Source organism: Aquarana catesbeiana, linkage group LG01, assembly GCF_042186555.1.
Source record: "Aquarana catesbeiana isolate 2022-GZ linkage group LG01, ASM4218655v1, whole genome shotgun sequence".
In the NCBI taxonomy this organism is placed as follows: domain Eukaryota; kingdom Metazoa; phylum Chordata; class Amphibia; order Anura; family Ranidae; genus Aquarana; species Aquarana catesbeiana.
The window spans coordinates 985,435,211-985,507,299 of record NC_133324.1 but is presented as its reverse complement, the minus strand read 5'-3'; positions in this window follow the sequence as shown (position 1 = coordinate 985,507,299).

Sequence of the window (72,089 nt, the reverse complement as noted above, 5' to 3'; positions counted from 1 at the left end):
TGCCCCAAATATCCAGTGCAGACTCTTCACAACTTTAGCCATAGTCTTGGTCTTTCTCACACTTGGGTTTGGGCACGGTCCATACTTCCCACCATAGTCGGCCCTCTTCAAGATGTCCACCATCTCCACCATGTCTACAAAGGACATATTTGAGGCCTTCAATTTCCTCCGGGATCGGGAGGTTCAGGGCTCTGACCTTTTGTCTTTGCTGCTCTCCTCTGCATGCAGCTGTTGTCTCTCCACCATGTGCTCTCCCACTGTGCCGAAAGACAAGGGGCGGGGAATAGACTAGAAAGAACGTCAGGGGTGGGCGGAGTTTAACGCATGCGCAGTGTATATAAAGCGGAACACGCGTGCGTCGTACGTACGATCTGTGAGCGGAGGACAGAGTAACAGAAGCGACGATCGTTATAACGAAGGTACAATTTTAACTTGGTGCATCAGTGGCCTATACTGCTTATAGATTGAGGCCTATATTGGGTCAAGATTAGGAGAGTTTCGTCTGACATTAGGGTTTGTCTTGTGTTGTGTCTTGCAGAGAAAATGGATCCCTTCAATGATAGGGAATTTCTAGGAATATTCATTGATATGTTCAGGGAGCTGCCCTGTCTGTGGCAGGTGAACCACCCATTTTTTATTAATCCAACAAAGAGGCAGGCAGTGCTGGAGAAACCTTTTGAATTTGTGAAGCTGGTGTTCCCCACGGCAGACATCAAGTATTTAACGTCCAAAATTGGTGGCATGAGGAGCACTTATAATAGGGAGCGCAAGAAGGTCCAGGATTCCCTGAGATCAGAAGCAGCAGATGACATTTATGTACCCAGGATGTGGTACTATGACAGACTGCATTTTCTGTCAAACCAGAGGGAACCAAGGCCAGCACTCTCCAGTCTTCATTCAAGGCTTCCTTCCCCCCCAGCTGAGGCTTCCAATGACCAACCTGGACCTTCCAGGCAGCAACATGTGGAGGAGCCCAGCTTGAGTCAAGTATAGCATTCTTAAAAATATTTCTGGTTTCCAAACTAATGATGTTAAATATATGTTAGTTTTGATAACTAATTTCTGATTTCACAAAGTGTTTTACATATCGATAGACAGTAGTGGCCACAAATGATTGGGACAAGAATGAAAAATGCTGGGGTCAGAATGATAGTCTTTTCTATTTATTAACATTCAATTTGCAACAGTCATGAGCTGAAAATTGTATGTGATTGATGAACCAAAATATAAAACTATGTCCCTTTTTCATACACAGGAAAGTCTCTGCCAGGAAGAGGTCATGGAAAGTGGCAGCCAAGAGGTGGTGGGGGTAAGTGGCAGCCAGGAGGTGGCCGGGCCCAGTAGCCTGCCCAAATCCCAGGTCCCTCCCCTCTGCCTTCCACAAAAAAGTGCCAGGAAGAGGAGTAATCTGAAGGAGGCAGCACTGGGCCTATTTCTGAAGGCTACTGCAGCCTCCAGAAACCCCCCCAGTCTTCAAGAGGACTATTCCTACATGACAGCCTGCAAAATGCTGGAAATGGAGGAGGGCCAATGCCTCTTATGTGAGGAAGTGATCTTGCAAGCCCTAAATAAGGGTTTGAGGGGTGAACTCACAAGCCAAAGCCACATTTGTGAGTTGAACCATGGTCCTCCTCCTCCTCATCCACCTCTCCTGCCACAACTCCAACACCAGAGCCACAGCCTGGAAGGAAGCATGTAAGGAAGACCAGAGAGTGATGGCCTGGGTTCAGTCTTGTCTGACAGAGGATGAAGGCTGTTGTATGACCACAGCCTGGGGACAGATATGTCATCTGCTGCTGTTCCTGATCTCTTGTAGTCCTGGACCGGATTGTGCTTACTATTATATGGACTCCTCGGGCCACCAATTTTGGCTGGCAAATGTGTGCCCTGGGATACAAAGGCTTCGCACATTTCAGCAGTTTATCCAGCGTTGCCTCCCTCTTTATTTTGTTATGACCCAGAATAAATGGCTATTTTGTTTTCAGAAATACTTGCCTATGTGTTTTACTTCAAAAAGGACAGTTGTTTGTGAGTAGGCAGGTATATTATGGAGAGCACTGGAAAAAAAATTGTAGATCTTGATAAAAAAAAACTAAAATTATAAACATTAATATGGAGATCTGATGGAAAAAAAAAATATTATTCATGAAATCACGAGAAATAATAAAGGAGTAAGTTTGTCAGAACTCTGTGTGAATATGAGCAGCAAAACAACTTCATTCTTCTATCATTCTAAAGAAGAAGAGAATGCGCTACATTAAACTATTTGAAAAATTGCAGCGTGACGAATGTGCTATCTCCATTACGAATGCTAGTTTTACCAGACTGAGCGCTTCCGTCTCCTAATTTATTCTGAGCATGCGTGGCACTTTGTGCGTCGGAATTGTGTACACACGATCGGAATTTACGCAAACGGATTTTGCTGTCGGAAAATTTGAGAACCAGATATGATGGAGCCTACACACGGTCGGAATTTCAGACAAAAGGCTCACATCGAACATTTTCCGTAAGAAAATCTGACCGTGTGTATAGGGCAATAGAGTTCTGTGAATGGGAAACTACAAGTGTCACTGTTGAGCACTCTGGTAGCTCATCCATATGAGGAACAAGCAGACAAATACACTGACAAGTCTGCAGGAGTCCAGCATGGCACCCGTAATCTACTGACCATGGGTGCAATGATTTCAAGACTCCTAGTGAAAGAAAAATTATTATTTTGTTTTTAAAAAGTGAACATATCCTTTAATAAATTGAGTTGGTATTAACAGTGTGTAGGGGGGCAGCCATCACAGAGACAGAAGAGAAATGCATGCTCCTCACCTAATACCCAACACAACTCTGTGATCTCTCTTCCATCATCCTCCAGTACAGCTCTGTGATCTCTCTTCTATCATCCTCCAGTACAGCTCTGTGATCTCTCCTCCATCATCCTCCAGTACAGCTCTGTGATCTCTCCTCCATCATCCTCAAGTACAGCTTTGTTTTCTCACTTCCATCATCCTCCAGTACAGCTCTGTGATCGCTCTTTTATTATCCTCCAGTACAGCTCTGTGATCTCTCTTCTATCATCCTCCAGTACATCTATGTGATCTCTCTTCTATCATCCTCCAGTACAGCTCTGTGATCTCTCTTCTATCTTCCTCCAGTACAGCTCTATGATCTCTCTTCCATCATCCTCCAGTACAGCTCTGTGATCTCTTCTATCATCCTCCAGTACAGCTCTGTGATCTCTCTTCCATCATCCTCAAGTACAGCTTTGTTATCTCACTTCCATCATCCTCCAGTACAGCTCTGTGATCTCTCTTCCATCATCCTCCAGTACAGCTCTGTGATCTCTCTTCTATCATCCTCCAGTACAGCTCTGTGATCTCTCTCCTATCATCCTCCAGTACATCTATGTGATCTCTCTTCTATCATCCTCCAGTACAGCTCTGTGATCTCTCTTCTATCTTCCTCCAGTACAGCTCTGTGATCTCTCTTCCATCATCCTCCAGTACAGCTCTGTGATCTCTCTTCCATCATCCTCTAGTACAGCTCTGTGATCTCTCTTCCATTATCCTCCAGTACAGCTCTGTGATCTCTCTTCCATCATCCTCCAGTACAGCTCTGTGATCTCTTCTATCATCCTCCAGTACAGCTCTGTGATCTCTCTTCTATCATCCTCCAGTACAGCTCTGTGATCTCTCTTCCACCATCCTCCAGTACAGCTCTGTGATCTCTCTTCCACCATCCTCCAGTACAGGTCTGTGATCTCTTCTATCATCCTACAGTACAGCTCTGTGATCTCTCTTCTATCATCCTCCAGTACAGCTCTGTGATCTCTCTCCTATCATCCTCCAGTACATCTATGTGAGCTCTCTTCTATCATCCTCCAGTACAGCTCTGTGATCTCTCTCCTATCATCCTCCAGTACATCTATGTGATCTCTCTTCTATCATCCTCCAGTACAGCTCTGTGATCTCTCTTCTATCTTCCTCCAGTACAGCTCTGTGATCTCTCTTCCATCATCCTCCAGTACAGCTCTGTGATCTCTCTTCCATCATCCTCCAGTACAGCTCTGTGATCTCTCTTCCATCATCCTCCAGTACAGCTCTGTGATCTCTCTTCCATCATCCTCTAGTACAGCTCTGTGATCTCTCTTCCATCATCCTCCAGTACAGCTCTGTGATCTCTCTTCCATCATCCTCCAGTAGAGCTCTGTGATCTCTTCTATCATCCTCCAGTACAGCTCTGTGATCTCTCTTCTATCATCCTCCAGTACAGCTCTGTGATCTCTCTTCCACCATCCTCCAGTACAGCTCTGTGATCTCTCTTCCACCATCCTCCAGTACAGCTCTGTGATCTCTCTTCCATCATCCTCCAGTACAGCTCTGTGATCTTTTCCATCAGCCTCCAGTACAGTTCTGTGATCTCTTCCATCAGTCTCCATTACAGCTCTGTGATCTCTTCTATCATCCTACAGTACAGCTCTGTGATCTCTTCTATCATCCTACAGTACAGGTCTGTGATCTCTTCTATCATCCTACAGTACAGCTCTGTGATCTCTCTTCTATCATCCTTCAGTACAGCTCTGTGATCTCTCTTCTATCACCCTCCAGTACAGCTCTGTGATCTCTTCCATCATCCTCCAGTACAGCTCTGTGATCTCTCTTCTATCACCCTCCAGTACAGCTCTGTGATCTCTCTTCCACACTCTGTGACTTACACGGACATGCAGATATTACTCTCTATATTATATATGATTCCAGTGAGGACATTCTACTTATTTCATCGTTTTAGTTTCATTTCCTGTCCTCGTGTTGTATTGTATCTGAAGATTCATGCATACAATGTTCTAATTTAATTTTTTTTTTTCTATCTAGAGCCGAGAAGTGTGATAACCAAAGTTTGTAAGGCATCATTTTTCTCTCAAATTTGTTAATTTTATTATTACATTTTATTAAAAAAAGCTTGCAAATTTGGCCAATAATGGTGACAAAATAAGCTTCAAACACAAAAAGGAGATACCCCTATCAATATAAATGACAATGTAATAGTGTGTTGCGATCATTAAAAAATATATTTGTGAAACAAAAAGTAAATAAATAAACATAATATTAGAATACAATCTGTACCTGTATCTAGATAAAAAATGAGAAAAGCACAAATAAAATGTGTAAATCATAAACAAGTGTCCAAGTAAAGTCCTATGAAGTGCAAAAATAGAGCTCCAAACATTTTTCCAATGTAAAGTGTAAACAGTGTCCCCAGCATGCAGCTTGACCCAAAACAAAAACCAAATGGCCTTTGCCTGTAGAAAACCCTCCTGGGAGCGAAATGTCAATATGAGGCTCCGCCCCCGATGCATTTCATCATCAAGAGGTAATCAGAAGGTAAGTCCCCAAATCGCCTCGGATAGAAGAAATATTGGGAAAAGGGGATTTGGAAGTTCCAAAAAAAGTGTAACACTTAGATACAATATGTCTAAAAACCACAAGTTTTATTAATACAAAAAATATATTCATTTAAAAAATATGTATCATCGAGACATATTATATCAACATTGTCAACATATAGTATGACCATTCCGTGCGATCCATGTGTGGTCTTGGTGCATATAGATCTGATACGTGTGGATCAACACGTTTCACCCAGATGAAGGGCTTTTTCAGGATCCACATTTCAATACTGGTAAGTAAAAATAGCTGAAATGTTGAGCACAGGAATATCACAAGTTCATCACGTCTAATATAGCCACAGTCTAACAAGAAGGTATATGTCCACAGGCATGTTGATATTTATTAAAACCGAGGAAAACCAATAGATACCCGCCATCAGTGGGTCTAATTTAAAGGTGATGAAACAAGGTTGATAAGATAAAAAGAAAAATGAGAAATGAAATCCATGTTGAATCCAATATATGTGGTTTAAACATCAAAGATCAAAAGGATGGACCAAGCAGGAGCCATAAAGGAAAAACACCCCAGCTTTCAGTATGGCTGGAGAGAGAGCAATCCACCAGCATTGTGATCACACCATTAGTGCTGCTATTTTAGGACACATATTGCTGTGATCACGCCGCTGGTGGATTGCTCTCTCTCCATCCATACTGAAACCTGGAGTGTTATTTCCTTTATGGCTCCTGCTTGGTAAAATATTTTGATCTTGATGATTAAACCACATATATTAAGTTCAATATGGATGGCATTTCTCATTTTTCTTTTTACCTTATCCACCTTGTTTCATCACCTTTAAATTAGACCCACTGATGGCGGGTATCTGTAATGAAACGTCCCACACTCCACTTGAGTGCTTTCATCATATACCCCTTCCTCCCAGTCTGACTATAGATATCAGATATTCCAATCCATTGACAACCAATAACTAGGCAGTACTCATTTTGGTTGCTATAGATGAAACTGTTTATTGTTAAACCGTTACACAGAGGTATCACTCGGGACAATCTCACCTCTTTGCATTCTGGGTGGGATAGACTGTCCAATCAACAGGGAGAGCTGTCGGAGGAATCCCCCCCCCCCCCCACAGCTGATCTACATACACATCCCATAATACCCAAGGCAGACAGACACAACAGAACAATAGAATACAGCCACACCCCAAAAGACCCAGCAAAGAGTCCCCAACAGTATGAGACAATATACAATATACGGTATACAAAAGTGAGTACACCCCTCAGTCACATTTATGTAAATCTTTTCTTCTATCTTTTCATGTGACAACACTGAAGAAATGACACTTGTCTACAATGTAAAGTAGTGAGTGTACAGCTTGTATAACAGTGTAAATTTGCTGTCCCCTCAAAATAATTCAACACACAGCCATTAATATCTAAACCGCTGGCAACAAAAGTCAGTACACCCCTAAGTGAAAATGTCCAAATTGGACCCAATTAGCCATTTCCCTCCCCTGTGTCATGTGACTTGTTAGTGTTACAAGGTCTCAGGTGTGAATGGGGAGCAGGTGTGTTAAATTTGGTGTTATCGCTCTCACTCTCTCATACTGGTCACTGGAAGTTTAACATGGCACCTCATGGCAAAGAACTCTCTGAGGATCTGAAAAAAAGAATTGTTACTCTACTTAAAGGTGGCCTAGGCTATAAGAAGATTGCCAAGACCATGAAACTGAGCTGCAGCACGGTGGCCAAGACCATACAGCGGTATAACAGGACAGGTTCCACTCAGAACAGGCCTCGCCATGGTCCACCAAAGAAGTTGAGTGCACGTGCTCAGCGTCATATCCAGAGGTTGTCTTTGGGAAATAGACGTTTGAGTGCTGCCAGCATTGCTGCAGAGGTTGTAGGGGTGGGGGGATCAGCCTGTCAGTGCTCAGACCATACGCCGCACAGGGCATCAAATTGGTCTGCATGGCTGTCATGCCAGAAGGAAGCCTCTTCTAAAGATGATGCACAAGAAAATCCGCAGTTTGCTGAAGACAAGCAGACTAAGGACATGGATTACTGGAGCCATATCCTGTGGTCTGATGAGACCAAGATAAACTTATTTGGTTCAGATGGTGACAAGCGTGTGTGGCGGCAACCAGGTGAGGAGTACAAAGACAAGTGTGTCTTGTCTACAGTCAAGCATGGTGGTGGGAGTGTCATGGTTAGGGATGAGCCGAACACCCCCCTGTTCGGTTCGCACCAGAACTTGCGAACAGGCAAAAAATTTGTTCGAACACGCGAACACTGTTAAAGTCTATGGGACACGAACATAAATAATCAAAAGTGCTCATTTTAAAGGCTTATATGCAAGTTATTGTCATAAAAGGTGTTTGGGGACCCGGGTCCTGCCCCAGGGGACATGGATCAATGCAAAAAAAAGTTTTTAAAATGGCCGTTTTTTTGGGAGCAGTGATTTTAATAATGCTTAAAATGAAACAATAAAAGTGTAATATCCCTTTAAATTTCGTACCTGGGGGGTGTCCATAGTATGCCTGTAAAGGGGCGCATGTTTCCTGTGTTTAGAACAGTCTGACAGCAAAATTACATTTCAAAGGAAAAAAAGTAATTTAAAACTACTCGCGGCTATTAGTGAATTGCCGGTCTGACAATACACATAGAAGTTCATTGATAAAAAAGGCATGGGAATTCCCCACAGGGGAACTCCGAACCAAAATTTAAAAAAAATGACGTGGGGGGTCCCCCTAAATTCCATACCAGGCTCTTCAGGTCTGGTATGGATATTAAGGGGAACCCCGGCCAAAATTAAAAAAAAAAAAATGGCGTGGGGTCCACTCTTAAAATCTATACCAGACCCTTCAGGTCTGGTATGGATTTTAAGGGGAACCCCGCGCCAAAATGAAAAAAAAATGGCGTGGGGTCCCCCCAAAAATCCATACCAGACCCTTATCCGAGCATGCAACCTGGCAGGCCACAGGAAAAGAGGGGAGGATGAGAGAGCGCCCCCCCTTCTGAACCGTACCAGGCCACATGCCCTCAACATTGGGAGGGTGATTTGGGGTAGCCCCCCAAAACACCTTGTCCCCATGTTGATGAGGACAAGGGCCTCATCCCCACAACCCTGGCCGGTGGTTGTGGGGGTCTGCGGGCGGGAGGCTTATCGGAATCTGGAAGCCCCCTTTAACAAGGGGACCCCCCAAATCCCTCCTCCCCCCGTGTGAAATGGTAAGGGGGTACCCCTACCATTTCACAAAAAACTGTCAAAAATTTTAAAAATGACAAGAGACAGTTTTTGACAATTCCTTTATTTAAATGCTTCTTCTTTCTTCTATCTTCCTTCTTCTATCTTCTATCTTCCTTCGGTTTCTTCCTCCATCTTCTTCTGGTTCTTCCTCCGGTGTTCTCGTCCGGCATCTCCTCCGCGGCGTCTTCTTATCTTCTTCTCCTCGGGCCGCTCCGCATCCGTGATGGCATGGAGGGAGGCTCCCGCTGTGTGACGCTTCTCTCTTCATCTTTTTCTCTTCATCTTTTTCTCTTCATCTTCTTCTCTTCCTCTTCTTGTCTTCATCTTCTTTTCGGGCCGCTCCGCATCCATGATGGCATGGAGGGAGACTCCTGCTGTGTGACGCTTCTCCTCTTCTTAAATAACGGGGGGTGGGACCACCCAGTGACCCCGCCCCCCTCTGACGCACGGGGACTTCCCTGTGGTATTCCTTGTGACGTTAGAGGGGCGGGGTCACCCGTTACGTAACCCCACCCTCTTCTGACATCACGGGGAATGCCACAGGGAAGTCCCCGCCAAGTTCCCGTGCGTCAGAGGAGGCCCCGCCCCGTTATTTAAGAACTGTCAGAAGAGGAGAAGCGTCACACAGCGGGAGCCTCCCTCCATGCCATCATGGATGCGGAGCGGCCCGAAAAAAAGATGAAGACAAGAAGATGAAGAGAAGAAGATGAAGAGGAAAAGATGAAGAAAAAGATGAAGAGAGAAGCGTCACACAGCGGGAGCCTCCCTCCATGCCATCATGGATGCGGAGCGGACCGAGGAGAAGAAAATAAGAAGATGCCGCAGAGGAGATGCCGGACAAGAACACCGGAGGAAGAACCAGAAGAACCAGAAGAAGAAGATGGAGGAAGAAACCAAAAGGAAGATAGAAGATAGAAGAAAGGAGATAGAGGATAGAAGAAAGAAGAAGCATTTAAATAAAGGAACTGTCAAAAACTGTCTCTTGTCATTTTTAACATTTTTGACAGTTTTTTTGTGAAATGGTAGGGGTGTACCCCCTTACCATTTCACACAGGGGGGAGGGCCAGGATCTGGGGGTCCCCTTGTTAAAGGGGGCTTCCAGATTCCGATAAGCCCCCTGCCCGCAGACCCCCACAACCACCGGGCAAGGGTTGTGGGGATGAGGCCCTTGTCCCGATCAACATGGGGACAAGGTGTTTTGGGGGGATACCCCAAAGCACCCTGCCAAGGTTGAGGGCATGTGACCTGGTACGGTTAAGGAGGGGGGGGCACTCTCTCATCCCCCCTCTTTTCCTGCGGCCTGTCAGGTTGCATGCTCAGATAAGTGTCTGGTATGGATTTTAAGGGGGGACACCACGCCTTTTTTTTTTTTTTTAATTTGGCCGGGGTTCCCCTTAATATCCATACCAGACCTGAAGGGCCTGGTATGGAATTTAGGGGGACCCCCACGTCATTTTTTTTTACATTTTGGTTCGGGGTTCCCCTGTGGGGAATTCTCATGCCGTTTTTATCAATGAACTTCTATGTATATTGTAGGACCGGCAATTCATTAATAGCCGCGAGTAGTTTTAAATGACTTTTTTTCCTTTGAAATGTCATTTTGCTGTCAGACTGTTCTAAACATGGGAAACATGCGCCCCTTTACAGGCATACTATAGACACCCCCCAGGTACGAAATTTAAAGGGATATTACACTTTTATTGTTTCACTAAGCATTATTAAAATCACTGCTCCCGAAAAAACGGCCGTTTTTAAAACTTTTTTTTGCATTGATCCATGTCCCCTGGGGCAGGACCCAGGTCTCCAAACACTTTTTATGACAATACCATGCATATAAGCCTTTAAAATTTCTCCCATAGACTTTTAAAGGGTGTTCCGCGGCATTCGAATTTGCCACGAACACCCCAAATTGTTCGCTGTTCAGTGAACTGGCGAACAGCCCATGTTCGAGTCAAACATGAGTTCGACTCGAACTCGAAGCTCATCCCTAGTCATGATCTGGGGCTGCATGAGTGCTGCTGGCACTGGGGAGTTACAGTTCATTGGGGGAACCATGAATGCCAACATGCACTGTGACATACTGAAGCAGAGCATGATCCCCTCCCTTCAGAGACTGGGCCGCAGGGCAGTATTCCAACATGATAATGAACCCAAACACACCTCCAAGATGACCACTGCCTTGCTAAAAGGCTGAGGGTAAAGGTGATGGACTGGCCAAGCATGTCTCCAGATCTAAACCCTATTGAGCATCTGTAGGGCATTCTCAAATGGAAGGTGGAGGAGCGCAAGGTCTCTAACATCCACCAGCTCTGTGATGTCATCATGGATGAGTGGAAAAAGGACTCCAGTGGCAACCTGTTAAGCTCTGGTCAACTCCATGTCCAAGAGGGTTAGGGCAGTGCTGGAAAATAATGGTGGCCACACAAAATATTGACACTTTGTGCCCAATTTGGAGATTTTCACTTAGGGGTGTACTGACTTTTGTTGCCAGCGGTTTAGACATTAATGGCTGTGTGTTGAGTTATTTTGAGGGGACAGCAAATTTACACTGTTATACATGCTGTACACTCACTACTTTACATTGTAGCAAAGTGTCATTTCTTCAGTGTTGTCACATGAAAAGGTAGAAGAAAAGATTTACACAAATGTCACTGAGGGGTGTACTTACTTTTATGAGATACTGGATATATACACACTATATTCACATACTATATTCCATTGTGGTTGTACAGTGAGTCCAATTAGTAAAGATCAGACTGGGGTTCTTGGTCACCCTGTGCCCCAAATGAACACAGGGTAACTTAGACATAGGAGGTGCATGGGGAGCTCGAGTAAGAGTTTCCAAACCTCCTAAAGGGATTCTGGGTTCCATGGGCCCCCCCACCCAAAGTGACTTAGTCACATCTCTCCTCTTTTGGCAGCAGATTAACACAGGAGGAGACCCCAGATGGGTTGACTCTGAAGTTAGTAGTTCCAGTCCACCAATGATGGTATCCACACAGTACCCCAACTAAATTGTCTCAAACATAACATTACTCACCAAGCCAACCTCTGCCCCTCTCAGAGAACGTACCCGCCGCTGGGGAGAGCCGTGGACTGGCCCTTCTCTCTGGAGTCCTTTCAGCCACTGGAGAGAAGACAGGGTGACTGGGCTCACTCCATCATGCCTCTCCAAGGGATTCTGGGTTCCATGGGCCAACCCCCGGCCAAAGTGACTCCCTTCACAGTATCTATTGCCGTTTTTTCCTCGGTTTTAATGAATATCGACATGGCCGTGTGGACATATAGCTTCCTGTTTGACTGTGGCTATATTAGGCATGATGAACTGGTGACATTCCTCTGGTCAACATTTCAGTTATTTTTACTTACCAATATTAAAATGTGGATCCTGAAGAAGTCCTACATTTGGGGGAAAGTGTTGATCCATACACATCAGATCTATATGTACCAAGACTACGCATTGATTGCACAGAATGGTCATAACATATGTTGATATAATATAGCTCAATGATACATATTTGTTAAATGAATATATTTTTGTATTAATAAATCTTGTGGTTTTTAGACATATTGTATCTATGTGTTACACTTTTTTAGGGGAATTCAAAATCCCCTTTTCCCATTATCTCTTCTAACCAGGGAGATGTGGGGATTTACCTTCTGATTATCTCTTGATGAATAAAAGCATCAGGCGGAGCCTCCAAATGACATCATCTCGCTCCCAGAAGTGTTTGCTAGAGGGAAAAGCATTTGGTTTTCGCTTTGAGTGAAGCTGCATGCCGTGGACACTGTTTACACTTTACATTGGAGAAATGTTTGGAGAATATCCGAGGAGATGTGGGGACTTACCTTCTGATTATCCCATTTGTATAGGGGATGGTGCCAGGTATTTGATTACTGGGTTCCCCCCCCCACCCAATTGTCATCATCAAGAGATGTCTTCCAAGTGTCACCTGATCCCCAGCTGCTTCTAAACAAATCTCAGAGTCTGTAATGCAGGATGTCTTCCCCGAGTGCAGACAAGACACAGATAAAGCTTCACATCAGATGCAGCAGAGAGTACAAAGGCTTTAGAAATCCATCTTCTTACTTTTGTGTTTCAAATGCTGCTTTATGCATTAACATACCTCCTTAGACCCGGTCTGTCCTGACAGTATGGCCAACTCCTGGCTTGGCACCATCCACAGGCAGCTTAACTCTTTGATAAGACACAGAAGTTGAATAAAGGCTCATTGACAAAAATCAAATCTTTTATCATGTGACTGCAGTAAGCTGAGATCTGATTGGTTTCTGTGGCTCAGTGCTTTTTGTATTGTACATCCTTGTTATTCTGTAACTTTTATATCAATGGAAGATCAAACCTAACTCTGTGCCTTCTATTCTCTTATTTTCAGTGGGCATGGTCCGCCCAGGTAAGGAGCTTCATTATTACATGTCTTTCTATGTTTCCATTATTCTCTAATCATGGACTAAGAAAAATGTAACTTAACCACTTGACGACCGTCTCACGCCGATGTACGTCAGCAAGGTGGCACGGACAGGCAAAATCACGTACATATACGTGATTTGCCTTCCGCGGGTGGGGGGTCCGATCGGACCCCCCGGTGCCCGAGGCGGTCGCCATTTCTTCCCGGGCGATGAGAGGTCAGGGGGAGGCCATCCATTGTTGGCCACCCCCTCCCAATCGCTCCCGGCGAATGAAAATGCTTCCTTTCCCTCTGTAATGTAAACAGAGGGAAAGGAAGTGATGTCATCCCTCCTCGAGCCGGTCTTTTCATCCCGGCGCCGAGGAGAGAAGACATCAAGTAAGTCTGCACAACACTACACTAACAGTAGAACACGCCAGGCACACTTGTCACCCCCCATCACCCCCCGATCACCCCCCTGTACCCCCTGTCACTCTGACACCAATAGCATTTTTTTTTTTTTTGCATTGGTGTCAGTTTGTGTCAGTTACAAGTGTTAGGGCAGTTAGGTTAGCCCCCTTTAGGTCTAGGGTACCCCCTCTTAGGTCCAGGGTACCCCCCTAACCCCCCCTAATAAAGGTTAACCCCTTGATTACCCCCCGTCACCAGTGTCGCTAAGCGATCGTTTTTCTGATCGCTGTATTAGTGACACAGGTGACGCTAGTTAGGGAGGTAAGTATATAGGTTCGCTGTCAGTATTTTATAGCGACAGGGACCCCCATATACTACCTGCTAAAGGTTTTAACCCCCTGATTGCCCCCTAGTTAACCCTTTCACCAGCGATCACCGTTTAAGTGTTACGGGTGACGCTGGTTAGCTAGTTTGTTTTTTGTAGTTTATTATAGTTTATTATAGTTTATTATAGTTTTAGGGCACCCGCCGTTTATTACCTTATAAAGGTTTAACCCCCTAATTGCCCGGCGGTGATATAAATTACGTTTTTAGGGTCAGCTAAGGTCTGCGTCGCCCCAGGCAGCGTCAGGTTAGTGCCAGTACCGCTAAAACCCACGCACGCAGCATACACCTCCCTTAGTGCTATAGTATCTGAGCGGATCGATATCTGATCCGATCAGATCTATACTCCCCAGCAGTTTAGGGTTCCCATAAACACAGTGTTAGCGGGATCAGCCCAGATACCTGCTAGCACCTGCGTTTTGCCCCTCGGCCCAGCCCTGCTCAGCCCACCCAAGTGCAGTATCGATCGATAACTTTCACTTACAAAACACTAAGCACACATAACTGCAGCGTTCGCAGAGTCAGGCCTGACCATTGCGATCGCTAACAGTTTTTTGGTAGCGTTTTGATACAGTCGCTGACAGTCAGGAGCTTTTTTTACCTGTGAGTCTCACTAGTGTACCCCTAAATTTAGAGCCCAAAATGGCAAATCGAAGGTACACTAGTGAAGAGGCCTACACGTTTCTGAGCATGACAGATAGTGAAGAGGAAGTCACTCATCTGTCAAGTTCAGGCTCAGAATACGATCCTGTAGAGGACAGCGGCTCCATGACAGATAGCTCTGACGACGGAGTTGTGGTCCCTGCCAAGGTCAGGCGTACCAGACCCCGAACTTCTTCTGTCCTTGAAGTGCAAGAACCGCAGGGCTCGCGTATGGAGCAGAGAAGTACTAGTGCCGCTATTCCTTCTGGTGAACTGGCAAGCACCAGCGGCCTAGTACACCCTGGTCATAGTCAATCCAGCACTGCAGTATCACGTGGTGACGTGGCGAGTTCCATAAGTGCAGTTAAAGCTGGTGAGGTGGCAAGCACTAGTCGTGTCCCGCTGCCACCAAGAAGACAAAGACAGGCCCGTCGTGCCCATAGTGCCCTTCCTGCTGCATTCGCCAATCCGAATTGGGAACCCACCACTTCTGCAGCACCTGTACTTCCCCCTTTCACTGGCCAACCCGGAATTCAGGTGGAAACAGTTGACTTTATGCCACTGGATTTTTATTCGCTGTTTTTCACCGAAGATCTCTATAGATCTATTGTGGACCAAAGCAATTTATACGCTGGTCAACACATTGCCGCTAATCCCCAGTCCTCCCTTGCCAGAGATTGGAGACCAATTACGGTCTCCGAATTTAAGATCTTTCTGGGCCTTTCCCTCCTCATGGGCTTGAATAAAAAGAGTAAGTTGCGGTCATATTGGTCCACTGACCCAATTTACCATTCACCCTTGTTCTCTGCCTCCATGGCCAGGGCATGATACGAGCAGATTTTGCGGTTCATGCTCTTCAACGACAATGAACTCTGTCGTCCTCGTGGAGACCCTGCATACGATCGGCTCTACAAAATTCGGCCCCTCGTAAACCACTTCAACCAACGTTTTGCAGACTTGTTTACCCCCCATCAAGTTGTCTGCGTTGATGAGTCCCTGATTACATTTTCTGGCCGCTTGTCATTCAAACAGTACCTTCCCAGCAAGCGTGCCAGATACGGGGTCAAGATGTATAAGCTCTGTGACAGGGCCACAGGCTATACATGTAGTTTTATGGTTTACGAGGGCAAAGATAGTCACGTAGAGCCGATAAACTGCCCTGACTACATAGGAAGCGCTGGCAAGATAGTGTGGGACTTGGTGTCACCCTTATTCGGAAAGGGGTACCACTTGTACGTGGACAATTATTATACGAGCGTGCCACTTTTTAGTCACCTTTTTGATCAGCAGATTGGAGCATGTGCACTGTGCGACCTAATCGCCGGGGCTTTCCCCAGCGGCTTGTAGAGTCCCGTCTTAGGCTGGGGGAGAGAGCCTGCTTGAAGTATAATAATTTGCTCGCTATGAAGTGGAGGGATAAGAAGAATGTTTTCGTTCTCACCTCCCTTCATGCAGACACGACGGTCCAAATTCCTACGGCGACTGGTGTTGTGGAGAAACTCCTCTGTGTCCACGAATATAACCTTAATATGGGAGGGGTGGACCTCAACGACCAGTTGTTGGCACCGTACCTAGTTGCCCGTAAGGCCAGACGCTGGTACAAAATTGTCTGTTTATTTATTTCAATTGGCTTTGCTGAACGCTCATGTGCTATACAGAGCTTCAGGACGGACTGGATCCTTCCTTACATTCCAGGAAGAGATCGTCAGAGCCATTCTGTTTCCAGACGGTGCTCTACCTCACCTTCCCCAACCAAATTCAGTAAGCCGGCTGCATGAGAGGCGTTTTCTTTATGCCATCCCGAGTACCCCTACCCAACGAGCCCCCCAAAAAAAGATGTCGTGTCTGCAGCAAGCACGGATTTAGGCGTGACACCCGGTCTTATTGTCCCTCCTGTCCTGGCAATCCTGGTCTTTGCATGGGTGAATGCTTTGAACGCTACCATACACTAGTTGAGTATTAACGTAGGGTTCAGCACTGCACAGACTAGGCACACTAACACAGGGTCTCCCAAGATGCCATTGCATTTTGAGAGACCCAAACCTGGAACCAGTTACAAAAGTTAAAAGTTACTAAAAAAAGTGTAAAAAAAAAAATAATAAATAAAAACACAAAAAAATATAAAATAAAAAAAACAAAAATAGTTGTTGTTTTATTGTTCTCTCTCTATTCTCTCTCTATTGTTCTGCTCTTTTTTATTCTATTCTATTCTGCAATGTTTTATTGTTATTATGTTTTACCATGTTTTCTTTTCAGATTTTTTATACTTTACTGTTTACTGTGTTTTGTTGGTAACCATTTTATTGTTTTCAGGTACGCCATTCAGTTGCAGCGCGGATTTATTTATCTTGACAGCAACAGCGTTTGCTCCCACGATACATAAAGCCGTGACTCCAGCGCTGTCGGAGGTGATTTCACCACCACAGTTACATACTTCAGCATATATGCCGAAGCGTGGGGGCAGCAGTGGGTGGAGGAGGGATTTGCTCCTGCCTTTTGCGGGAGGATGCCCCCATGCTTCGGCATATATAAATGGTGCATGTAGGCCCATCATTAGAAGTGGGTGGATGAAGGGAGGTATTCTAATGGTGGGCATACCCACCGATCAATATCTTTTTTTCATTCAGCCCACAGGCTGCATGAAAAAAAAAGTTTACAATATATGCCCAACAAGGACCAGCAACGTACTGGTATGTTGCTGGACTTTGAGTGGTTATACCAGAATGATGCCTGCAGGTTTAGGTATCATCTTGGTATCATTCTTTTCAGCCAGCGGTCGGCTTTCATGTAAAAGCAATCCTAGTGGCTAATTAGCCTCTAGACTGCTTTTGCAAGCAGTGGGAGGGAATGCCCCCCCCCCACCATCTTCCATGTTTTTCTCTGGCTCTCCTGTCCCAACAGGGAACCTGAAAATGCAGCCAGTGATTCAGCCAGCTGACCATAGAGCTGATCAGAGACCAGAATGGCTCCAAACATCTCTATGGCCTAAGAAACCGGAAGCTACGAGCATTTCATGAGATCTGGGGTCTAATAGAGCCCAATTTTTTAAAAAAAGAGTACCTGTCACTACCTATTGCTATCATAGGGGATATTTACATTCCCTGAGATAACAATAAAATTAATTAAAAAAAAATAAAAATGAAAGGAACAGTTTAAAAATAAGATAAAAAAGCAAAAAAATAATAAAGAAAAAAAAAAAAAAAAAGCACCCCTGTCCCCCCTGCTCTCGCGCAAAGGCGAACGCAAGCGTCGGTCTGGCGTCAAATGTAAACAGCAATTGCACCATGCATGTGAGGTATCACCGCGAAGGTCAGAACGAGGGCAGTAATTTTAGCAGTAGACCTCCTCTGTAAATCTAAAGTGGTAACCTGTAAAGGCTTTTAAAGGCTTTTAAAAATGTATTTATTTTGTCGCCGCTGCACGTTTGTGCGCAATTTTAAAGCATGTCATGTTTGGTATCCATGTACTCGGCCTAAGATTATCTTTTTTATTTCATCAAACATTTGGGCAATACAGTGTGTTTTAGTGCATTAAAATTTAAAAAAGTGTGTTTTTTCCCCAAAAAATGCGTTTGAAAAATCGCTGCGTAAATACTGTGTGAAAAAAAAATATGAAACACCCACCATTTCAATCTGTAGGGCATTTGCTTTAAAAAAATATATAATGTTTTGGGGTTCAAAGTAATTTTCTTGCAAAAAAAAATAATTTTTTCATGTAATCAAAAAGTGTCAGAAAGGGCTTTGTCTTCAAGTGGTTAGAAGAGTGGGTGATGTGTGACATAAGCTTCTAAATGTTGTGCATAAAATGGCAGGACAGTTCAACCCCCCCCCAAATGACCCCATTTTGGAAAGTAGACACCCCAAGCTATTTGCTGAGAGGCATGTTGAGTCCATGGAATACTTTATTTTTTGACACAAGTTGCGGGAAAGTGACAATTTTTTTTTTTTTTTTTGCACAAAGTTGTCACTAAATGATATATTGCTCAAACATGCCATGGGCATATGTGGAATTACACCCCAAAATATATTCTGCTGCTTCTCCTGAGTACGGGGATACCACATGTGTGGGACTTTTTGGGAGCCTAGCCGCATACGGGTGCAAAAAAAAAAAAAAAAAAGTGTTACTTTCCCGCAACTTGTGTCAAAATATAAAATATTCCATGGACTCAACATGCCTCTCAGCAAATAGTTTGGGGTGTCTACTTTCCAAAATGGGGTCATTTGGGGGGGTTTTGTGCTATCTTGGCATTTTATGGCCTTCAAAACTGTGATAGGTAGTGAGGAGTGAAATCACAACATTACGCCCTTAGAAACCCTGAAGGCGGTGCTTGGTTTTCAGGGCCCCGTATGCGGCTAGGCTCCCAAAAAGTCCCACACATGTGGTATTCCCATACTCAGGAGAAGTAGCTAAATGTATTTTGGGGTGCAATTCCACATATGCCCATGGCCTGTGTGAGCAATATATCATTTAGTGATAACTTTTTGTATTTTTTTTTTTGTCATTATTCAATCACTTAGGACAAAAAAAATAAATATTCAATGGGTTCAACATGCCTCTCAGCAATTTCCTTGGGGTGTCTACTTTCCAAAATGGGGTAATTTGGGGGGGTTTGTACCACCCTGCCATTTTAGCACCTCAAGAAATGACATAGGCAGTCATAAACTAAAAGCTGTGTAAATTCCAGAAAATGTACCCTAGTTTGTAGACGCTATAACTTTTGCGCAAACCAATAAATATACGCTTATTGACATTTTTTTTACCAAAGACATGTGGCCGAATAAATTTTGGCCTAAATGTATGACTAAAATTGAGTTTATTGGATTTTTTTTATAACAAAAAGTAGAAAATATCATTTTTTTTCAAAATTTTCAGTCTTTTTCCGTTTATAGCGCAAAAAATAAAAAACGCAGAGGTGATCAAATACAATCAAAAGAAAGCTCTATTTGTGGGAAGAAAAGGACGCAAATTTCGTTTGGGTACAGCATTGCATGACCGCGCAATTAGCAGTTAAAGCGACGCAGTGCCAAATTGGAAAAAGACCTCTGGTCCTTAGGCAGCATAATGGTCCGGGGCTCAAGTGGTTAAAGGGGAACTCCAGTCAAGGCTTTTTTGTTTATTGTATATAAGAGACAAAGAGTAAAGGACTTTTAAGGTACCGGAAGAAGTAATAAAGTGTGTACAGCATAATAAAAGTTGCAGATTTTATTTGAAAAGAATGTCATAAAATAATAGATAATCGCCCGATACTACATTACTATGGTAAAGCAGATGCAAACTGCATATTACCTAAAATACCATACATCCTGCACACCTCTTAACTAACCAGACGACACCCATTTTGGAGTAAATTGGCCTCAACGGCCATTTTATTAACATAACAACATAACCTCTATTTAACCATACTCTCCCCTATATATATTAACTATGTTGAGTATCATTGAAGGCCTGGACCAAATTTTCTTAGTGTCAGCGTGTCCACAGAAGGTCCCCAGTCGCAGCTCGCCGACTCAAGGACAAAACCACTCTGCACCTTACAACGCTGACCCCCATCTCCCAATGCCAGTTAAACCTTGGTGATGTGATGTACCACTAAACCTCCATTCTGGACAATAAATCTGCCCACCTCCTTGTTCACTTTTATTCGGGTCTTGTTAATTATTTCCACTGACCTGGCCCATTGCCAGGATGTGCAGCCAACTATATCCGACCGCACGACCATGGTCTGTGCGAATTCTCAGAAAATCAAACTTGATGTCCCTGATCAAGTGCCTCATGGACCTGACCCACAAGTCATTATCCCCAACATGTAAAAGCAGAACATCAGGGCCACAATCCAAACGGGCATGCTTATGAACTTCAGACAACACCCTGCTCCACAGCATGCCCGGCACTCCAATCCACCGGACCATAGCTGTCTCCCTGGGAACTCCTAACTGACAACCATTCGGCCGTATATCAGCCCGTTTTGCCCCCCAAAAGACAAAAGAGTGTCCCATGATCCACACAAGACCAGCCGCATCATCTAAAGGAAAAAATGCAGCCCATAGCACTAATAAGTCCAATAAACCAACAGAAAGTTTTTGACCAGTGGAGGAATATGGCCACCGAAGAACTGCTACAATGCACATCAGACACCTGGATATCCCCCGTAGCATTCCTAGATGGACTGACCAGTTCCCCCAACCTGAAGGCCCCATAAAACGCCAATGAGAATGCTGCCTTTAATAAACTGGCCTCGTAACTGGAAGTACACACCGTACTCACCTGAAACATCAACTGTCGCAACATGGCAAAAGTGACTGGAGGCCTGCTGTCATGTCTCTTATTGCCACTCCTGTAACCCTTCAAGGCCTGCCTGACCATTAATTATTTTGTAACATCACTACTCACTGTCAACTTGAACCAAAAAGCCAACCCCGCCATCTTCCGGTCAATTAACAATACTGACGTTCCTTGTTCATAATTTAAACCAATAAAGTATAACAAGACTGTGACAACCCCTTCTCCCATCACTAGTCCCACCTGTCCCAGTAAGTCACACCACTCCTGCCAAACCTTCGCATACACTGACCAAGTACCCTTGTGTAACGCAACGTCCCACACTCCGCTTAAGTTCTTTCGTCATATACCACTTCCTCCCAGTCTGAATATAGATATCAGATATTCCAACCGCTCACATGCACAAAACAAGACGATACTTGTTTAGTTGCTGAACATGGACTCTTTTTTTTAGAACCAAAATTACAAGTCTTTATATACAGTTAAAGAGGTGATACGATAATGGGTGAAATACTCTTAGAAGCCACACTAGGGCTTTCCAGATCTCATTAATCAGCATTCCTTTCACATACATCTGCTATATGTATCCCAAGCTTGCAGAGACCCTCATGGCCTCCTTAATAATGTCCTTTTGCATTACATAACATAATATCTTCCTAACTGCTTCCTGGCCAAGCATGTCTCCAGATCTAAACCCTATTGAACATTTGTGGGGCATTCTCAAATGGAAGGTGGAGGAGCGCAAAGTCTCTAACATCCACCAGCTCCGTGATGTCCTCATGGAGGAGTGGAAAAAGGACTCCAGTGGCAACCTGTGAAGCTTTGGTCAACTCCATGTCCAATAGGGTTAGGGCAGTGCTGGAAAATAATGGTGGCCACACAAAATATTGACATTTTGGGCCCAATTTGGACATTTTCACTTAGGGGTGTACTGACTTTTGTTGCCAGCGGTTTAGACATTAATGGCTGTGTGTTGAGTTATTTTGAGGGGACAGCAAATTTACACTGTTATACAAGCTGTACACTCACTACTTTACATTGTAGCAAAGTGTCATTTCTTCAGTGTTGTCACATGAAAAGATAGAAGAAAAGATTTACACAAATGTGACTGAGGGGTGTACTTACTTTTATGAGATACTGGATATATACACACTATATTCACACACTATATTCCAGTGTGGTTGTACAGTGAGTCCGATTAGTAAAGATCAGACTGGGGTTCTCGGTCACCCTGTGCCCCAATTGGACACAGGGTAACTTAGACATAGGAGGTGCATGGGGAGCTCGAGTAAGGGTTTCCAAACCTCCTAAAGGGATTCTGGGTTCAACGGACCCCCCCCACCCAAAGTGACTCCGTCACATCTCTCCCCTTTTGGCAGCAGATTAACACAGGAGGAGACCCCAGATGGGTTGACTCTGAAGTTAGTCAGTAGTTCCAGTCCACCAATGATGGTATCCACACAATACCCCAACTAAATTGCCTCAAACATAACATTACTCACCAAGCCAACCTCTGCCCCTCTCAGGGAACGTACCCATTGCTGGGGAGAGGCATGGACTGGCCCTTCTCTCTGGAGTCCTTTCAGCCACTGGAGAGAAGACAGGGTGACTGGGCTCACTCCGTCATGCTATGGGGGATATCGGCCGACTTCCCAGCATCCCTGGGGTATACAGATGGAGACCGCATCTTTTGTTAGTTGAGGACAGAGGCCAGCAGCACTCTGCTCTGTTGCCAGCCCTTCAGCTGGGTTGCTGCCATCATTCTGGGGTGCCATCTGCTGCTGGGAAGGGAAGCCTTCTGCTTCACCTCCCTTACCCTCATCTGGCTACTGGGATGACAAGTCTCTGGTACTGTCTCCTAGGTGCATGGATCCTTGTTGGGGAGTGACCATTTCCTTCTCATCCTGGGCCTCTGGAACTGCTGCAGATGTGGGGCAGAGGTCTTGGACTCTCTGTCCAGTTGCTATCGCTTCAGCTGGAGAAATTTGTTGTAACTTCACAGATGCTGCTGGCAGGAAATTCCATGTTCCTGTCAGTGTTGTGGGAGAAAGGCTGACTGCATCTTCTCTCAGGTAGGTCGAATCTGTTGTTGGTGCTGGGCAGAGCTAAATGATGTTTGGCCTTGACGGCAGCTCTTCTGCTTGAGGTTCACTAGGTTGTTTTTCCGCAGCAGACAAGTCTATTAAATCCCCAGTCTCTGGTGCCTGGGGATAGAGGTTCACCATCTCCTGTCTGTGGAACCCAGAATATGTTATCAGTGCTGGGCAGAAGTTAGCAAAGCTCTGCCCTGTTGTCAGCACTTCAGCTTTGGAGATGGCAATCTCTGGAGTTTCCACTGCCAATTCTCTGGCATGCTGCTGAACGTGTTCTAGCAGTTTCCTGTATGCCCTTTTCAGATGCGGTTCTTTCATTAGCAAATAGTCCAGATCAGGTTTAAGCTCTGAGACCCCTGCCAAACTGAGCATAGCCTCTCTGTATTCGCGCAGGTCCTCAAGGGTAGGTTTCCCTTCATCGACAAACACAAAACGATCTGTAAGGCTCTCCCACAGCAATCCAGGGCTGCCAAAGTCATATCCTTCCGGAGAGCATTCTGCTGTCTCCCCTAAATACTTCTGCTCTGCATGCCATTGCAGAGCCCGATAATGATTGTCCAGCTCTATCTCCTGCTGAACCAGCCTGTACAACGTAATCAACCATTTCTCCTGGGGCCGCTCTCCCAGGAATGCCATCTGCAACACCTGCTGGTTACTTTCCCATTACTCTGGGGTTGGAAAGCACTTGCCCTGTTGTATTACAGTGACCTGGAGAGCTCCAATCCAGAGTCCTACCCCAATCTGCTGCCTGATCTCATCTGCAGACACAGTCCTGGAGTATTCTGAAAGGACAATCCACAGCAGTACTGGGAATTCTGATGCCAGATCCATATCTCTGCTGGGGTGACCAAAGTCTGCTATCCTGATCTTGGATCCAGGTGGAGGTTTGGATGTCCCAGACTGGAGGAAGCGTCCAACTGCTTGCCCCCAATGTAACGAAACATCCCCACATTCCGCTTGAGTGCTTTCGTCATATACCACTACCTCCCAGTCTGACTATAGATATTAGATATTTCAATCCGTTGACAACCAATAACTAGACAGTGCTCGTTTTGGTTGCTAAACCTGAATCTGTTTATTGAAAACCGGTACACCGAGGTAACACTCCATAACACCTAAGACAGACAGACTTTATAGAACAATAGAATACAGCCACACCCCCAAATGACCCAGCAAAGAGTCCCCATCAGTATGAGATAATATACAATATATATATATATATATATATATATATATATATACACACACACACAACATTCTAGTATGGTTGTACAGTGAGTCCAATTAGTACAGATCAATGGACACAGGGTAACTTAGACATAGGAGGTGCACGGGGAGCTCAAGCAAGGGTTTCCCAACCTCTCCAAGGGGATTCTGGGTTCCACGGGCCCCCCCACCCAAAGTGACTCCATCACATCTCTCCCCTTTTGGCAGCAGATTAACACAGGAGGAGACCCCAGATGGGTTGACTCCGAAGTTAGTCAGTAGTTCCAGTTCCCCAATGATGGTACCCACACAGTACCTCAACAAAATTGTCTCAAACATAACATTACTCACCAAGCAAACCTCTGCCCCTCTCAGAGAACGTACCCGCCGCTGGGGAGAGCCGTGGACTGGCCCTTCTCTCTGGAGTCCTTTCAGCCACTGGAGAGAAGACAGGGTGACTGGGCTCACTCCGTCATGCCTCTTCAAGGGATTCTGGGTTCCACGGGCCAACCCCCGGCCAAAGTGACTCCCTTCACAGTATCTATTGCTGTTTTTTCCTCGGTTTTAATGAATATCGACATGGCCGTGTGGACATATAGCTTCCTGTTTGACTGTGGCTATATTAGGCATGATGAGTTGGTGACATTCCTCTGGTCAACATTTCAGCTATTTTTACTTACCACTATTAAAATGTGGATCCTGAAGATGCCCTTCATTTGGGGGAAAGTGTTGATCCATACACATCAGATCTATATGTACCAAGACCACGCATTGATTGCACAGAATGTTCATACTATATGTTGACAATGTTGAAATAATATAGCTCAATGATACATATTTGTTAAATGAATATATTTTTGTATTAATAAATCTTGTGGTTTTTAGACATATTGTATCTATGTGTTACACTTTTTTGGCACTTCAAAATCCCCTTTTCCCATTATCTCTTCTAACCGGGGAGATGTGGGGATTTACCTTCTGATTATCTCTTTATGAATAAAACCATCAGGCGGAGCCTCCAAATGACATCATCTCGCTCCCAGAACTGTTTGGTAGAGGGAAGAGAAGCCATTTGGTTTTCGCTTTGAGTGAAGCTGCATGCTGTGGACACTGTTTACACTTTACATTGGAGAAATGTTTGGAGAATATCCGACGAGATGTGGGGACTTACCTTCTGATTATCCCATTTGTATAGGTGATGGTGCCAGGTATTTGATTACTGCCCCCCACCCACCCAATTGTCATCATCAAGAGATGTCTTCCAAGTGTCACCTGATCCCCAGCTGCTTCTAAGCAAATCTCAGAGTCTGTAATGCAGGATGTCTTCCCCGAGTGCAGACAAGGCATGGATAAAGCTTCACATCAGATGCAGCAGAGAGTATAAAGGCTTTAGAAATCCATCTTCTTACTTTTGTGTTTCAAATGGCGCTTTATGCATTGACATACCTCCTTAGACCCGGTCTGTCCTGACAGTATGGTCAACTCCTGGCTTGGCACCATCCACAGGCAGCTTAACTCTTTGATAAGACACAGAAGTTGAATAAAGGCTCATTGACAAAAATCAAATCTTTTATCATGTGACTGCAGTAAGCTGAGATCTGATTGGTTTCTGTGGCTCAGTGCTTTTTGTATTGTACATCCTTGTTATTCTGTAACTTTTATATCAATGGAAGATCAAACCTAACTCTGTGCCTTCTATTCTCTTATTTTCAGTGGGCATGGTCCGCCCAGGTAAGGAGCTTCATTATTACATGTCTTTTTATGTTTCCATTATTCTCTAATCATGGACTAAGAAAAATGTAACTTAAAGGGGAACTCCAGTCAAGACTTTTTTGTTTATTGTATATAAGAGACAAAGAGTAAAGGACTTTTAAGGTACCGGAAGAAGTAATAAAGTGTGTACAGCATAATAAAAGTTGCAGATTTTATTTGAAAAGAAAGTCATAAAATAATAGATAATCGCCCAATACTACATGACTATGGTAAAGCAGATGCAAACTGCATATTACCTAAAATACCATACATCCTGCACACCTCTTAAATAACCAGACGACACCCATTTTGGAGTAAATTGGCCTCAACGGCCATTTTATTAACATAACAACATAACCTCTATTTAACCATACTCTCCCCTATATATATTAACTATGTTGAGTATCATTGAAGGCCTGGACCAAATTTTCTTAGTGTCAGCGTGTCCACAGAAGGTCCCCAGTCGCAGCTCGCCAACTCAAGGACAAAACCACTCTGCACCTTACAACGCTGACACCCATCTCCCAATGCCAGTTAAACCTTGGTGATGTGATGTACCACTAAACCTCCATTCCGGACAATAAATCTGCCCACCTCCTTGTTCACTTTTATTTGGGTCTTGTTAATTATTTCCACCAACCTGGCCCATTGCCAGGATGTGCAACCAACTATATCCGACCACACGATCATGGTTTGAGGAAATTCTGTGCGAATTCTCAGAAAATCAAACTTGATGTCCCTGATCAAGTGCCTCATGGACCTGACCCACAAGTCATTATCCCCAACATGTAAAAGCAGAACATCAGGGCCACGATCCAAACGGGCATACTTATGAACTTCAGACAACACCCTGCTCCACAGCATGCCCGGCACTCCAATCCACCGGACCATAGCTGTCTCCCTGGGAACTCCTAACTGACGACCATTCGGCCGTATATCAGCCCGCTTTGCCCCCCAAAAGACAAAAGAGTGTCCCTTGATCCACACAAGACCAGCCGCATCATCTAAAAGAAAAAATGCAGCACATAGCACTAATAACTCCAATAAACCAACAGAAAGTTTTTGACCAGTGGAGGAATATGGCCACCGAAGAACTGCTACAATGCACATCAGACACCTGGATACCCCCCCCCCGTAGCATTCCTAGATGGACTGACCAGTTCCCCCAACCTGAAGGCCCCATAAAACGCCAATGAGAATGCTGCCTTTAATAAACTGGCCTCGTAACTGGAATTACACACCGTACTCACCTGTAGGGATGAGCCGAACACCCCCCGGTTCGGTTCGCACCAGAACCTGCGAACGGACCGAAAATTTGCACGAACGTTAGAACCCCATTGACGTCTATGGGACTCGAACGTTTGAAATCAAAAGTGCTAATTTTAAAGGCTAATTTGCATGGTATTGTCCTAAAAAGGGTTTGGGGACCCGGGTCCTACCCCAGGGGAAATGTATCCATGCAAAAAAAACTTTGAAAAACGGACGTTTTTTCGGGAGCAGTGATTTTAATGATGCTTAAAGTAAAAAAAAAAAGTGAAATATTCCTTTAAATATCGTACCTGGGGGGTGTCTATATTATGCCTGTAAAGTGACGCGTGTTTCCCATGTTTAGAACAGTCCCTGCACCAAATGTCATTTTTAAAGGAAAAAATCTCATTTAAAACTGCTTGCGGGTTTAATGTAATGTCGGGTCCTGGCAATATGGATGAAAATCAGTGAGACAAACGGCATGGGTACCCCCCAGTCCATTACCAGGCCCTTTGGGTCTTGTATGGATATTAAGGGGAATCCCACACCCAAATTAAAATAAGGAAAGGTGTGGGGCCACCAGGCCCTATATACTCTGAACAGCAGTATACAGGCGGTGCAAACAAGACAGGGACTGTAGGTTTGTTGTTAAGTAGAATCTGTTTGTAATTTTGAACGGGTACATTTTTAACGTGTTTAGCTCCAGCCAAAATTTGGTGTGGGTCTTTTAGATACGCTTGCCAACGAACTGCATGGCAGGTCAACATATGTCTGGTTAAGCATGTGGTACCCAAGCGGGAGATGTTTTGGCCAAGCGAGATACGCTTGAAACATATGTTGCAAATAGCAGCGGTGCGATCTGATGCACTCGTCTCAAAAAAGGCCCACACCAAAGAACTTTTTGAATAACGCGCAGAGACTGCAGCGCCCTGCACATGTGGAGCTTTGGGGTGTGATGCAGTCAATGTGCTGCCCTTAGGCTGGCCCCTGGAGGGCATCCTGCCTCGTTGGTGATGTGCCGCCTCCTCCTCTCTCCTATCAGGCACCCACGTTGAGTCAGTTACCTCATCAACCCCTCCCTCCTCATCACTGGAGCAAACCTGGCAGTATGCTGCAGCAGGGGGAGCATGACTGCCAGATTGCTGTCCTTCTTGTGCACCCCCTCTGTCCGTGCTCACGTTACTGCCTTCATCGAGCTCACGGCCACGTGCTGATGAGGATGCACTGTCTCCACGACCAGCACTAGACACAGAGCCTGCTTGCCCTCTCTTATTGGCTTGTGACTGTCTGCCTCTCCTTCTTGGCCTTCCAGACATACTAATGGCCTGTAGCTGCACTAAGCTGGGATATATATATATATATGTACTGGTACTGCAGCTAGCAAAATCAACTGCCTGCCTGTAGTATGAGAACACCACCAACCTTCTACAGGTAGCTTTAGCTGAACACTGTGCAGAGCTCGCAAAAAAATAACTTGTAGGTTTAGCTGGACACTGTGAGGTGGATGCACTGCACTAACTGTAAATAGTCTAGCTGCCTGACTGTGGTACTAATAGGATCAAAAGAACACCAGTAATTTTCTTCAGGTAGCTGTAAATACTGTAACAAGACAAGCCTGCCTGTCAGTAGGAAGATAACAGGAACGGATCTAGCTGAACACTGTGAGCAGGACGCACCCCACTAGCTTGTAGGTTTAGCTGAACACTGTGCAGAGGTCTCACTACGCTAACTTGTAGTTTTAGTTGAACACTGTGAGGAGGACGCACCGCACTAACTTGTAGGTTTAGCTGAACACTGTGAGGAGGACGCACCCCACTAACTTGTAGGTTTAGCTGAACACTGTGAGCAGGACGCACTGCACTAACTGTAAATAGTCTAGCTGCCTGACTGTGGTACTAATAGGATCAAAAGAACACCAGTAATTTTCTTCAGCAGCTGTAAATACTGTAACAAGACAAGCCTGCCTGTCAGTAGGAAGATAACAGGAATGGATGTAGCTAAACTGAATACAGTGTATATATATATATATATATATATATGCAACACCTGGGATGCATATATATATACACAATACACTGTAAGTGCAGCTAACTGACTGACTGTTCTGCCTAATCTATCTAACTCAAATCAAATGTCACTGTCTGTCTCTCTCTCTCTCTCTCTCTCTCTCTCTCTCTCTATCTATGAACGCCTGAACACACACTACACAGGGCTGCCGTGCAGGCGGCCTTATATAGTGTGGGGCGTGTGCTAAATCCCGTGAGCCATAATTGGCCAAAGCCTCCTTGGCTTTGGCCAATTACGGCTCTCTGTTCAGACGGCGCTGTGATTGGCCAAGCATGTGGGTCATAGTGCATGCTTGGCCAATCATCAGCCAGCAATGCACTGCGATGCCGCAGTGAATTATGAGCCGTGACGCGCCACACGCAATTCGGCGAACGGGCGAACAGACGATGTTCGAGTCGAACATGGGTTCGACTCGAACACAAAGCTCATCCCTACTCACCTGTAACATCACCTGTCGCAACATGGCAAAAGTGACTGGACGCCTGCTGTCATGTCTCTTATTGCCACTCCTGTAACCCTTCAAGGCCTGCCTGACCATTAATTATTTTGTAACATCACTACTCCCTGTCAACTTGAACCAAAAAGCCAACCCCGCCATCTTCCGGTCAATTAACAATACTGACGTTCCTTGTTCATAATTTAAACCAATAAAGTATAACAAGACTGTGACAACCCCTTCTCCCATCACTAGTCCCACCTGTCCCAGTAAGTCACACCACTCCTGCCAAACCTTCGCATACGCTGACCAAGTACCTTTGTGCAACGCAATGTCCCACACTCCGCTTAAGTGCTTTCGTCATATACCACTTCCTCCCAGTCTGAATATAGATATCAGATATTCCAACCGCTCACATGCACAAAACAAGACGATACTTGTTTAGTTGCTGAACATGGACTCTTTTTTTTAGAACCAAAATTACAAGTCTTTATATACAGTTAAAGAGGTGATACGATAATGGGTGAAATACTCTTAGAAGCCACACTAGGGCTTTCCAGATCTCATTAATCAGCATTCCTTTCACATACATCTGCTATATGTATCCCAAGCTTGCAGAGACCCTCATGGCCTCCTTAATAATATCCTTTTGCATTACATAACATAATATCTTCCTAAATGCTTCCTGGCCAAGCATGTCTCCAGATCTAAACCCTATTGAGCATCCATGGGGCATTCTCAAATGGAAGGTGGAGGAGCGCAAGGTCTCTAACATCCACCAGCTCCGTGATGTCATCATGGAGGAGTGGAAAAAGGACTCCAGTGGCAACCTGTGAAGCTCTGGTCAACTCCATGTCCAAGAGGGTTAGGGCAGTGCTGGAAAATAATGGTGGCCACACAAAATATTGACACTTTGGGCCCAATTTGGACATTTTCACTTAGGGGTGTACTGACTTTTGTTGCCAGCGGTTTAGACATTAATGGCTGTGTGTTGAGTTATTTTGAGGGGACAGCAAATTTACACTGTTATACAAGCTGTACGCTCACTACTTTACATTGTAGCAAAGTGTCATTTCTTCAGTTTTGTCACATGAAAAGATAGAAGAAAAGATTTACACAAATGTGACTGAGGGGTGTACTTACTTTTATGAGATACTGGATATATACACACTATATTCACACACTATATTCCAGTGTGGTTGTACAGTGAGTTCGATTAGTAAAGATCAGACTGGGGTTCTTGGTCACCCTGTGCCCCAATTGGACACAGGGTAACTTAGACATAGGAGGTGCATGGGGAGCTCGAGTAAGGGTTTCCAAACCTCCTAAAGGGATTCTGAGTTCCACAGGCCCCCCCACCCAAAGTGACTCCATCACATCTCTCCCCTTTTGGCAGCAGATTAACACAGGAGGAGACCCCAGATGGGTTGACTCTGAAGTTAGTCAGTAGTTCCAGTCCACCAATGATGGTATCCACACAGTACCCCAACTAAATTGTCTCAAACATAACATTACTCACCAAGCCAACCTCTGCCCCTCTCAGAGAACGTACCCATTGCTGGGGAGAGGCATGGACTGGCCCTTCTCTCTGGAGTCCTTTCAGCCACTGGAGAGAAGATAGGGTGACTGGGCTCACTCCGTCATGCTATGGGGGATATCGGTCGACTTCCCAGCATCCCTGGGGTATACAGATGGAGACCGCATCTTTTGTTAGTTGAGGACAGAGGCCAGCAGCACTCTGCTCTGTTGCCAGCCCTTTGGCTGGGTTGCTGCCATCATTCTGGGGTGCCATCTGCTGCTGGGAAGGGAAGCCTTCTGCTTCACCTCCCTTACCCTCATCTGGCTACTGGGATGACAAGTCTCTGGTACTGTCTCCTAGGTGCATGGATCCTTGTTGGGGAGTGACCATTTCCTTCTCATCCTGGGCCTCTGGAACTGCTGCAGATGTGGGGCAGAGGTCTTGGACTCTCTGTCCAGATGCTATCGCTTCAGCTGGAGAAATTTGTTGTAACTTCACAGATGCTGCTGGCAGGAAATTCCATGTTCCTGTCAGTGTTGTGGGAGAAAGGCTGACTGCATCTTCTCTCAGGTAGGTCGAATCTGTTGTTGGTGCTGGGCAGAGCTAAATGATGTTTGGCCTTGACGGCAGCTCTTCTGCTTGAGGTTCACTAGGTTGTTTTTCCGCAGCAGACAAGTCTATTAAATCCCCAGTCTCTGGTGCCTGGGGATAGAGGTTCACCATCTCCTGTCTGTGGAACCCAGAATATGTTATCAGTGCTGGGCAGAAGTTAGCAAAGCTCTGCCCTGTTGTCAGCACTTCAGCTTTGGAGACGGCAATCTCTGGAGTTTCCACTGCCGATTCTCTGGCATGCTGCTGAACGTGTTCTAGCAGTTTCCTGTATGCCATTTTCAGATGCGGTTCTTTCATTAGCAAATAGTCCAGATCAGGTTTAAGCTCTGAGACCCCTGCCAAACTGAGCATAGCCTCTCTGTATTCGCGCAGGTCCTCAAGGGTAGGTTTCCCTTCATCGACAAACACAAAACGATCTGTAAGGCTCTCCCACAGCAATCCAGGGCTGCCAAAGTTATATCCTTCCAGAGAGCATTCTGTTGTCTCCCCTAAATACTTCTGCTCTGCATGCCATTGCAGAGCCCGATAATGATTGTCCAGATCTATCTCCTGCTGAACCAGCCTGTACAACGTAATCAACCATTTCTCCTGGGGCCGCTCTCCCAGGAATGCCATCCGCAACTCCCGCTGGTTACTTTCCCATTACTCTGGGGTGGGAAAGCACTTGCCCTGTTGTATTACAGTGACCTGGAGAGCTCCAATCCAGAGTCCTACCCCAATCTGCTGCCTGATCTCATCTGCAGACACAGACCTGGAGTATTCTGAAAGGACGATCCACAGCAGTACTGGGAATTCTGATGCCAGATCCATATCTCTGGATCGAGGTGGAGGTTTGGATGTCCCAGACTGCAGGAAGCGTCCCACTGCTTGCCCCCAATGTAACGAAACATCCCCACATTCCGCTTGAGTGCTTTCGTCATATACCACTACCTCCCAGTCTGACTATAGATATTAGATATTTCAATCCGTTGACAACCAATAACTAGACAGTACTCGTTTTGGTTGCTAAACATGAATCTGTTTATTGAAAACCGGTACACCGAGGTAACACTCCATAATACCTAAGACAGACAGACATAATAGAACAATAGAATACAGCCACACCCCCAAATGACCCAGCAAAGAGTCCCCATCAGTATGAGATAATATACAATATATATATATATATATATATACACACACAACATTCCAGTATGGTTGTACAGTGAGTCCAATTAGTACAGATCAATGGACACAGGGTAACTTAGACATAGGAGGTGCATGGGGAGCTCGAGCAAGGGTTTCCAAACCTCCTAAAGGGATTCTGGGTTCCACTGGACCCCCCACCCAAAATGACTCCATCACATCTCTCCCCTTTTGGCAGCAGATTAACACAGGAGGAGACCCCAGATGGGTTGACTCTGAAGTTAGTCAGTAGTTCCAGTTCCCCAATGATGGTATCCACACAGTACCTCAACAAAATTGTCTCAAACATAACATTACTCACCAAGCAAACCTCTGCCCCTCTCAGAGAACGTACCCGCCGCTGGGGAGAGCCGTGGACTGGCCCTTCTCTCTGGAGTCCTTTCAGCCACTGGAGAGAAGACAGGGTGACTGGGCTCACTCCGTCATGCCTCTTCAAGGGATTCTGGGTTCCACGGGCCAACCCCCGACCAAAGTGACTCCCTTCACAGTATCTATTGCCGTTTTTTCCTCGGTTTTAATGAATATCGTCATGGCTGTGTGGACATATAGCTTCCTGTTTGACTGTGGCTTTATTAGGCATGATGAGTTGGTGACATTCCTCTGGTCAACATTTCAGCTATTTTTACTTACCAATATTAAAATGTGGATCCTGAAGATTCCCTTCATTTAGGGGAAAGTGTTGATCCATACACATCAGATCTATATGTACCAAGACCACGCATTGATTGCACAGAATGTTCATACTATATGTTGAAATAATATAGCTCAATGATACATATTTGTTAAATGAATATATTTTTGTATTAATAAATCTTGTGGTTTTTAGACATATTGTATCTATGTGTTACACTTTTTTAGGGGAATTCAAAATCCCCTTTTCCCATTATCTCTTCTAACCGGGGAGATGTGGGGATTTACCTTCTGATTATCTCTTGATGAATAAAAGCATCAGGCGGAGCCTCCAAATGACATCATCTCGCTCCCAGAAGTGTTTGCTAGAGGGAAGAGAAGCCATTTGGTTTTCGCTTTGAGTGAAGCTGCATGCCGTGGACACTGTTTACACTTTACATTGGAAAAATGTTTGGAGAATATCCGAGGAGATGTGGGGACTTACCTTAGGGGATGGTGTATAGGGGATGGTGCCAGGTATTTGATTACTGCCCCCCCACCCAATTGTCATCATCAAGAGATGTCTTCCAAGTGTCACGTGATCCACAGCTGCTTCTAAGCAAATCTCAGAGTCTGTAATGCAAAATGTGCTCCCGAGTGCAGACAAGACACAGATAAAGCTTCACATCAGATGCAGCAGGGAATATAAAGGCTTTGGAAATCCATCTTCTTACTTTTGTGCTTCCAATGGTGCTTTATGCATTGACATACCTCCTTAGACCCGGTCTGTCCTGACAGTATGGTCAACTCCCTGCTTGGCGCCATCCACAGGCAGCTTAACTCTTTGATAAGACACAGAAGTTGAATAAAGGCTCATTGACAAAAATCAAATCTTTTATCATGTGACTGCAGTAAGCTGAGATCTGATTGGTTTCTGTGGCTCAGTGCTTTTTGTATTGTACATCCTTGTTATTCTGTAACTTTTATATCAATGGAAGATCAAACCTAACTCTGTGCCTTCTATTCTCTTATTTTCAGTGGGCATGGTCCGCCCAGGTAAGGAGCTTCATTATTACATGTCTTTCTATGTTTCCATTATTCTCTAATCATGAACTAAGAAAAATGTAACTTAAAGGGGAACTCCAGTCAAAGCTTTTTTGTTTATTGTATATAAGAGACAAAGAGTAAAGGACTTTTAAGGTACCGGAAGAAGTAATAAAGTGTGTACAGCATAATAAAAGTTGTAGATTTTATTTGAAAAGAATGTCATAAAATAATAGATAATCGCCCGATACTACATTACTATGGTAAAGCAGATGCAAACTGCATATTACCTAAAATACCATACATCCTGCACACCTCTTAAATAACCAGACGACACCCATTTTGGAGTAAATTGGCCTCAACGGCCATTTTATTAACATAACAACATAACCTCTATTTAACCATACTCTCCCCTATATATATTAACTATGTTGAGTATCATTGAAGGCCTGGACAAAATTTTCTTAGTGTCAGCGTGTCCACAGAAGGTCCCCAGTCGCAGCTCGCCGACTCAAGGACAAAACCACTCTGCACCTTACAACGCTGACCCCCATCTCCCAATGCCAGTTAAACCTTGGTGATGTGATGTACCACTAAACCTCCATTCCGGACCATAAATCTGCCCACCTCCTTGTTCACTTTTATTCGGGTCTTGTTAATTATTTCCACCGACCTGGCCCATTGCCAGGATGTGCAGCCAACTATATCCGACCACACGACCATGGTTTGGGGAAATTCTGTGCAAATTCTCAGAAAATCAAACTTGATGTCCCTGATCAAGTGCCTCATGGACCTGACCCACAAGTCATTATCCCCAACATGTAAAAGCAGAACATCAGGGCCACGATCCAAACAGGCATACTTATGAACTTCAGACAACACCCTGCTCCACAGCATGCCCAGCACTCCAATCCACCGGACCATAGCTGTCTCCCTGGGAACTCCTAACTGACGACCATTCGGCCGTATATCAGCCCGCTTTGCCCCCCAAAAGACAAAAGAGTGTCCCATGATCCACACAAGACCAGCCGCATCATCTAAAGGAAAAAAATGCAGCACATAGCACTAATAAGTCCAATAAACCAACAGAAAGTTTTTGACCAGTGGAGGAATATGGCCACCGAAGAACTGCTACAATGCACATCAGACACCTGGATATCCCCCGTAGCATTCCTAGATGGACTGACCAGTTCCCCCAACCTGAAGGCCCCATAAAACGCCAATGAGAATGCTGCCTTTGATAAACTGGCCTCGTAACTGGAAGTACACACCGTACTCACCTGTAGCATCAACTGTCGCAACATGGCAAAAGTGACTGGAGGCCTGCTGTCATGTCTCTTATTGCCACTCCTGTAACCCTTCAAGGCCTGCCTGACCATTAATTATTTTGTAACAAGACTGTGACAACCCCTTCTCCCATCGTAGTCCCACCTGTCCCAGCAAGTCACAACACTCCTGCCAAACCTTCGCATACACTGACCAAGTACCCTTGTGCAACGCAACGTCCCACACTCCGCTTGAGTGCTTTCGTCATATACCACTTCCTCCCAGTCTGAATATAGATATCAGATATTCCAACCGCTCACATGCACAAAACAAGACAATACTTGTTTAGTTGCTGAACATGGACTCTTTTTTTTAGAACCAAAATTACAAGTCTTTATATACAGTTAAAGAGGTGATACGATAATGGGTGAAATACTCTTAGAAGCCACAGTAGGGCTTTCCAGATCTCATTAATCAGCATTCCTTTCACATACATCTGCTATATGTATCCCAAGCTTGCAGAGACCCTCATGGCCTCCTTAATAATGTCCTTTTGCATTACATAACATAATATCTTCCTAAATGCTTGTAGCTCCCTTAAATGCCAGGGCCCATAGTCGGTAGGCAAGAGGCTAGCATTCAGTCCCTTCCAAAAGCCTCTGTCCTGGGTAAGTCTGTCACATTTCTCCCCTTTCGGCAGAAGACTAACACAGGAGGACACCCCAGATGGGTTTACTCCAAAGTTAGTCCATAGTTCCAGTCCTCTAATGCCTGTACCCACACAGTACCCCAAACAAATTGTTCCAAACAGAACATTACTCACGCAGTCAACCTTTGCCTCTCTCATAGAACATACCCGCTGCTGGGGGGAAGTGTGTACTGGTCCTTCCCCCTGCAGTCACTTTAGCCACAGGAGAGAAGACAGGGTGGCTGGGCTCAGTCCGTCATGCTGTTGGGTATCTGGGCCAACTGCCCAGCATCCCTGGGTTATACAGGTGGAGACTGAAGTCCCATCCACCTTTACAGGAAATCCATCCTCTGTTAGTTGAGGGCAGGGACCAGCAGCACTCTGCCCTGTTGCCAGCCCTTCTGCCAACCCCACATCATCTATCTGCTCCGGCTAAAAGTTGGGGAGGGAGGCTGACTGGCCGGCTCCCTGGAACTCTGTAGTTGTTGCCGTTGCTGGGCAGAGGTTGGTAGCACTCTGCCCACTTGCCAGCACTTCTGCTGGGTTTATGCTAGGGGAGACAGCAGGCCCATCCACCGACACCACATCAAGCTGCAATTGTGAGGTGCAGATTGCATTCTCTCCTTGGGTCCTGATCTGCTGCTCGAGAGTGACCGCCACCTCCTCACCCTGGACTTCCAGAACTGCTGCAGGTATGGGGCAGAGGTCTTGGACTCTCTGTCCGGTTGCCAGCGCTTCAGCTGGGTTGGTGTCATCATTGTGGGGAGCCGTCTGCTGTTGGAACTCCCTTTCACTGGTATTGTCTCCCAGGTGCACGAACCGTTGTTGGGGAGGGGAAATGGCTGCTTCTCCTCCCTGCATCTCTGAAATCCATTGGGAAAGAGGAATCATCACCTTTTTACCTCAGGCCTCCGAAACTGCCACGGGTGTGGAGCAGGGGTCTGCAGTACTCTGTCCTGCTGCCAGTACTTGAGCAGGTGATGCATAATCTATAACATCCTCTGATGAACAGTCCATAAAGTCCATACATTCTGTAATCTGTGGTTGGCGAGATGAGCCGACTGCCCCAGCTCCCTGGAACTCCACAGTTGCTGCCGGTGCTGGGCAGAGTTGGATAGCACTCTGCCCTGTTGCCAGCACTTCTGCTGAGGACTCCACATCATTCGCTTTGGCTAACTGTTGGGGCAGGAGGCTGGGTTCCTCCACTCCTAAACTGTGTAGCTGCCATTGGGGAGGTGAGCTGGCTGCTTCCTTTTCCATTCCCTCATCTGGCTGCTGGGACGACATGTCTATGGTACTGTAGAGGGGTTTTTAAACTAAGCGATGGGGGGGAGGGTCCAGAGACAGAGATAGCCAGCGCGGAAGATATTCCAGAGGGTAGTATTGGGGACATTAGTGGTAGGTTAACCAAAGCACAAAAACACAAGGTGAGTATAGTAGCAAGTCCTAGTTGCAATCTCGAAACACCCAATATGAGGACAATATGCGACCTGTCTAAACTATGTGGCATGTTCACCAATGCCAGGAGCATGGCGGACAAGATGGGTGAACTAGAGATACTGTTGTACAAGAAGGATTTGTATTTTGTGGGAATTTCAGAGACCTGGTTCAACAGCTCTCATGATTGGCTGGCAAACATTCAAGGGTATACCCTATACCGCAAGGATAGATAGGGTAAAAAAGGGGGAGGGGTATGCCTATATATCAAGAATAATGTACAAGTGAATGTGAGAGATGACATCACTAAGGGAGCGAGAGAGGAGGTGGAATCCTTATGGGTAGAGCTCCAAAGGGATGAAGCTAAGGGGAAAATAATACTGGGAGTATGCTATAGGCCCCCTAACCTGAGGGAGGAAGTGGAGACGGATCTCCTATCACAAATTGATTTAGCAGCAAGGATGGGAAGTGTTATCATAATGGGGCATTTTAATTATCCAGACATAGACTGAGCGGAGGGAACCGCACATTCATTTAAGGCTCGCCAGTTCCTTAATGTCTTGCAGGACAATTTTATGGGTCAGATGGTAGACGCACCAACTAGAAATAAAACATTACTGGATCTACTGATTACCAACAATACAGACCTGATCACGGATGTGGAAATACAGGGCAATTTAGGTAACAGCAATCACAGGTCAATTAGTTTCAGTATAAATCACACAAATAGGAAACATAAAGGAAATACAAAGACACTGAATTTCAAAAGAGCCAACTTCCCTAAACTACAAACCTTGCTAAAAGGCATAAATTGGGATAAAATATTAGGAACAAAGAATACGGAGGAGAGATGGGTTTGCTTTAAGAGCATATTAAATAAGGGCATTAGCCAATGTATCCCATTGGGTAATACATTTAAAAGAGCAAACAAAAATCCTGGATGGCTTAACTCCAATGTAAAAATGCATATAAAAGCAAAGGAGAAGGCCTTCAAAAAATACAAGGTTGAGGGATCATCCTCAGCATTCAGACTTTATAAAGAATGCAATAAGAAATGTAAGGGTGCAATTAGGACAGCTAAGATAGAACATGAAAGACACATAGCGGAGGAGAGCAAAAAAAAATCCCAAGAAATTCTTCAAGTATGTAAACAGTAAAAAAGGGAGGACAGACCATATTGGCCCCATAAAGAATGAGGAAGGACATCTGGTTACAAAGGATGGGGAGATGGCAAAGGTATTGAATTTATTCTTCTCCTCAGTCTTCACGAGGGAATCGGGGGGCTTCAGTAACCGAAACAGCAGTGTTTATCCTCAGGACACAACACAGGAAGCACCTCCATGGTTAACAGAGGACAGAATTAAAATTAGACTTGAGAAACTTAACATTAATAAATCACCGAGACCAGATGGCTTGCATCCGAGACAAAAGAAAAAATCTTGCGAGCCACAATAATCCAATGCTCAATATGCAAACAGTAAAAAATTGTTTTATAAAAAATGTGTTATAGGGCGTACACACGGTCGGACTTTGTTCGGACATTCCGACAACAAAATCCTAGGATTTTTTCCGACGGATGTTGGCTCAAACTTGTTTTGCCTACACACGGTCGCACAAAGTTGTCGGAATTTCCGATCGACAACCACGCGGTCACGTACACCACATACAACGAGACTAGAAAAGGCCGGTTCAGAACCAAGCGCGGCACCCTTTGGGCTCCTTTTGCTAATCTCGTGTTAGTAAAAGTTTGGTGAGAGACGATTCGCGCTTTTTCAGACTCGTGGCTTTCAGATTGTTTTCTGCCGTTCAGTTTGTGCTTGTGGGTTTGTATCTGCTCTTCAGTGCGTGCAGTCAGTTCGTATCGGAGTTTTCTGTGTGATCTTGCCTGCTCGTTGCTGTTTTTCAGGTCGCTCTTCACAGGCCTTGCTGTTCTTCAGTGCGTTCTGTTACTTCGTTCTGAGCAGCCGACCGTTTTCTAGCCATGTTTCATATGCGTACTCCTCGTAGAGTTCGTGCTGTGCGGGGGCTTGGTGTTGGGGTCCTGACCTTGACACAAGTCTAGTCCATGAACAGGGTGGGGCGGAGTTCATGGACCAAGAATTGGTTGCTTCAGCGTGACCAGTTCTCTCATATGCCTTTGCTCCGTGAGATCCGTGAGAATAATCCTGATGATTTCAGGAACTTTCTCCGGATGACGGACCCCGTATTTCACCGTTTGTTGGCTTCGCTGACCCCCTATATCAGCAGGCAGGGTACCTGCATGAGGCAAGCCATCACTCCGGAGCAGAGGCTCATCGCTACCTTGCGGTATTTGGCCACAGGGAGAAGCCTGCAGGACCTCAAGTTCTCGACAGGCATCTCCCCCCAGGCTCTTCTTTGTGGACATTTACTGCTTGTGTTTGTTTGAGCTGACCCTGACAGAAATGTGTGGAGTGCAGAAAATATTGTGATTGTGTAACCTTATACAAAGCACTGTTGGCTGTTATTTACTAAATGCAAAGACACTTTTCACTACAAGTGCACTTGCAACTGCACTGAACCTGCACTTGTAGTGCAAAGTGGATTTGCCCTTAGGAAATAACCCCCATTTTCTCATAAAACAACAATTATATCACCCCAAAAGTGTTGTAGTGTTGAGACAATAATCCACACATTCTTGATGAACAATCTTTTTAATACCTGCACAATCACATGTGCATTTACCAAAGGTTTTTCTGACAAACCAACATGTTTGTTGTATAACAATTTTTGTGGTGTCATTATCCAAAATCAAAATGTCCATTTTATAGAAAACAGGCCTGGGTAAAACCCACAAGAAAGACACAAATCTTGATCTTACAAAGTTCACATTTGGTAGAACGTGAAGGCAATATCAGACATGAGTATTTATGAACTGTGTTTGATATTGCGTTCAGATGGGGTGAAGTCACCCCTGGAAAAGCCAAATTTGGAAGATGCACACAAATTTCACAATGTCAACATGTGCGACCTGCCATCACGGGGGATCAAGGGACCTGTTTTGGGGGAGAAAGCCCTTCCTCGCCGCTACTTTATTATTGAGGAAGGGGTTGCACCCCCAAAACGCGTCCATTGATCTCCCATGATGGCAGATAGCACATGTTGACACACTGTGTGCATCCTCCAAATTTGGCTTTGGGAAAAATAACAAAAACATTTAGCACATTGTAGCACACAAAAGAAGAAAGTGATTTGGAGGGGTTTTAAACTCGCCCCAAAACATCAATGATGTTTTTATATTTTGGAATAACATCATTGATGTTTTGCTTGATGTTTTCCAATTGTAAATTACACCCCATGATCTCCCCGATCAGGATCTGGGCACTTTCTGATGTGAAAGGATCTTCATCCACAACCTCATGATCACCTAAAAAGAGAGGAAACCCAAAATAAATTAGGTCTAAAAAATATGCCGCCATCCATCTCTTATCTGAGCCTGTGGTCGCAGACACTCACCTGTTGTGGTGACTACTTCCACCACGTCTTCTTCCTCCTGCTCATCTTGTGTTGGTGGGATTTCACCTTCTTCCAGAGGGGGGGGGTCTCTGGTCTCCTCGGATGAGGGGTGTCCTCCGAGTCTTTTCTCCCCTATGTAAAACAAAAATGGTATAATTAGCACACAGATATTTAATGTCAGAACTATAAAGATGAAACATTGCTTGGAAGTGGGGTACAATGATCTATTTTAGCCGAGTTCCAAGATGTAGCTTTTTTAGTGTCCTTTGTCAAGCTGCAATACTTTACCTGTTTTGTACAAGCTTCACAGATGGAGACCCCCCTATAGTATACACTGGAGCACCTGTGTGCCCCCCCCCTAATAAAAATGGTGTTCTGGGGTCCCACACTAGTGCTCCAGTGTCCAGATGTGAAAACAGCTGCTGAGTGTCCTCTCCTTACACACAATCTAGTTTGCATTTCATTCTAGTAACAAAGCCATCTACACAACCCAATTCTTTGAAGACAAGTATAGGGCGTCAAAATGGTGGCCAAATGCATATGGCCTAAACAATGGTATTTTTTTTTTTTTTTTCCACAAAGAATTTTTATTTCAAAAGAATAAGACACAACATACAGGATAAAAGTATTGACACAACACGTCATTTAACACATTCATATAAAGAGTATGTATGTCACGATACAACATAAAGATCCTAACTGAGATTAAGTGAACATTACTGAGACTTTAAGTTTATCATTAAGCGTATGTGGGCGGAGGATCTTCATTTCTATTGTCCCCTCCCCCCCCCTCCCCCCCGGTTAGACTGCGGGAAGGGCAGGGATCAGTCACTCAAGTAAGTTCACCATCTAAATAACAATGTATCCTGACCGGATGAGGACTAAGTGTCGATCCGGGGAAAAAGAGAATAAAGAATAGAAAAAAGGAAAAAAAGAAAAGGGGGGAAGAAAGGAAAGAGTAAAAGCAAAGAGAAAGAGAAAAAGGAAAAGAAGTGAGAGAGAAAAAAAAAAAAAGGGGGGGGGAGGGGGGGGTTGAGAAAAGGAAAAAAAAGAGGGGGGTGGAGAGGGGATAAATGTTAGGTGGGAAGAAAGGATAATGGAAGTGAGAGGGGAAGGGTGAGTGGGTCCGCACCTGCCCCCCCCCGCACAAACCGTCGATTAAGACGTTGTTACACTCTACAGGTATCCTTACGATACTTACTGAAGGTATCGTTCAGTAGTAACAAAATGAGACCAGCAGGCCCATATGGTTGAAAATTTATGCATCCTGTCTTGTGAGGTAAAGATTAGCTCCTCCATGTCTTTTATAGAGGAAATCCGTGCAAACCATTCCCTGACTGTTGGAATGTTAATGGAGCGCCAGTGTCTGGGTATACAAAGTCTGGCGGCATTAACCATATGCATCGGCAGTGATTTGTAGTAATCTTTTTTGGATAGTGATGTGAGGTGTAAGAGAAACTGGGACGGGGTGTAGTCCAAGGTGTAGGTAGTGATATGTGAGATGAGACCGTGAACCTCCCTCCAAAAGGGTTGAATGTTCACGCAATCCCACCACACATGAAGCATAGTTCCCACCTCCAACCCGCATCTCCAGCAGGTATCAGGAATATTAGGGGAAAATTTATGGATACGTGATGGAGTCCTATACCATTTTGTGATCACCTTGTAGCCATTTTCTTGGATGGCGACGTTCAAGGAGCCCTTGTGTGCGTACTCATAAATAATGTTCCAGTCCTCTATGGAAAGAGACCTTTGAAGATCTCTACTCCAGGAAACCTGTGAGGGGGCGGGGTTCTGCGTTGGGGTTTCTGAAAGAGAGGTATACAGAAGGGAGATTAAGTGTCTTTGCGGCTGTTTACGATGGCATAAGGATTCGAAGGGTGAAAGTTGTCGTGTCCAGTCCGCCTGGCTGGCATGTGTAGTGAGGAAATGACGGATTTGTCTATAAGTCCAAAAGGAAAGTGAGAGCGTCTTGGTGTTGGACTTTAAAGTTTCGAAGGATAGGGGCTTCTCATTGGAGTAGAATTGGAGAGCTAGGACGTCTTCGAATGGCCACTCCCGACTTAGAAAATCTGCAGAGGCCCCCGGTGGAAAGTCAGGATTCCCCCGGAGAGTAGTTAGGGGGCCCGGGGGAGGGTTGGTTGAACCCCCTATCATGGTCTTTCTAAAAGTCAGAAGTGTAGTATGTATAAGGGGGTGGGTTAAAAGGGTATGGGGCCAGTTCCGAGGAGGTAACCATGGGAGAAGGTGTAAGGGACCTGACGAGAAGGACCTCTCTAGGAAGACCCATGTCTTTTTAGAGGCATGGATGTTCCAGTCAGCGATCCTTGTGAGATGACAAGCGTAGTAATATTTTTGGAGGTCAGGTAGACCTATTCCTCCTTTAGCTTTAGCTAGTGTGAGTCTGGAGTATTTAATGAGAGGTGAAGAATCCCTCCACAGGAAAGCAGAACATGCCTTCCGGTAGGATTTAAAAAAACTTGCTGGTAAGGAGATAGGGATCGATTGCATAAGATAAAGTAGGCGAGGCAGGATTATCATTTTGATTAAGGCGGAGCGTCCGAACCAGGAGACATTTAGGCCTTTCCAGTCCTTGAGGTGTTTTTGTGTCTGAAGGAGGAGTGGAAGGAAATTTTTTGATAGGTGGGTGGGGATTCGAATGCCTAGGTATGTAAGTGTATCATGTTCCCATCGAAACGGGAATGAGTCTTGGCAATGTGTCACTGTCTGAGAGGGGAGAGAGACGTTTAGGGCCTGTGATTTGGTGTAGTTAATTTTGAGGTTTGATAAGGTACCAAAGTATTCAATGTCTTTAAGGAGATTGGGTAGAGAGATATGGGGCATTTGCAGGGAAAGCAAAATGTCGTCTGCGAAAGCAGCGACTTTAAGCTCTTTATTCTTCACGATGATCCCCTGAATATTTGGGTTGCTTCTCAGCCTATTGAGGAAGGGTTCCAGGGTTAAGATGTATATCAGTGGTGAAAGTGGACATCCCTGACGTGTGCCGTTACTAATGGGAAAGGCGTCCGACAGGTGGCCATTGACTTTTACCACTGCAGAGGGACCCTTATAAAGGGCCATAATAAATGACAGCATGCGGGTCCCCAGGCCTATGGCGGTGAGCACCTCCTGCATGTAGTCCCAAGCCACTCTGTCGAACGCCTTCTCTGCATCGAGTGAGAGAAAGAATCCTTGTGTATTGGAAGTCGTGAGCCAGTGATGTAAATTCAGTGTTCGGATGACGTTGTCCCTAGCTTCACGCTCAGGGACAAAGCCGACTTGGTCTAAAGATATAAGGTCGGGCACTAGTGGGAGTAGTCTGTTTGCTAAGATTTTCGCGAAAATTTTGATATCAACATTAATAGAGATATCGGTCGGTAGTTTGCGACTAAGGAAGCGTCTTTGCCCTCCTTGGGAATCACCGCTATTTGCGCAGCTAGCATTCTATCAGATTTAGTTTGGGGGTCTGAAAGGGCGTTAAACGTGTCCAGGAGTTTGGGAGTTAGGGAGTCAGTGAAAGCTTTATAATATTGGAGGGAAAAACCGCCTGGGCCAGGGGCTTTGCCTGTCTTCATTTGTTTCATTGCTGTATCTAGTTCCAACACTGATATAGGGCCATCTAGGTCCCGGGACTGTTGGGTAGATATTGGCTTAGGACTGTAGTTGGAAAGAAATTCTTTGATAGTTGCGTTGCGGGAGTCCGTATTGTTTCGTGGGGAACTGGTGGGTTGTAAATTGTAAAGTTTATGGTAGAACCTTTCAAATTCTTTGGCAATGTCAGCATTCTTGGTTAGGAGCTCCCCCCTAGGGTTACTTAAGTGATGGATTGTAGAGGACAATTTTGAATTTTGGACTGTGCATGCCAAAAGACGGCCGCACTAAGAGTAAGGCTCGGGTGTGTGTTAGTTCCTGTAGGGTGGTTTGTGCGTGGGACAATTTGTGGGAGGTTTCGAGGGAGCCAATCGTCCTAATAAGAGAATTTATATATTCTTGACTCTGTTTCTTAGCTTTTTTAGCAAGGGCGATTAGCTCACCTCGAATCACGCATTGATGCGCTTCCCAAAGGGAGATTGGGGAGATCTCCGGGTTCGAGTTTTCCATGAAGTATTGTTGAATTCTCGTGCGGATATGGTCCATCACCAGGGGGTCTTTGAAAAGGGAGGGGTTCAGACGCCAAGTCTTCGTTCTAAAGTTGGGTATGGGGAAAGATAAGGTCACCGTTATTGGGTGGTGGTCAGACAAAAACATTGGTTCTATGGTGGACTGTTGGAGTAGGGGAAGGTCAGTCTGGGAGAGAAAAAAGAAGTCGATCCTAGAGTATTTTTGATGTGGGGCCGAATAAAAAGTGTAATCCTTATCAGAGGGGAATAAGGTACGCCATGCGTCATGTAAGGTCAATGATTGTAGTTGTAGATTGATCTGACGTAACGCTTTATAAGTTAAAGTAGATGTTCCTGTGGAGGAATCCAGTAAGGGGTTTAGGGGCACGTTAAAGTCCCCTCCCAGGAGTACTATTCCTGATTTAAAGGAGGTCAGGAGATCACATGTTTTCCTAAAGAAGGCGACTTGGTGGTCATTTGGGCAGTAGATATTGGCTAATGTGATTGGTGTGGAAGCATAGGAACCTTTAAGGAAAATATACCTGCCGTCAGGGTCGATAAGTGAATCAGTTACTTGGAAATTTGCGTTTTTTGATACAAGAATAGAGACGCCCTTAGTCTTAGATTCAGGGTTAGTGGAGTGAAACGCAGTCCGGTAAATGTGGTTAGACAGTTTAGGTATGCATCGGAGCGGAAATGGGTCTCCTGCAGGAATATGAAATGAGCTCTGTGTTTGGTGAGAGAGGATAATACTTGTGACCTTTTCTCTGGTAAGTTCAGGCCCTTCACGTTTAGAGATAGGCATTTCAACGTCAGGGAAGACATGGCTTGGGTCCAGTAATATTGGATAGGTGAGTGAGCGGTATGGGGGTAGCACTAGGAGAGGCAGGGGCGGAACCAGTCAAGGAAGGAAAAAGGGAGAGAAAAAGCAAGACGGGAGGGAAGGGAGAGAGAGAGAGGAAAGAGAGAAAAAAAAAAAAAAAGGGGGGGGGGGACCAAGAGGGGAGAAGGGGAAGGAGGAGCAGAGGGGGGGAGGAAGAAGGAAGCGAAGGAGGGAGACGGGGAAAAGGGGGGGTAAGAGAGAGGTAAGTTGGGAGAAAGAAGAAGCAAGAAGAGTAGAGAAGGAACAGAGAAGAGATCAACCAGAGGTGGAATTAGATTAACCAAACCACCTTAAAAAAAAAAAAAAAAAAAAAGGGGTGAAGTCTGGAGGGTCAGCAAAAAATCCCAAAGGGATCGCTGTGTGGGTACGCAAGAATGGACGACGACCTCAGAGAGGTTGCAATCCGGGGAGTGAGTAGATATCTTTGTTTAAAGTAGGGTGAGCATAGTGGGGAACCTACCACTAGTGCAAAAACAATAACTCAATAATTAAGGTGCAATCTAAAGCCAGATTGTTGTGAACACTTTATGCTACAACTGAGGTGAGTAAAACAAAACAAACATATGTGTCCAGTGCCGCCGCTGATTACCTTAACCCATCTACAGTAAGAAGCTGTAATCAGGGGGGGCAAAAGAAAGATATCGGCCGTGACATGTGACTGTTTGAGAGCCTGAGACGTCAAGTGAAGTTTTCCTTTCTTTTTTTTTTTCTTTTCCTTTCCCCTTTTCCTTTTCTTTCCTTTCCCCCCCCCTTTTTATCCTTTTATCCCCCCCTCTCCCCTCTCCCCCCCGGCGGACCACCCAAGGAGAATGAGTCTCCCCGGAGGAGGCAGGGGGATCGCGCAGGGGGGCAGCTCCGGCAGTCTCGCCGTGAGTTGGGGGACATTCTCCTGCGGTATTAGAATGGCCCAGAGTGACGTCTCAGGCTGGCAAAGAGGGGCATACTGTTTACTTAGAGGCTAATATAAAGGCTACATTAGCTGAACTAAACATTGTCAGAAATTCTTATAAATCTCTATGCATAAAAACTGAGGGATAGACAGGAAAAGAAAGCCCCCACAGTTAATATATGTGAAAATTAAAAAAAAAAAAAAAAAAAAAAAAGGGGGGGCCACCCCCCCACCCCCCTCCCCCAAACCCCCCCACCCCCCCCCCGTAGTCCGCAATATGCTGACAGTGTCATCAAGGGCAATGCAGAAGACGGTGTGGATGTCGAGGAAGGATGGGTAGTGAGGCTTCAGGGCTGTTTACCTTACATGGTAAATGTCCGGCAGGTGGATCGAGGCCTCCATAGGGTAATGTTGCCAGGCACGGGAAGATCGGAGGCTGGTGTGGAGGGCAGTGAGAGTAGGAATCAGGCAGCGGCATCTGGTAAACAGGGAATAAGGTAAGTTAGTCATCCATACGATCCCTCCTCCTGGAGGGTGTAGACGGGGATCCCGGGCTGCGTTGGTGTTGATCGCGGCATAAAGTGTGGTTTCCCAGATTAGGTTGGTCAGCTTTGTATCTGCGGGATCTGTGGCGTTGGGCCTTTGGTGATGGATGTAGCGAGACCGGAAGCCAGGGTTCAGAGGGGAAGAAGGCGGCATACCATTCTGGAAGTTCAACGTGTGGAAGATCGAGTTGATCGCAGAAACCCAGCAAGTCATCGGGTGTGCGAAGGAGCGCAGAGCGACCTCTGGTGGATGCTGACAGCCCAAAGGGAAATTTCCAGCGATATGGAATATTTCTGGCTCGTAGGACGTCCAGCAGGGGGCGCAGTGCTCGTCTATGCTGGAGTGTTATTTGGGAAAGATCCTGAAATAGCTTAATTTCTGTGCCATTATGGAGGATGCGGCCTCTTTCCCTGGCTTTGCGGAGTATCTCCTCCTTCAGTGGAAAGTTGACTACACAACATATTATGTCCCTTGGCGGTTCATTTTCATGGGGTACAGGGCGCAGGGCTCGGTGGGCTCTTTCCATTCCTATGGGAGAGTCTGCTGGGCGGTCAATTAATTCATTAAAGATTGTGCAGATGGTTTGTTGCAATGACCCTGGTTCTATGGCCTCAGGTACCCCCCTTACTCTAATATTATGCCTCCGACCGCGGTTGTCGAGGTCTTCGACATGTCTGTGGATGTCCAGGAGTTGGGAGAGCTGGGAGTCAAAGGCAGTGTGTACTTGTCGAATGGCGGCTGCATGTGCTTGAGAGGTTTGTTCCACCTCGTCAATCCTGTGTACCACCGCGTGTATTTCGGCTTTGAGGTCAGCGATCGCCGCAGTGACCGTATTTTTAATGTCTGCAGCGACTGTTTCTAAGTCAAACAGACTTGGGGGGTGAGTCCGGCCTGTAGCCGCGGCAGAACTCCCGGCCAGTGAGGTGTCGGGTCCCATGCTAGGTGAGGTCGGGGTTGAGGCCTGTGAGGCCGCGTGTGCAGCCAAGCGCTGGGTCCAGAATATGTCCGGTATGTTTCTACTCAGCTGCGTACCTGAGTCGATGGCTGCGCGGGATGACGAGGAGCTCTGGGTGGATCTGCTCATGATGTTGGCAAGGTGTAGGTTCCCCTAAAGGCTAAGTTCAGTCCCCGGATTGCAGGAGCTCCTGGCTTATGCTGCCATCTTGGTCTCCGTCCAGGCCACGCCCCCAACAATGGTATTTTATTGTCCGAAATAAAAATGTGTGATCCGAACGAATAATGTGCCCATGAACATGAAAGTTGACATTTTAAACTGTACAACAGTTCCTAAAAGCACATGGAGCAGCACGAACGTAATAAACACAAAAAAATAGGAACACAGCACAACTACTTACTTTTTTGCAGCACTCTCCGGATCTTTCTGTACTGCTCGTGTTCTCGTAATTTGAGGTCCGACCACCGCTTCCTGAGCTGATCTTTCGATCGTCGTACCCCGAATTTCCGGTGCAGACTCCTGACCACTTTCGCCATGATCTTGGCCTTTCTGACATTGGGGTTGGGGTAAGGCCCATACTTTCCATCATAGTCGGCCTTCTTCAGGATGTCCACCATCTCCAACATCTCCCCAAAGGACATATTTGAGTCCTTTAATCTCCTTATGGATCGGGACGTTTCAGGCTCCTGCCTTCCCTCCTCCTCCTCCTCCTCGTTGCTGTAATTAGCACGATCCTGCTGTCTATCTGCCATGTGCTCTTCCCCCACTGCGCCGAACGAAAAGGGGCGGGGAATAGAATAGAAAGAACGTCAGGGGCGGGCGGAGTTATACGCATGCGCAGTGTGTATAAATCGTAACGCGCGCGTCTTACGTACGATCTGTGAGCGGAGGAAGGAGCATCGGAGACGCCGATCGTGCTAACGAAGGTAGGATTTAAACTTGGGCCTATACTGCTTCGAAATGGAAGCCTATATTCTAACAAGATTAGGGGAGTTTTGCCTGACATTAGGGTTTGTCTTGTGTTGTGTCTTGCAGAGAAAATGGATGGGTTCAATGACCACAATTTCCTGCCCCTGTTCATAGACAAGTACAGGGAGCTGCCCTGTCTGTGGCAAGTGAGACACCCCCACTATAATCACAAACAGAGGAGGCAGGCAGCGCTGGAGAAACTGCTGGAGTTGTTGAAGCCGGTGGTCCCCACAGCAACCATCCCTTATTTAAAAGCAAAAATTGGTGGCCTGAGGAGCACATATCTTAGGGAGCGCAAGAAGGTCACAGATTCCCAGAGGTCCGGAGCTGCAGCAGATGACGTTTATGTCCCCAGGCTGTGGTACTACGAGAGACTGCGATTTCTGTCAGACCACACTGAAGTCAGGGAATCCCTCTCCACTCTTCCTTCCACGCTTCCTTCCACCCCAGCTGAGGCTTCCGATGTCCAACCTGGGCCTTCCAGCCAGGAAGAAGTGGAGGAGCCCAGCTGGAGTCAGGTATAGCATTCTTCTACAGATTTCTGGGCAATAAATAAATGATGTTTACTAGATGTTATTATTGATCATTAATTGCTGATAATAAAAGTGTTTTACATATCAATAGACAGTAGTGGGCACCAAAAATAGGGACAAGAATGCAAAATGCTGAGCTCAGAAGGATAGTCTGTTATATTTATTAACATTGAATTTGCAACAGTCAGGAGGTGAAAATTGTGTGTGATTGATGAAGAAAAAACTAAAACTATGTCCCTTTTTCATACACAGGAAGACCTTCAGCCAGGAGGAGGTTGTGGAATGTGGCAGTCAAGAGGAGGCGGGGATTAGTGGCAGTCAGGAGGAGGCGGGGCTAAGTGGCAGCCAAGAGAAGCCTGGGACCAGTCGCAGCCTGACTGAGTCTCAGGTTCCTCCCCTCCGCCTGCCACATAAACGAGCCAGGAAGATGACTCCCAGTCCTGTGCAGGGTTCAGCATACAGGCTGATCCAGGAGGCTTCGGCATCCCTCAGAGCCTTCCCCAGTCCTGAAGAAGCCTTTGCCTGCATGGCTGCCACCAAATTGCAGGGCATGCAGGAGGGCCAACGCAAGATCTCTGAGGACCTGATTTATAAAGTCCTACGTAAGGGGGAGAGTGGGGAACTGACACACAAGACGGATGTCATTGAGATTGACGATCCTCCTCCTCCTCCTCCTCCTGCTGCCACAACTCCACCACCACAGCCAAAGGCTGGAAGAAAGCGTGGAAGGAAGACCAAAGAGTGATGACCCTGGGTTCAGTCTGGTCTGACAGAAGATGCAGTCTCTCGTATGACCACAGCCTGGGGACACAGATGTCATCTGCTGCTTTCCGGATCTCTGGGACTTCTGGACCAGACTGCCCTCCCTTAGATATGGACTCCTCAAGCCACCAATTTTGCTTTTAAATAATTGATGTCTGCCCTGGGGGTCCAAGGCTTCACCCACTTCTGCAGTTTCTCCAGCGTTGCCTCCCTCTTTGTTTATAGTTGTGACCCCTTAATAACATTTTTTTAGGTAAATTCTACTCTCCTGTGTGTGTTTTCATCCAAAAAGGACAGTTTGTTGGTGACGATTCAGGTACATTTCTAAAGTACAATGTGAAATTAACAAGGGACAAAAACACCAAACAATCTCCTACAGATTAAATAGAACAACATATCAATGGTGTTGTGGGAACTTGTCACAAAAAACACACAAACATTTTCGGGAGTACAAATCAAAATCACCAAAAAACAAAATTAAAAAAGAGAAACACAAAAAAAGAATCTACATTAAAGTAAAAAAAAAAAAAAAATATGTTGTCAGGTGTGAGAAATCAAAATATATTGAGGGAATCCCGATAAATAGTAACAAAAGAAGTTTGTGAGAAGTCTGTGTGAATATGAGCATCAAAACTACTTAATTCTTGTCACATTATAAAGAAGAAGAGAGTGCGCTGTATTAAACCATTTTGAACATTGCAGCGTGACGAAAGTGCTGTATCCATTGCGAACGCTCATTTTACCAGAACGAGCTGTCCCGTGTCGGAATTTCTTCTGAGCATGCATGGCACTTTGTGCGTCGGAACAGGCCACACACGGTCGGAATTTTGTTGTCGGAAAATTTTATCTCCTGCTGTCCAACTTTGTGTGTCGGAAAATCCGATGGAAAATGTCCGATGGAGCCCACACACGGTCGGAATTTCCGACAACACGCTCCGATCGGACATTGTCCATCGGAAAATCCGACCGTGTGTACGGGGCATTAGAGATGAATATCTAGCAACAGACGCAGTTCACATACTCATAACCGTGCAAAGAAAATAAATAAAAAATTGCACTGCGCTTGATTACATACCATAAGGAGTAATATCCAAAATCACTTAAGAAATAAAAAATCATAATAATAGATAAAACATCAAGAACATATTTATACACACCACTTCTCATGTGCAATGTGCATACAATGTATATATATATATATATATATATATATATATATATATATATGAGCAATTTTAAGTGCAATGTGCATACATCTACCTATACTAGTGTCAAAATATATATACTTGTGCATATAATAAATACCAAATTCAGTGACAAACTAAAAACATGCAAAAACTCATATAAAGTGCAACATGCGGATATCTATTAGAATATTAAATTATATATAAATGCACAGTGCGTCTTGAAAACGCAATAGATAAATCTTAATTGGTGAAATCCTTATATAAGTGTCCAAAATTAAATGTGCTTCCGTAACCGTAAAAATCAATAAATGTCCAAATCCTCCAATGTGCTGAATTCCAGTGTCATAGACAACCGTGATGTGCCTCAGTGCCCCCCCAAAGTGATTGCGCTCACCTTAGAGCGTGTGACACAGTGATTAACTTGTGTCAAAACACGCTGTGTAGCCACCCCCTGGGCTATGTATGGTAAGCTAGATCGATCTCCACTTTAGGTCAATGTGGCTCCATAGACATCTTAGACTCTTTGGTTATGTTAATTCTGTACACGCCCGCATCAAGAACCTTACTCAGAAAAGGGCCCGCAGCTGTGAATGGAGCAAGAAGGGAGGAGAGTGAGGAGGAGAGGAGTGCCCAGAGAAGCTCAGAGAAATGTCAGGGGACATAAAACCAATCCCTCTGCAGGGAAGTGCCAGAAACGAGATGTCGGGGACAGACCAGGGTAGGGGCCAGCAAAGGTGCATCCGAGTGTACTTAGGGAACTCAGTCAAGTGATTGCCAGACTGTTGTTCCTAATTTTTACAGACAGTCTATTGACTGGAATGGTACCAGCTGATTGGAGAAAAGCCAATGTAGCACCAATATTTAAAAAGAGCCCAAAATACATCCCTGGGAATTACAGACCAGTTAGTCTAACATCAATAGTATGTAAACTCTTGGAGGGGATGATAAGGGACTATATACAAGATTTTAGTAATGAGAACGATATCATTAGCAGTATTCAGCATGGATTCATGAAGAATCGTTCTTGCCAAACCAATCTATTAACCTTCTATGAGGAGGTGAGTTGCCATCTAGATAAAGGAAGGCCCGTAGACGTGGTGTATCTGGATTTTGCAAAAGCATTTGACACAGTTCTCCATAAACGTTTACTGTACAAAATAAGGTCCGTTGGCATGGACCATAGGGTGAGTACATGGATTGAAAACTGGCTACAAGGGCGTGTTCAGAGGGTGGTGATAAATGGGGAGTACTCAGAATGGTCAGGGGTGGGTAGTGGGGTTCCCCAGGGTTCTGTGCTGGGACCAATCCTATTTAATTTGTTTATAAACAACCTGGAGGATGGGATAAACAGTTCAATCCCTGTATTTGCAGACGATACTAAGCTAAGCAGGGCAATAACTTCTCCGCAGGACGTGGAAACCTTGCAAAAAGACCTGAACAAATTAATGGGGTGGGCAACTACATGGCAAATGAGGTTCAATGTAGAAAAATGTAAAATAATGCATTTGGGTGGCAAAAATATGAATGCAATCTATACACTGGGGGGAGAACCTCTGGGGGAATCTAGGATGGAAAAGGACCTGGGGGTCCTAGTAGATGATAGGCTCAGCAATGGCATGCAATGCCAAGCTGCTGCTTATAAAGCAAACAGAATATTGGCATTAAAAGGGGGATCAACTCCAGAGATAAAACGATAATTCTCCCGCTCTACAAGACTCTGGTCCGGCCGCACCTGGAGTATGCTGTCCAGTTCTGGGCACCAGTCCTCAGGAAGGATGTACTGGAAATGGAGCGAGTACAAAGAAGGGCAACAAAGCTAATAAAGTGTCTGGAGGATCTTAGTTATGAGGAAAGGTTGCAAGCACTGAACTTATTCTCTCTGGAGAAGAGACGCTTGAGAGGGGATATGATTTCAATTTACAAATACTGTACTGGTGACCCCACAATAGGGATAAAACTTTTTCGCAGAAGAGAGTTTAATAAGACTCGTGGCCACTTATTACATTTAGAAGAAAAGAGGTCTAACCTTAAACAACGTAGAGGGTTCTTTACTGTAAGAGCGGCAAGGATGTGGAATTCCCTTCCACAGGCGGTGGTCTCAGCGGGGAGCATTGATAGCTTCAAGAAACTATTAGATAATCACCTGAATGACCGCAACATACAGGGATATACAATTTAATACTGACACATAATCACACACATAGGTTGGACTTGATGGACTTGTGTCTTTTTTCAAACTCACCTACTATGTCTCCCAGGTGCACGGATCTTTGCTGGGGAGGAAAGAACACTTTTTCCATCCTGGCCGACTGTTGGGGAGGGACAACGAACACCTCCTCTCCCTTCTCCCCCTGTATCTGCTACTGGGAAGTGATCGCCACCTTCTCACCCTGGGTCTCCGGAACTGCCACAGGTGTGGGACAGAGGTCTTGGACCCTCTGTCTGGTGACCAGCACTTCAGCTGGGGAAGTTCCTTGCAACTCCACAGATACTGCTGTTGGTGCTGGGCAGAGCACTGTGAAGTTTGGCCCTGATACCAGCTCTTCTGCTGGAGGCTCATCAGGTTGTTCTTCCTCAGCAGAAAAGTATATCAAATCTCCTGTCTCTGCAACTGGTGTCTGGGGATAGAGGTTCACCATCTCCTCTCCGTGGAACCCAGAAGATGCTATCGGTGCTGGGCAGAGGTTAGCAGAGCTCTGCCCTGTTGTCAGCGCTTCAGCTTTGGGGATGGCAATCTCCAGATTTTCCACTGCCGATTCTCTGGCATGCTGCTGGACAGGCACATTCCTCCATCCAAGATCATCCCATGCAGAAACAGGATCATCAAGGTCAGTCAGCACTTGCTGCATCTGCCATAAAACCTCCGCGTCCATAGCTGCGGGGGCAGGTTGGCAAAGCACACTGTTACTCTGCCACATTGCCGACTCTTCAGCCAGGATTTCAGAGCTGTCAACTGGTATTTCCCGATAGTCCCAGGCAAAGGGAGCCCAGCCCTGGCGCTGAGCAGAGTCTAGCAGCCGTCTGTAGGCAATTTCCAGCTCCCATACCTGATTGGCCAGAAACTCTATATCTTCCAGTGCCCAGTGCACTTCCAAGACGTTCAGTAGCCCTTCTCTGAAATCCATGATTTCATCCAACCACCACTCCAAATCACTCCCAAAGTTAGGGTCCCCTGTCAGCTTCACATACAACAGTCCCTGGCCACTGTAGGCAAAGCCTTCTGTTGGGCTATCATCCGCTATCCAAGGGCATGCTTTGGATACATGCCAACGGAGGGCTCTGTAGCTCTCATCCAGCCGCATCTCTGCCCAGACCAACCTGCTTAATTCAGCTGTCTGCTCCTTGTGCGGTTCTTCTCCAAAAAACAGCACCCCCAATCCATACTGTGACCAGTACCTTTCCTGGATGGAGGGAAGAACTTTTCCCTTGTGTCGCTGCTCACGGGCTTGCGCTTTCTTCCAGAGTTCGCAGCAGATAGAATCAAACCGTCCCACACTCTGCTTGAGTGCTTTCATCATATACCACTTCCTCCCAATCTGAATATAGATATCAGATATTCCAACCGCTCACAAGCACAAAACAAGACAATACTTGTTTAGTTGCTGAACATGGACTCTTTTTTAGAACCAAAATTACAAATCTTTATATACAGTTAAAAGGGAGGTTCCTACCTCCTGCTCATATTACTCTAACAATACAACTGTAACCAGAAACCTAATTAACATGAGCTAATTAACTAATCCCTTAAAGCAGCCGATGTGACTCCGTGCCCTCCTGAGCATTGTTATGAATAATCAAGATTTCACTACAGGTCAGACTTCTTGTCACCGAGCTTCACATAGTAGATTATACATTATCATACGTATAAACACAGGACACCTTCTCACAATAGCAAGGTTAATTAGCACAAACAACAATGGGTGAAATACTCTTAGAAGCCACACTAGGGCTTGCCAGATCTCATTAATCAGCATTCCTTTCACATACATCTGCTATATGTATCCCAAGCATGCAGAGACCATCATGGCCTCCTTAATAATGTCCTTTTGCATTACATAACAGAATATATTCTTAAATGCTTGTAGCTCCCTCAAATGCCAGGGCCCATAGTCGGTAGGCAAGAGGCTAGCATTCAGTCCCTTCCAAAAGCCTCTGTCCTGGGTAAGTCTGTCACATCTTGCTTATGGATTTCCTGATCAAACTCACAACGACTCCAATGCAACTTGCCACAGCTGTTGGGGACAGGGACTCCCATGTTGCTTCGCTTCCGGTGCCAACTACCGGAATTTGTCCCACCGAAATTGAGACAAAGCATCAGCCATTGCGTTAGTCTTCCTGGAATGTGCACAGCATACATAAAAATATTTAATTGCAAACAACGCAACACCAGATGACGCAACAATCACACCAGTGGCACAGAGGAGGCCGTCACGAGATTGATGACCTGAACTACTCCCATGTTATCACAGTGAAGCTGCATCCTCCTGTCCCGGAAGATGGACCCCCAAATCTCCACTGCCACAATCACCAGAAACAGTTCCAGCAATACCAGGTTCTTGAGGAACCCAGTAATGAAATCACCAGCCTGCACAGGAAGACCCACAGCCACACGTCCAGCATCCACCGTCGCCGCCCGGTCCGGCACTTCATCCTCTGAGCTGGACAGCTCAGCCTCAGACCGAAGGAAGGATGCATCTGTTCGACTTGCCACAGAAGGGACACTCAATGAAGAAGCACCAGCACCGGGTCCACAAGTGCTGGTCCTAGCCCCCGGGCCATGCCTCGCTCCCACACAAGCAGTGCCATCAGAACCCCTCGTCGACCTCTTATGCGGATTTGCTGTAGCCCGGGAAGAGGGAGGGGGTGCCCGTGTGGCCCCGCCTCCAGACCTCAGGATCTGACCATCATGTGGGGTGGGTGGGGGGGCCGCCAGCCGCTCTGCCCGACTGGCCAGAGCCCGAAAAATGACCTCTTCCTCAATGGGCCACCCCCTCGATAGGCGCCTCACCAGGGGCACGATCCTGCCTCCCATGATGTGCTGGTGGGACCGGGGGAGCTACCAAACCGTGGTCCATCCCAGATAAGCTTCACCTTCACAGGGGATTCCTCCTAGAACAAGCACCGGCCGCATGTATGGTTGGGGGAGCCGGTGTGCCTGGAGGGCTCCTCAAAGAGGGACTCCCTTTGGAATGAAATTGATTAATCTTCCTGTCCTTAATAGCATTGATAGAGCAAACCGCACAGTTTCTGTATCTATAACATCCCACTAAATTCTAAAAGAACATAGGTTTCTTATTAGGAGGATCACAGACACTGGGGGCCACAACTGATCTAATGGAGGGAACCCCTCTAAAGACTACCTGGGGTTTTTCCGGAAGTTTAGGTCCTAGTATGCCATCATTTTTAACGATATGCCTGCGGCATATCGGAAGGGTTCCCTCTATTAGATCAGTTGTGGCCCCCAGTGTCTGTGATCCTCCTAATAGTAAACCTATGTTCTTTCAGAATTTAGCGGGATGTTATAGATGCAGAAACTGTGCGGTTTGCTCTATCAATGCTATTAAGGGCAGGAGGGTTAATCAATTTCATTCCACTAGCACCTCTCAAGATTTCCCAATTAAATCTTTTATCACTTGCTCTACTACCAATGTTGTATATCTTCTGATCTATCCATGTGGGTTTCAGTACGTGGGACACCTACAGGTCAGGCTCAATGAGCATATTGGGAATATCAGGAGAGGCTTTAAAGGCCATCCGGTGTCTAAACACTATCTAGATGTACACAGGCAGGACCCTAAGGGTACTATGTTTATAGGCATTGATAGACTTAAGCTACCAAGGAGAGGTGGACCCAAAAGACGGGCCATTTCTAAGTTAGAAATGGAATGGATATACAAGATTAGATGTCCTAGACCTCTTGGGCTGAATGTAGACATCGAAATAAATGCATTTATTTATAATGCCTAAGATATGACTTCCCCTGCCTTCCCCTGCCTTTATGTATAATACCCAGCCATTGTTTCCCTTATTGCTTATAATGTTGGGAGGAGGACACCAGGGCGATATGTTGTCACCCTCCATACTCTTATAATTAACCAACCTTATTTTTATTCCAACTTGTTCCTTTTTCTTAAACTTTTTATGCATATTATTTTTGTTAATTTACGCAAGTAGATCTGTTTTATCTTTTGATCTGCGGTTCATCTGTGTATTGGGGTTTGTGGTCGCAGCATACAATGGAGCACATCTTGCATTTACACAGAGTGGACGTTAGTCCAGTAATGTTGAATTAAAAATGGGGGGTTAAGGGACTTTAAGTGAACCTGTGACCTGGTAAGGCCAGCTGTTCCATCCCCTGGGACTTTAAAAGAAAATGTGACCTGGTAAGGTCACATATTTCCATCCCTGTCATACATCAAAAAAAGGGGGAAGAGAACAAGGGGGTGGGACTTAATGGTGGACATTTACTTACTTAATGGTGGACATCCCACCCACTTGTTCTCTTCCCCCTTTTTTGTTAGTCCAGTAATGTTAGTAAATATACACCCTTTGAGTCCTTTTCATATTTTTATATTTTTGGTCATCTAGAATTTTTTTTCCTCATGTCTTCTATTTATTTTAGTTTTTAATCTTTGTGTTGTATGGTGGATGCCATGTCGAGGCTTGGTGTCCTTGTGCGCATGACTAATGTTGATAACGGCGTCCAGACGAAAACGAGGCCTGGTTGTCGGTGTTTACTATAAAGGTGATGGTTCAGTGCGTCGCCCGTGCCCCTTTGAAGACGTCTTTTATGACGAAACATGTAGGGCGTGGCTACGCACTATACACCATCACGTCGTACGCCCCATGTTGTTTGTACACGGGTGTTCGCTATTGATTTTAATCTGCTGGCTTTTTTATATGTTTATTGTGGAGCTATGTGCTCCGTTTTTTGAGCAATAAAGGCTTACGTTTTTTACCACACTTTTTGGATCTTTTTGCGATTTTTGCACTTACGGCCCTCCCTGGACCATTGAGTGGTTTCCTGTAGACTTACCCCTGGAACGCTGCAGACCGCTATAGACCTTGGAGGATCCAGATGTAGGCGCTCAGTCGTCCCGGCCGAGGAACGTGGGAGTCCATTTGTCCCTGCAGAGGGATGTATCAGCCTGTGCATATGACCTTGCTCTAAAGGAGGTCCACCGACTCCGGTAAGGGCACTGGCTTCACTGTTATCCTGGATTCACTTTCAGCCTGGATGCTTACTTCACATATGCCTCTTCCCCTCTCTTCATATGTGGGTTAATGTGGACACTACCTGGATGGGTGACCTTTCCTCACTGGACTTATCTTTTTATCTTTTCAATTTTAATTTTTATTAATTTTTATTTTTTCTCAATATTTTTTCTTGCTCTTATTTGTATGTTTATGAATTATTTTTTTTCACATATCTTTTAAGATTTTTTTCACAATTTTCTTAAGATTTAAATTTTCTTGATATATTTTTTTGATTAATTATTTTTTTATTGTCACTTCAGTATGTGGTCACATGTGGTTTATGATTATGTCACTTGACTGTCTAAATATCGATTTATGTCATTGATTTCAAGCGCACTTATTTTCTATTTTTCCATTTTACACTTCATTGATATTTGTGGTATTTGTTGCAGCTGCAGTCCGTTTTTTGTTATTTTGCTTTTTAACGTAGGTTCCCCTTTTTATTATAGACCCTGTCCCCAACCTGGTAGGAAGGCACAGGCAGGCGTCTGCGGTCAGCATGGAGTCTGTACCTGTCATTAGCATGTCGCAAAGCCTCCTGGACGTGTGCCCAAGTGGAATGAAGACCATGGAGATGCTCCTCTAATGCCGGAATACTCTGAGGAACAAATGAGTCAGGCATCATGGAAGGTTGGAAACCATAGTTCGCCATAAATGGGGACAATCAGGAAGCAGGGCCCTCTGACAAAAGTGATAACAGAAACGCATCAGGGAGTCGCTACACAGCATTCTACAGTGTTGGCTTCTCCTCATCTTTCCTTCCCGGGAACACCACAGGAGCGGTGAGAGGTTAGATGGGAACGCGCGACTAATACAGTATCGTTGTTACATGCCCTTTCTTTATGTATACATTGTGAGTGTTTTATCGTGAGATAAGTTTTAAATCAATAAATAAGTGTTGTACTGGATTACGCTATGTGGGATTTTTTTATCTATTGCTTGTGATGAGCAAAATCTAAATGGAAAGGGTCCAGTGAACAGTGACTATCTGTCTGATCGATAACCTACAGGGCTGTTACACAAGTGGTGTGGTGAAGGAGATCGTGCCATATTGGGGTTGTTGTTAAAGCTTTCCTCCATGATGGTCTATGTTACACTCACCTTTTTTTCTTAATGGACTTTCACTGAGTGGATCACCATTTCGTACCTTCTTTTAAGCGGACTCTTAAGCAAACCTATTGCTATTTTAAATGCCTGCTATTTTTGCACTAGCGCTGCTAATGTTTTAGGAATGTTTTTACATATATCTGATAAACCTCCACACATAACTGCAACAAATCTCGGAGGACATTGTTAATAAATTCCTGGAAAACTGCCGGGGTGTTACCAAGGCCAAAAGGCCTTACGAGGTACTCCTACAGGCCTGTTCTGGTATTAAATGCAGTTTTCCACTGGTCACCCTCCTTAATCCTCATGAGATTGTATGCCCCTCTCAAATCAAGCTTTGTGAAAATCGTTGCTCCCTTGAGGCGGTCAAATAACTCTGTAATCAATGGAATCGGATAGGCATTCTTAATCATGAAACGACTGAGACCCCTATAATCAATACAAGGTCTCAGTTCACCACTCTTCTCCTTCACAAAGAAAAAAACAGCACCAGCAGGAGACGAGGATTTGAGGATGAAACCTCGAGAAAGTGCGTCTGTAACATACTCCTCCATGGCCTTATCCTCCAAGACAGACAAAGGGTAAACTTGGCCATGAGGGGGTATGGCAGCAGGTTGAAGGTCAATTGCGCAATCATACGGCAGGTGTGGAGGCAAACTACCGGTTTGACCTTTGTCAAAGACATTGCTAAAATCGCGGTACTCCTCCAGCAGGGAGGAGAGAGAAGAACTGCACAGGACCTTGGCTACCTTCTGGAAGCATATCTTACTGCATTGTGGCAGGAGAGAACCTCAGCACGGAGCCAATCAAAAGAGGGGTTGTGCATCTGTAACTAAGGATAACCAATAACCAGCGGAAATGTAGGTGAGGAAATAACTTGGAATTGGATCATCTCATGGTGAAGAGCCCCTACGGCCAACGGAACCATCTCATGAGTCACATGGGCAGGCTGTAGAGGTCTTCCGTCAAGAGCCGCAATGGCAAGTGGAGTCACGCAGCTGCAGCAGAATCGAGTGCTGCAATACAAAGGCAGCATCAATGAACAGGCATGCAGCCCCAGAGTTGATTAGAGCCTGTATCTTGATGGACAACCCAAGAAAGGGTAACTGAAACCAAGGGCTTATCCTTCTGGATAACTGGGGACGAAACAACGCCACCTAAGGTCTGTCCGTGACCGGACCTCAAGGTTCAGGCATTCCCTGGACGGGTAGGACAAGACTTCAAAAAGTGACCTGCCTGGCCACAATAAAGGCACAATTTCTCCCTCCTCCTAAAGGTTCTCTCATCCTCAGAGAGACACGTGAAGCCCAAGTGCATGGGTTCACCATTACTGACCGACTCAGTACCAGGAAGCATGGGAGGTGAGGGAGGCGAGGATGGGACTGCAAAAGAGACAAATGTACAGGAGGCTTCAGCAAGTGCTCCTTAAAAGGGAGTCTTTCTTTGAGTCTGGAGTCAATGAGGATGGCAAACGTGATCAACTTCTCCAGCTCAATGGGTATATCTCGGGCTGCTATCTCATCCTTGATGGTATCCGAGAGACCACGAGAAAAAGCAGCCACGAGGGCCTCATTGTTCCAAGCAACCTCTGCTGCCAGAGTACGGAATTCAATGGTGTAATCGGCAACAGTTCTCATACTCTGTTTGAAGGACATGAGGCACTTGGCAGCAGAAGCGGAGAGTGCGGGAAGGTCAAATACCCTTTTAAACAAAGCCACAAACTCTGGGTAACTCAAGACAATAGGTTTTTGCGTCTCCCATAGAGGGTTTGCTCAGGCCAAGGCTCTCTCAGAAAGCAAAGATATCATAAAACCTACTTCGATTCTGTCCGTGGGAAATGCCTGGGGTAGCATCTCAAAGTATATGTCAACCTGGTTGAGAAACCCTCTGCATTTGACTGGATAGCCCCCAAATCGCTGGGAAGTGGGGCGGAACCAGACTTGCCTCTTATAGAGGTAATACTCGAGGCGGGTGCCTGCACAGAAACTGGAGCAGCCACAGGGACGGCCTGCAACACAGGTTGTACCGGAGCAGCCAGAGTGGGAGATTCCAGGTGAGCCGTGCGATTCAGGAGCATTTGTAACGCCATGGCAAACTGATCCATGTGGTGATCCTGCTCATCCAATCTGGAAAAATTTTACCAACTAGTGGATTGACTGCATCTTCTGAATTCACGGCCTTCGCCTATTGTCAGAAACCATGAAATCAGACTGAGACAGAAGTACAGTTAAATCACACTTGTTTAATAATAATAATAAAAGGTAAACAGAGTAAACATAGTCAAAACAGCCAGAGTTCAGTCAGACAAGCCAAAATGTCATGGAGCCAGAGATGAGTGTGGTAGAACAGCAAGCAGGATCTGGAGCCAGAATGAATGTCAGCCAAGCAAGTCTTTAACAGGAACACAGGAGAGCGTCTCTAGAGATGTGACCAAGGCGAAGGCAGAGATCATCTGGACTGGACGGTTTAAGTAGGCAGGACTGACGAGCAGGATTTCATCAACAGGTGAGTCACTGTGGAGAGATAGGAGCTGGCAACTAGCGGACAGCTGAACGGCCAGCTTAGAGAAGGAAGGGCTGAGCCTAGCCCTGACAGTACCCCCTCCTCAATTTCCCCTCCCCCTCGGAGGACCACCAGGCTTGAAGGGAAAACGTCTAGGGAAATTGTGACAAAAAACTACAATTTCAAAAAACTTGCCATGCCTCTTACTAAATACCTTGGACTGTCTACTTGATTGGGTGATTTGGGGGGTATTTGTACTGTTCTGACATTTTCAGGCCTCAAGAAATGAGATTGGCCATCGGTGCATCAGGATTGGTGGATTGAGCAGATACAGCAGCCCTCAAAATTTCAACTTGCGTGGTCGCATTTGGAGAGTGAAATGATGAGGAGTGTGAGTATGGTCAGGATTCTACTGTCCCAGGAATGTATAGCCAGTGCCTCCCACCGCTGCATTGGCGAACGTGGGTATGCAAAATGTGCTAATTACCAGTGTTTGATGGCCTATATAAGGACTCCAAGTGCTCTCATAAATCACTGGATTATTGTCAGCTCTGTATCCTATGTTCCTGTGTTCCTTGCTCCTGTTTGAATACCTGTTACTGACCTGGCTTATCCTGACCTGCTCTGGCTTCTCTCCTGGCTCTGAACCCAGCTTGTTTGACGGACCTGCTCGTGCCTGTTCCAGATTGACTTCCTGTGTTTGACCCCAGCTTGTTCACAACTACTCTTCCTGCCTCTGCTTCTGACTGCCTTCCTGTGTTTGACCCCCGGCCTGGCTTATGATGTTGGCTCTGCTTTTCCATCTGTCAAGATCCGCCAGTAGCCCCAGAGAATCATTGCCTGTGACCACTGTGACAAACCTAGCCAGGACAGAGGCTTTTGGAGGGGACTGAATGCTAGCCTCTTGCCTACCGATCATGGACCCTGGCATTTGGGGGAACGGTGCTCTTTGTGAGCTGTATGCCTGGGGACCCTTGAGGTGGTGTTACTTTGGATTCAGGTCCATATCCCCCCAAGACACACAGACTCTGCGAACCCTTTATATGCCATATTAGAAATACTGACTAATTCATACTGTTGGGACACATACTGTTAGATGCTGATGTCATCAACTCCAGCCACCAGTCTGTTGTCTTCTATAATGTAAATGAGTCTAGTCTGACTTGCCACAGCTTCTAAGAGTCTTTCACCAATTGTGGTTAGTTCTAACTCTGCTATTGTGAGAAGGTTTTCTGTGTTTCTATTTATAATAATGTTGATTGTGTCTTCTGAGCTCAAAGACGGCAAGCCTGTCCTAAAGGTCATGTCTCTGAGTCACCTAGTCTGGATAAATGATTTAGTAAACTAGCTCATGTTAATTAGGTTTCTTGTTACAGGTGTATTGTTAGAGTAATATGAGCAGGAGATAGGAACCTCCTCTTTAAGTGTATATAAAGACTTGTATTTTGGTTCTAATAAAAGAGTCCATGTTTAGCAACTAAACAAGTATCATCTTGTTTTGTGCTTGTGAGCAGTTGGAATATCTGATATCTATATTCAGACTGGGAGGAAGTGGTATATGACAAAAGCACTCAAGCGGAGTGTAGTGACATTTTGTTACATTGGTAGCAGCAGTGGGATTTGATAGAGTTTTCTGCTGGAGGCTCATCAGGTTGTTCTTCCTCAGCAGAAAAGTCTATCAAATCCCCTGTCTCTGCAACTGGTGTCTGGGGATAGAGGTTCACCATCTCCTGTCCGTGGAACCCAGAAGATGCTATCGATGCTGAGCAGAGGTTAGCAGAGCTCTGCCTTGTTGTGAGCACTTCAGCTTTGGGCATGGCAATCTCCAGATTTTTCACTGCAGATTCTCTAGCATGCTGCTGGACAGGCACATTCCTCCATCCAAGATCATCCCATGCAGAAACAGGATCATCAAGGTCAGTCAGCACTTGCTGCATCCGCCATAAGACCTCCACGTCCATAGCTGCAGGGGCAGGTTGGCAAAGCACACTATTACTCTGCCACATTGCCGACTCTTCAGGAAGGATTTCAGAGCTGTCAACTGGTATTTCCCGATAGTCCCAGGCAAAGGGAGCCCAGCCCTGGCCCTGAGCAGAGTCTAGCAGCCGTCTGTGCTTGTACCCACACAGTACCCCAAACAAATTGTTCCACACAGAGCATTACTCACCCAGCCAACCTCTGCCTCTCTCATAGAACATACCCACTGCTGGGGGGAAGTGCGGACTGGTCCTTCCACCTGGAGTCCCTTTAGCCGCAGGAGAGAAGACAGGGTGGCTGGGCTCATTCCGTCATGCTGTTAGGCATCTGGGCTGACTGCCCAGCATCCCTGGGATATACAGGTGGAGACTGAAGACCCATCCACCTTTACAGGAAATCCGTCCTCTGTTAGTTGAGGACAGAAGCCAGCAGCACTCTGCCCTGTTGCCAGCCCTTCTTCTGGAAACCCTACACCATCTGCTCCGGGTAACTGTTGGGGCTCCCTGGAACTCTGTAGTTGTTGCTGGTGCTGGGCAGAGGTTGGTAGCACTCTGCCTGGTTGCCAGCGCTTCAGCTGGGCCGGTGTCATCATTCTGGGTCGCCATCTGCTGTTGGAACTCCCTTTCACTTGTATTGTCTCTCAGGTGCACAAACCCTTGTTGGGGAGGGGAAATGGCTGCTTCTCCTCCCTGAATCTCTGAAATCCACTGGGAAAGAGGAACCATCATCTTCTCACCTCGGGCCTCTGCAACTGCCACAGGTGTGGGGCAGAGGTGTTGGACCCTCTGTCCAGTGACCAGCGCTTCAGCTGGGGAAGTTCCTTGCAACTCCACAGATACTGCTGTTGATGCTGGGCAGAGTTTGATAGCACTCTGCCCTGTTGCCAGCACTTCTGCTGGGGACTCCGCATCATCCGCTTCGGCTAACTGTTGGGGCAGGAGGCTGGATTCTTCCACTCCCAAACTGTGTAGCTGCCATTGGGGATCTCAGCTGCCTGCTTCCTTTTCCATTCCCTCACCTGGCTGCTGGGATGACAAGTCTATGGTACTGTCTCCCAGGTGCACGGATCTTTGCTGCGAAGGAAAGACCACTTACTCCACCCTGGCCAACTGTTGGGGAGGGACGACAAACACCTCCTCTCCCTTCTCTCCCTGCATCTGCTGCTGGGAAGTGATTGCCACCTTCTCACCCTGAGCCTCCGAAACTGCCACAGGTGTGGGGCAGAGGTCTTGGACCCTCTGTCCGGTGACCAGTGCTTCAGCTGGGGAAGTTCCTTGTAACTCCACAGATAATGCTGTTGGTGCTGGGCAGAGCACAGTAAAGTTTGGCCCTGATACCAGCTCTTCTGCTGGAGGCTCATCAGGTTGTTCTTCCACAGCAGAAAAGTCTATCGAGTTTCACTGCTACCACCAATGTAACAAAATGTCCCTATACTCCGCTTGAGTGCTTTTGTCATATACTACTTCCTCCCAGTCTGAATATAGATATCAGATATTCCAACCGCTCACAAGCACAAAACAGGACAATACTTGCTTAGTTGCTAAACATTGATTCTTTTATTAGAACTAAAATACAAGTCTATATACAGTTAAAGAGGAGGTTCCTACCTCCTGCTCATATTACTCTAACAATACACCTGTAACCAGTAGGGATGAGCCGAACACCCCCCTGTTCGGTTCGCACCAGAACTTGCAAACAGGCAAAAAATTTGTTTGAACACGCGAACACAGTTAAAGTCTATGGGACACGAACATGAATAATCAAAAGTGCTAATTTTAAAGGCTTATATGCAAGTTATTGTCATAAAAAGTGTTTGGGGACCTGGGTCCTGCCCCAGGGGACAAGGATCAATGCAAAAAAAGTTTTAAAAACTAACGTTTTTTCGGGAGCAGTGATTTTAATAATGCTTAAAGTGAAACAATAAAAGTGTAATATCCCTTTAAATTTCGTACCTGGGGGGTGTCTATAGTATGCCTGTAAAGGGGCCCATGTTTCCCGTGTTTAGAACAGTCTGACAACAAAATGACATTTCAAAGGAAAAAAGTCATTTAAAACTACTCGCAGCTATTAATGAATTGCCCTTCCGACAATACACATAAAAGTTCATTGATAAAAACGGCATGAGAATTCCCCAAAAGGCAACCCCGAACCAAAATTTAAAAAAAAAATGATGTGGGGGGTCCCCCTAAATTACATACCAGGACCTTCAGGTCTGGTATGGATTTTAAGGGGAACCCCACACTAAAATTTAAAAAAAAAATGGCATGGGGTCCCCCCAAAAATCCATACCAGACCCTTATCCGAGCACGCAACCTGGCAGGCTGCAGGAAAAGAGGGGGGACAAGGCACAAGGGCCTCATCCCCACAACCCTTGCCCGGTGGTTGTGGGGGTCTGCGGGCGGGGGGCTTATCGGAATCTGGAAGCCACCTTTAACAAGGGGACCCCCAGATCCTGGCCCTCCCCCTGTGTGAAATGGTAAGGGGGTACAAAAGTAACCCTACCATTTCACAAAAAAAGTGTCAAAAATGTTAAAAATTATAAGAGACAGTTTTTGACAATTCCTTTATTTAAATGCTTCTTCTATCTTCTTTCTTCTATCTTCTATCTTCCTTTGGTTTCTTCCTCCATCTTCTTCTTCTTCTGGTTCTTCTGGTTCTTCCTCCGGTGTTCTCGTCTGGCATTTTCCTCCGCGGCGTCTGCGTCTTCTTTCCTTCGTCTCCTCGGGCCGCTACGCATCCATGATGGCATGGAGGGAGGCTCCTGCTGTGTGATGCTTCTCCTCTTCTGATGGTTGTTAAATAACAGGGGGCGGGGCCACCTGGTGACCCCGCCCCCTCTGACGCACAGGGACTTGACGGGGACTTACCTGTGGCATTCCCCGTGACGTTAGAAGGGGGCGGGGTTACGTAACGGGTGACCCCGCCCCCTCTGACATCATGGGGAATGTCACAGGGAAGTCCCCATCAAGTCCCCGTGCATCAGAGGGGGGCGGGGTCACGGGTGGCCCCGCCCCCATTATTTAAGAACTGTCAGAAGAGGAGAAGCGTCACACAGTGGGAGCCTCCCTCCATGCCATCATGGATGCGGAGCGGTCCGAGGAGAAGAAGGGAAGAAGACGCCGACACCGCGGAGGAAGATGCCGGACAAGAACACCAGGGGAAGAACCAGAAGAAGAAGATGGAGGAAGAAACCAAAGGAAGATAGAAGATAGAAGAAAGAAGATAGAAGAAAGAAGAAGCATTTAAATAAAGGAATTGTCAAAAACTGTCATTTTTAACATTTCTGACAGTTTTTTTGTGAAATGGTAGGTACCCCCTTACCATTTCACACGGGGGGAGGGCTGGGATCTGGGGGTCCCCTTGTTAAAGGGGGCTTCCAGATTCTGATAAGCCCCCGCCTGCAGACCCCCACAACCACCAGGCAAGGGTTGTGGGGATGAGGCCCTTGTCCCCATCAACATGGGGACAAGGTGTTTTGGGGGCTACCCCAAAGCACCCTCCCAGTATTGAGGGCATGTGGCCTGGTACGGTTCAGGAGGGGGGTGCTCTCTCGTCCCCCCTCTTTTCCTGTGGCCTGCCAGGTTGCATGCTCGGATAAGGGTCTGGTATGGATTTTTGGGGGGACCCCACGCCATTTTTTTTTTGGCCGGGGTTCCCCTTAATATGCATACCAGACCTGAAGGGCCTGGTATGGAATTTAGGGGGACCCCCACGTCATTTTTTTTTAAATTTTGGTTCGGGATTCCCCTGTGGGGAATTCCCATGCCGTTTTTATCAATGAACTTTTATGTGTATTGTGTTACCGGCAATTCATTAATAGCCGCGAGTAGTTTTAAATGGCTTTTTTCCTTCGAAATGTCATTTTGCTGTCAGACTGTTCTAAACACAGGAAACATGCGCCCCTTTACAGGCATACTATAGACACCCCCCAGGTATGAAATTTAAAGAGATATTACACTTTTATTGTTTCACTTTAAGCATTATTAAAATCACTGCTCCCAAAAAAACTGACGTTTTTAACTTTTTTTGCACTGATGTCCATGTCCCCTGAGGCAGGACCCGGGTCCCCAAACACTTTTTATGACAATATCATGCATATAAGCCTTTAAAATTAGCACTTTTGATTTCTCCCATAGACTTTTAAAGGGTGTTCTGCGGCTTTCGAATTTGCCGCGAACACCCCAAATTGTTCGCTGTTCAGGGATCTGGCGAACAGGCGATGTTCGAGTCGAGCATGAGTTCACCTTGAACTCGAAGCTCATCCCTAGTAACCAGTAGGGATAGGCTGCCTGTTCGAGTCGAACATGAGTTTGACTCGAACATCGGCTTTTCAATCGTTCGACAAAGATCAAACATTATGGGCCGTTCGCGCCAAATTCGAGCAGCACGTCATGGCCCATAATGCACTGCGTCGTCGTAGTGGATTGCTGGCTGATGATTGGCCAAGCATGCACTATGATCCGCATGCTTTGGCCAATCACAGTGCCGTCAGCGAAGAGAGCCATAATTGGCCAAAGGCAGGGTGCCTTTGGCCAATTATGGTTCATGGGGTCCATGCCCCACACTATATAAGGCCGCCTGAACGTCGGCTGTGTGTAGTGTGTTGGTGGTGTTGTTAACCACTTCAGCCCGCAAGAATTTACCCCCTTCCTGACCAGAGCACTTTTTGCGATTCTGCACTGCGTCGATTTAACTGACAATTGTGCGGTTGTGTGACGTGGCTCCCAGACAAAATTGACGTCCTTTTTCCCCCCACAAATAGAGCTTTCTTTTGGTGGTATTTGATTACCTCTATGGTTTTTATTTTTTGCGCTATAATCAAAAAAATAGCGACAATTTTGAAAAAAAAATGCATTATTTTTTACTTTTTGCTATAATAAATATCCCCCAAAAATATTTAAAAAACATTTTTTTTCTCAGTTTAGGCCGATATGTATTCTACATACTTTTGGTTAAAAAAATCGCAATAAGCGTTTATTGATTGGTTTGCGCAAAAGTTATAGCATCTACAAAATAGGGAATAGTTTTATGGCATTTTTATTGATCATTTTTTATTAGTAATGGCGGCAATCAGCGATTTTTTTTATCATGACTGCAACATTATGGCGAATGCATTGGACAATTTTGACACATTTTTGGTACCATTGGCATTAATACAGCGATCAATGCTAAAAAATTGCATTGATTACTGTAAAATGTCACTGGCAGTAAAGGGGTTAACCACTAGGTGGCACTGTAGGGGTTAAGTGTGTCTTAGGGAGTGATTCTAACTGTGGGGGGGAGGCTCTGTGTGCAACACATCACTGATCAGCGCTCCAGATTACAGGGAGAGCTGATCAGTGACAGTGTCACTAGGCAGAACGGGGAGATGCTTGTTTACATTAACATTTCCCCGTTCTTCCTCACTGCGGGATGATCGTAGGTATCCCTGTGGACATCGGGTCCACAGGACCGTGATCACAGTCACGGAGCTCCCAGCGGGCATGCGCGCCCGCGAGTCGCCTCTTAAAAGGCAACGTGCAGGTACGTTAATCTGCCTGTACGTGCCCTTCTGCCGCAGTATCTCTGTGAGGCAGTCGGGAAGCGATTAAGAGAGAGACAGAGAGAGACGGAGGGAGACAGAGAGAGGCAGAGAGAGTGTCATTTCATTTAGTTTGAGCAGGTAGGCGATTCAGTTAGCTGCAGTGTATTTCATATATATATATAGTCAGTCTGGTATATATATATATATATATATATATATATATATATATATATATATATATATATATATCCACTGCATACAGTTTAGCTAGATCTCACTGCAGACCATTCCTGCTGTACTGTTTCTAATATACTTTAGGCAGGCAGTTGATTCAGTTAGTTGCAGTGTATTTCATAGTTACATAGTAGGTGAGGTTGAAAAAAAGACACAAGTCCATCAAGTCCAACCTATGTGTGTGATTATGTGTCAGTATTACATTACATATCCCTGTATATTGCGGTCATTCAGGTGATTATCTAATAGTTTCTTGAAGCTATCAATGCTCCCCGCTGAGACCACCGCCTGTGGAAGGGAATTCCACATCCTTGCCGCTCTTACAGTAAAGAACCCTCTACGTAGTTTAAGGTTAAACCTCTTTTCTTCTAATTGTAATGAGTTGCCACGAGTCTTATTAAACTCTCTTCTGCGAAAAAGTTTTATCCCTATTGTGGGGTCACCAGTACAGTATTTGTAAATGGAAATCATATCCCCTCTCAAGCGTCTCTTCTCCAGAGAGAATAAGTTCAGTGCTCGCAACCTTTCCTCATAACTAAGATCCTCCAGACCCTTTATTAGCTTTGTTGCCCTTCTTTGTACTCGCTCCATTTCCAGTACGTCCCTCCTGAGGACTGGTGCCCAGAACTGGACAGCATACTCCAGGTGCAGCCGGACCAGAGTCTTGTAGAGTGGGAGAATTATCGTTTTATCTCTGGAGTTGATCCCCTTTTAATGCCAATATTCTAATTGCTTTATTAGCAGCAGCTTGGCATTGCATGCCATTGCTGAGCCTATCATCTACTAGGACCCCCAGGTCCTTTTCCATCCTAGATTCCCCCCGAGGTTCTCCCCCCAGTCTATAGATTGCATTCAGATTTTTGCCACCCAAATGCATTATTTTACATTTTTCTACATTGAACCTCATTTGCCATGTAGTCGCCCCTCCCCCATTAATTTGTTTAGGTCTTTTTGCAAGGTTTCCACATCCTGCAGAGAAGTTATTGCCCTGCTTAGCTTAGTATCGTCTGCAAATACAGAGATTGAACTGTTTATCCCATCCTCCAGGTCGTTTATGAACAAATTAAATAGGATTGGTCCCAGCACAGAACCCTGGGGAACCCCACTACCCACCCCTGACCATATATATTGGTATATATATATATATATATATATATATATATATATATATATATATATATATATATATATACAGGGCTTTTGTAAGGAGGAATGCGGGGGAATGCAGTTCCGGCACCTCCAGCACCTCCAGCACTGAATGTAT